The 72,089-nt window shown below is 35.3% G+C and overlaps 2 protein-coding genes across 9 annotated transcripts; both read left to right on the top strand.

Moving 5' to 3' along the window:
• The first annotated feature begins 42,103 nt into the window (after positions 1 to 42,103).
• Positions 42,104 to 44,082, top strand: LOC141665276 (protein PHLOEM PROTEIN 2-LIKE A10-like). Of its 2 annotated transcripts, XM_074471263.1 has the most exons (3): positions 42,104 to 43,157; positions 43,864 to 43,950; positions 44,036 to 44,082. In XM_074471263.1, exons 1-2 carry the CDS (start codon positions 42,228 to 42,230, stop codon positions 43,921 to 43,923), a joined length of 990 nt encoding a protein of 329 aa, XP_074327364.1. In that variant the 5' UTR covers positions 42,104 to 42,227; the 3' UTR covers positions 43,924 to 43,950; positions 44,036 to 44,082. The 2 variants fall into 2 exon arrangements, with proteins under 2 accessions (XP_074327364.1, XP_074327362.1); XM_074471261.1 differs by lacking the exons at positions 43,864 to 43,950; positions 44,036 to 44,082 and having other exon boundaries at positions 42,104 to 43,482.
• Positions 44,083 to 44,108: 26 nt separating this feature from the next.
• LOC141665250 (pleiotropic drug resistance protein 3-like) lies at positions 44,109 to 59,896 on the top strand. Of its 7 annotated transcripts, XM_074471230.1 has the most exons (26): positions 44,109 to 44,143; positions 46,090 to 46,185; positions 48,461 to 48,916; positions 49,326 to 49,449; positions 50,182 to 50,267; positions 51,228 to 51,312; positions 52,156 to 52,315; positions 52,410 to 52,486; positions 53,233 to 53,286; positions 53,374 to 53,464; positions 53,602 to 53,903; positions 53,989 to 54,270; positions 54,419 to 54,732; positions 54,907 to 55,067; positions 55,179 to 55,282; positions 55,931 to 56,084; positions 56,165 to 56,269; positions 56,376 to 56,449; positions 56,554 to 56,886; positions 56,979 to 57,269; positions 57,613 to 57,696; positions 57,818 to 57,951; positions 58,466 to 58,693; positions 58,819 to 58,990; positions 59,102 to 59,356; positions 59,449 to 59,896. In XM_074471230.1, the coding sequence occupies exons 3-26, from the start codon at positions 48,537 to 48,539 to the stop codon at positions 59,713 to 59,715; spliced, it is 4,317 nt and encodes a 1,438-aa protein (XP_074327331.1). In that variant the 5' UTR covers positions 44,109 to 44,143; positions 46,090 to 46,185; positions 48,461 to 48,536; the 3' UTR covers positions 59,716 to 59,896. The 7 variants fall into 7 exon arrangements, with proteins under 7 accessions (XP_074327331.1, XP_074327333.1, XP_074327335.1 ...); XM_074471232.1 differs by lacking the exons at positions 44,109 to 44,143; positions 46,090 to 46,185 and adding an exon at positions 47,491 to 48,138; XM_074471234.1 differs by lacking the exons at positions 44,109 to 44,143; positions 46,090 to 46,185 and having other exon boundaries at positions 48,514 to 48,916; positions 59,195 to 59,356.
• The last annotated feature ends 12,193 nt before the right edge of the window (positions 59,897 to 72,089 follow it).

Here is a 72,089-nt window from a genome sequence, read left to right as displayed (position 1 = left end):
ACAAAAACTGCTACGAATTACGAACTTTGAAAATAAAAAGAATCGACTTAAGATACTTTGAAAAAGGAAGCGACCATAATGAGAATAAGGAATTAAAGAAACAATAAGGGTAATATAAGTTTAAAGGGTGCATAATAAGTAGCGCATGAGTGCGAGTCGCCGTAAATTAGAACAGGACCTAACGAAACGAATTATGTTATGATTATATATTTCCGAGCGGAACCTAGAGCATCCTCCACCTCGAGATACCCAGGCAAGTTTACGAACCCAACTCCATTTAATATTGTGTTGCGAAAGAATTATTTTATTATCATTGCATAAATACCATGCTTGCCATGATACATAGTAATTGAATTTTCGCATAATGTAGTGATGTTGTACGATAAGTATATATATCGTGAAATGTTTAATTCCGCTATAAGCGTGACGTATTATTATAAGACCGAGAGTCGGTCGGGATTTCAAAATAAAAACCCAGAAATCATTCTGGTGATATTACGGGACGATTAAAAGTCCATAGTAGTTACGTATTAAGGGACCTAACGTCCACTTACGAAACATTAAAATACCTCGAACTTTTATTAAAACAGTTTCCAAAGATCGTATTCCCTCAACTATATTTTATCGTTCGAGTAACAAATATCATATACCTACTCATTTATTATGGGAGAAGCATATCCCAACGATTATTTATTTCAAAACCGATTAAACATTAAAGGTTATTAAATTACGTAAACATAAATTAGTTGAGGAATATTATTTTAAATATTCTTTTAAAAGTAAACTCCTTCGAGATTTAATTATTTATCGATTATCATTTCATTAATTATTATTTATTAAAGGGTTTATTTATGATTTAAAATACTTTCTGATTTTCGTAAAATCATTCGAATAATTTCGGATGCTCGAAAAATATTATCTCGACTTATTTTAAATATTTTGAATATAGTTTCAATGAGAAACTCCCCCCTTATTTAATTATCTGTTGACAACGGTCAACTCACATCCTTAGTACTTCCTCCGAAAATTTCGGAAGTACGTATACATATATATATACCCTAATAAGATAAGCTGTTTCTATCAACAAGCAAAACGCTTGGGGGAACTTCGATGTGGTTCGAGTTTTCAAGATATGATAGAATTCTTTTAAAGGACAAGGGAGGGGTAGACTCTGGTACTATGTGTGCTAGATGGACTACCAAAGGTACCACAAGCGAAGGTACTCTATGTACTCAGGAACTTGTGAAGTATGTGTATACCCAAAATGGGACACGTAGCCCGAATGGGGCCGGGTGATAACCGGGATACGAAGGTGTCGTCCTTCTACTAGTAGAAAAGGTTACTATTATCGTATTATGATTGATCATCGTATGCGGTGGCTCCAACGAGTGTACTATTCTTCCAATTGGAATTGTGATGCAATACCATAACCCAAGCCTAGGTGTTGGGTTTACTATTAAGGTATTTACAGGATAATAATATCCACTAAAGGATTATTTTCATAAGAAGGTGTGTATCACCAAGGAAAACTATTTTCAAATAAAGCGTAATTATCATATATGATGTTTTACGTGAGTTTATCATACAGTCATTTTCATACTGAACATTATTATGTTGGGCATTATAGCTCATATTTGTTTTCTTAAATTGACATAACACAACAGTGAATCAAGATGCCTACCATGAGACTCACAACCAGGAAACGGGTAGGAAATGGCCAGTTGTTCCGTAGGTTGTTTGGTGTTGTACCACAGGTAGTCCGAATAAGCTGGATTGGTTTTCAGTTGTTTTTAGTTCGGCTTATTTATAAGTATGACTTATGTAAGGTAATAAATAAGAAACGTATATTTGGATGACGGACTAGCCTTACTTAAAGGTTATTCCTCGGTAAGACTTAATTACTTTTGGTGTTGTAATAATTATCACTTTGTGGTTTGATTTACTTTAGTAATGAATGGTTCGTTTCCAAGATAATAACCTGTAAGTGTGTGTGTGTGTGTGTGATAAGTGTGGGGTCGTAGAGTGTGAGTATTTATATATTATTATGTGAGGTATGTGGTTTATAGTGATTTAGATGGCGTGGTCTCCGAGATTCTTGACCCCGGATTTTGGGGCGCCACAATTCAAGTCTAAGCTTTTACACTTCTCTCTGAGGCATGATCAGGATTGATCTTCTTCCAGAGTTTGATCCTTAGCTTGATGACTGTTCATAGAAAAATCTTCTAGTCTAATCTACTAGCATTTTTACAGACTCAAGAAATACAAACACAAAATACCATGAGATTATTATACAACTTATCCTTAGGGTTATCAAGTTGACTTAGTCTATATACCCAATTTATGTATAAAAATTAGGGTTCATATATATATATTTATTATAAGAATTCAAAGTATCAAAATTATCATGATGTTGAACATACACATTAACCATACTCGACATGCTTGACATACACCAAAAATGTCTAAATGTACTTGGTATAAATGGAGACTAATGTGAAATTTTATATTTACGTCGCATCAATGTTAAACATGATTGTTATTATTTAAATAAGGTTAACTTAGCAGACGTTAAATATATTTATGTCATATCAGATTATTCTAAACACATCATCGGCTGCTTTTAAAAAATTGTTAGATATATTTGATAATGTCATGACTAATATGATTTATGTTTAGTTTTCAGATCTTACTTAACAGGACAAATCAGTACTTAACTGGGAATCAGTACTTATACTGGAAGTCAGGACTTAAGGATATCAGTACTTATATTATCAGGAGATAATCATCAGAAGATGGATATCAGAACTTAAGTGCTGAAGGACGTTCAGATAAGGACAGTAGCTGATTAAAGGAAAGAAGATCGAGATAAACATAAGAAGAGATATGCATGAAGAAGGAATTCTATGAAGAATAGAATACTTGGAAGAAAAGATATCTGATTGATATATTTTAGGAAGCAGAATTATATTCCATATCAATTAGCGATTATCTTGTAACTGTGTAGTATATAAACACAGACATAGGGTTTACACTATAAGTGTTATCATATTCGAGAAGATTATTCATTGTAACCCTTGCAGCTCTCGTGATATTTGTTCATCACTGAGAGGTAACAGTTCCATACTGTAACAGAGTTTATTGTTTCAATAAAGTTTGTTTTCTGTTACTTGAAATATTAAAAGTTCGATTTGATTGTATTTTACACTGTATTCACCCCCTCTACAGTGTGTGTGACCTAACAAGTGGTATCAGAGCCTATCTGTTAACACACATACAGTTAAAGATCCAAACACAATCATGTCTGACACAGAAACTCCAACTAAGCCTACCAAAACTGAAGAACCTCCAAAGACACAAATTCAAAGTCGGTATGAAACCATCAGAGTTCCCATACTGAGACCATCTAAATATGCCATATGGAAGGTGAGGATGACCATGTTTCTGGAAGCTACAGATCCAGAATATCTTGATAGAATCAAGGAAAGGCCTCACAAACCAACTAAGCTCGCTGTTGCAGTTGCAGGTGAAGCAGCAAAGACCGTACCAAAGGAAAAGAGTGATTATACTGCTGAAGATATCGCATCAATTGCTAAGGATGCTAAGGTACGACACTTACTGCATAGTGCCATTGATAATCTAATGTCAAATAGGGTAATTAACTGCAAGACTGCTAAGGAGATATGGGATGCTCTGGAAACAAGGTGTCAGGGAACTGATACAATTAAGAAGAATAGGAAGACAATACTCACTCAAGAGTATGAACACTTTGACTCAAAGGCTAATGAATCATTGACTGATTTATATGATAGATTTGTCAAACTCTTGAATGATCTGTCACTGGTTAATAAGTAGTATGATCTTGAAGATTCAAACCTTAAATTCCTGTTAGCTCTTCCTGAATGTTGGGATTTGAAGGCAACAACAATAAGAGACAATTACAATCTTGATGAAACAACTCTTGATGAAATTTATGGAATGCTCAAGACTCATGAACTTGAGATGGAACAAAGAAGCAAGAGGAAAGGAGGAAAGTCAAGGACAGTTGCTCTTAAGGCTGAAGAAGAATCCCCCAAGGCAGCTACCTCAAGGAAAGACAAGGGTAAAGCTCTTTTCATAAAGTCTGATACTGAGTCATCAAGTTCTGAAAGTGATGATGACTCAGATTCTGAAAGCTTGCCTGAGACTGATGCTGATGAGGAGATGATGAAGCTGTGTGCTCTTATGGTGAAAGGGATCACAAAGATTGCATACAGGAAGTTCAGGAAGGGAAAGAAGTTTTCCAGGAAAGGCATAAGTTCTGATAAGAAGAATTTCACAAGATCTGAAGGCAGAGGAGGAAAGTCTGATAGAGGAGATTATACCAATGTCAAATGCTATAACTGTGGTGAGAAAGGCCACATATCTCCTGATTGCAAGAAGGTAAAGGGTGACAAAGGCAAGGCTCTTGTCACAAAGCAGAAAAGCTGGACAGACACCTCAGACTCTGAAAGTGAGAAGAACTATGCATTGATGGTAAATGCTGATAAAGAAAGTGCTGAGAGCAGTTCTGAAGCTGCTGAAACAAAGGTACCTCAGACTACTTATGATTTTCATACTGATGATATTACTGAGTTGAGAAGATATTTTAAAACCATGTTTGTTAGTTATAGAGATCAAACTTTAACATGTGAAAGATTAACTTCTGAAAATCTTGCTTTTAAGAAAAGAAATGATTTCTTAGAAAAAAAGTTAGTTATGTTTCATCAAACTCAGAAGGATAGAGATGATGCTTTTTATGTTAGGGATGAAGTGCTAAAAATGAATGAATCTCTAAAAACTGAGTTAGAAAAGGAAAGAGAGATAATCAGGACTTGGACTAACTCTGGCAGAACAACTCAAAATTTGCTAAGTAGTGAAAATTGGAAAGAGGGCTTAAGTTATGGAGAGGATAAGAATGCTAAAGGAACTGTAGAAATTAAGCCTGTTGTTAAGCAAAAGCCAAAGATTAAACCTGTTAAGTTTGTAACTGTAAAGTCTGATAATGATAAATCAGAAGTTAGAGAGAGATTAACTTCTGACAAACTAAAACAGGAAAAGACAGCTGAAGTAAACATAGGCTTAATGACTAAGAAGCAGCTTAAGCATAAGCTGAAAGATGTTAAGAATGTAAACAAGGTAAAATCACCTAGGAAAAATAGGAATAGAAAGGAAGGTGTGAATAAAAGCAATGATTATAAACCTGTTCCTGATGCTCCTAGGAAAACATGTCATAACTGTGGAAGTTCTAACCATCTGGCTTCTTTTTGCAGGAAGAATAAGAACATTAACTCCTTACCTTCAAAATCAGGAGTTAAGAGTCAGTCTGTTAGATATAAACCATAAAATCCTTGTTTTTATTGTGGTAGTTTATGGCATTCCATTTATACTTGTAAGGAATATCATAGTTTGTACTATGATTATTTTCAATTAAAACCTTCTTTGAAGAAAGTTTCCATTGTTTCTTCTAGTGTAAATTCTGATTCAAAGTTTGATAGTGTAAGTTCTGATAAGAAAAATGTTAACATAAACTCTGATGCTAAATCCGCTGCAAATGTTAACAAACTTGATAAGGCCAAAGGATCCAAGCAAGTCTGGGTCCTTAAAATTAATCATTAGTGGTCTTTGTGATTGCAGGGCAACAGGAAAAATATTCTAGTTCTGGACAGTGGATGTTCAAGACATATGACTGGAAATGAAGCCCTGCTATCAGACTTTGTGGAAAAAGCTGGCCCAAGTGTTTCTTATGGAGATGGCAACATTGGAAAAACATTGGGATATGGAAATATCAATCTAGGGAATGTCATCATTAAAGATGTAGCTCTGGTCTCAGGACTTAAACATAATCTGCTGAGTATAAGTCAAATCTGTGACAGAGGTTATCATGTTGATTTCTTTGAAGAACACTGTGAAGTTGTGAGTAAATCCAAAGGCAAAGTTGTTCTGAAAGGATACAGGCGTGGTAACATTTATGAAGCTAAGCTTTCAACAAGTACTGATGGTTCTGCAATCTGTCTGATGAGTAGAGCATCAATTGAAGAAAGCTGGAATTGGCACAAGAAACTCTCTCATTTAAATTTCAACAATATAAATGATCTAGTCAAGAAAGATCTTGTGAGAGGACTACCAAAGTCAGTATTTGCTCCTGATGGCCTTTGCGATTCTTGTCAGAAGGCCAAACAAAGAAAATCTTCATTCAAGAGCAAGACTGAATCATCAATTCTTGAGCCTTATCATCTACTACATGTTGATCTATGTGGTCCAGTGAATGTCATGTCTATTGCAAAGAAGAAATATGTGTTGGTCATAGTGGATGAGTTCACCAGATACACATGGGTGTATTTCTTGCACACAAAAAATGAAACAGCATCTATCTTGATTGATCATGTCAAACATCTGGATAAATTGGTCAAAGATTCTGTGAAAACCATAAGGAGTGATAATGGCACTGAGTTCAAGAATTTGATAATGGAAGAGTTATGCAAAAACCATGGAATTAAGCAGGAATTTTCTGCTCCTGGAACTCCACAGCAAAATGGAGTTATTGAAAGGAAGAATAGAACTCTCATTGAAGCTGCACGTACAATGCTTGAAGAAGCAAAGCTTCCAACCTATTTCTAGGCTGAAGCTGTGCAGACTGCTTATTTTACTCAAAATGCAACACTCATTAACAAGCAAGGAAAAACACCATATGAGATGGTGAAGAAAAAGAAGCCAAATCTGAAGTACTTTCATGTATTTGGATGCAAGTGTTTTGTTCTCAAGACTCATCCTGAACAGCTATCTAAATTTGATCTAAAAGCTAATGAAGGAATCTTTGTTGGATATCCACTTTCCACAAAAGCCTTCAGAGTCTATAATTTGAGAACAAGAGTGGTCATGGAATCTATCAATGTCTCTTTTGATGATAAGAAAATTACTGGTCTTGAAGATTTTATTGACCATGATCAGCTGAGATTTGAAAATGAAGACTCAAATTCTGATACTGAAAATCCTAACAGTCTAAATCCTGATACTGTAAGCTCTGATGGATTAAACTCTGATGTTATTGAAACTGTGGCAACTATGCCAAAGGAAGATGCACCTATGCAGGGGGGGCATACTCAAGATCTTACCACATCTCAAGAAGCATCAGAACATACATCTGGCTCTTCAAGTTCTGATTCGTCAAGTTCTGATAAGCCAAGTTCTGATAGTGCTGAAAATCTAAATTCTGAAGAATCCAACTCAGAGAGCATAATTTCAGGGGGAGCATCAGAAAATAAAATTGAAGACAGCATGGATCATGGGGGAGCATCCAGTTCTAGAGAAAACCTTCCATCTGCAAGAAAGTGGACTAAATCACATACACCTGATTTGATAATTGGAAATCCTGATGCAGGTGTCAGAACTAGAACAGGTACTTCAAATGAATGTCTTTACAATTCTTTTCTCTCTCAGACTGAGCCAAAGAAAGTGGAAGAAGCTCTTCAAGATGCTGATTGGGTGCAAGCAATGCAGGAAGAGTTAAATGAATTTGAAAGAAACAAAGTCTGGACCCTAGTGCCAAGACCAAAGAATAGATCTATTGTTGGTACAAAGTGGGTATTCAGAAACAAAACTAACAGTGATGGCATAATTACAAGGAATAGGGCAAGGCTGGTTGCAAAAGGATATTCTCAACAGGAGGGAATTGATTATGATGAAACATTTGCACCAGTTGCTAGGTTAGAAGCCATAAGGATATTTTTGGCTTATGTTGCTAACAAAAAGTTTACTGTCTTTCAAATGGATGTGAAAAGTGCTTTTCTCAATGGAGAATTGGAGGAGGAAGTATATGTTGAACAACCTCCAGGCTTTGTAGATTCCAAACATCCAGATTATATCTACAGGCTTGATAAAGCACTTTATGGACTTAAGCAAGCTCCTAGAGCATGGTATGAGACTTTAGCTCAGTTTCTTCTAGAAAGTGGATTCAACAGAGGAACAATAGACAAAACACTGTTCTACCTCAACCATGGAAAGGACTTACTTCTGGTCCAGATTTATGTTGATGATATCATTTTTGGGTCTACAAATGACAGACTTTGCAAGAAGTTTGCCAAACTGATGCAGTTAAGGTATCAGATGAGTATGATGGGGGAACTTAGCTATTTTCTGGGCCTTCAAGTCAAGCAAAATGAAGAAGGCACTTTTATTTGTCAAACTAAGTACACCAGAAACTTGCTGAATAAATTTGGAATGCAAGATTGTTCGAGTGCATCCACTCCCGTGGCCACTGCAACAAAACTGGATAAGGATACTGGTAAATCAGTAGATATTACTGATTACAGAGGTATGATTGGCTCTCTACTCTATCTAACTGCTAGTAGGCCTGATATCATGTATGCTACCTGTCTTTGTGCAAGATTTCAAGCAGATCCAAGAGAACCTCACTTAACAGCTGTAAAAAGAATTTTCAAGTATCTTAAGGGCACAGCTGATATGGGATTGTGGTATCCCAGAGAATCCGACTTTAAATTAATAGGTTACTCAGATGCAGATTTTGCAGGTTGCAAAATTGACAGGAAAAGCACAAGTGGAAGCTGCCAATTTCTTGGAGGCAGATTGGTTTCTTGGTTTAGTAAGAAACAAAAGTCAATTTCCACATCAACTGCAGAAGCAGAATATATTGTTGCAGGAAGTTGTTGTGCACAGATTCTTTGGATGAAGAATCAGTTACTGGATTATGGGTTAACATATTTCAAAATTCCTATTTACTATGATAATCAAAGTGCTATTGCTATGACAGGTAATCCATTTCAACACTCTATGACAAAGCACATCAGCATCAGGTACCACTTCATCAGGGAACATGTAGATGAAGGTACAGTGGAGTTGCACTTTGTTCCAACAGATCAACAACTAGCAGATATCTTCACAAAACCATTGTGTGAAGCTACCTTTACAAGATTGGTAAATGAACTTGGAATGGTTTCAGGTTTTTTCTCTAAATCTGCTTAGTTTTGTTCTGTTGCATCCGACTTTATGATCAGTATTTACAGAATTTAATCTCTTTGTGTATTCTGTACTTAATTGAAAAATGTGTTAAAGTACTGACTATTGTCTGATATATGTTTCTAAACTCTGATAAGTGATATGTCTGTTTAAGTAACTATTCAATCCTATGAGGATAACTGTGCTAGATGATGAACTAGTAGTCTTCAATAAACAAGGGATCCCACGTAAGAAGTAATTATTTCTGTGGAAATCTATTGACACAAGCAAATTCTGATAATTGAGCTTAGTTGAGTTTACTTTGTCTATCTTATTACTAAGTCACAAACTAGAATAATGCTACTCATCTGTTAAGTTCTGATGCTAGTAAATCTGTTAAATGTACTAAGTGCTGATAAACCTCACTTATCAAAAGAAAAAGCAAAAGAATCAAGGATTAAAAATCAGGTACTCCTTTGAGATCTAGAGTAAAAATGTGGAAGGGAAGACCCAAGTGTATTGCTGGTATTAAGTAATATGCATCAGAAAAGCAAATAAAATACTTTCTTGGTGACTTTTCACACTCTATGATTACTGGAGAAATACTCTGATAATAGCATAAATTCTGATAAGCAGTCGTGACTCACTTACACTGAGAAGCCACTGTAAAATGGAATTCAAAAAGATGCATAAAATTAGCACACAATAGTTGAGGTGGACTCATGCATGAACTCATTCAACAGTAGGTTTCAGAATAATGACAGCACTTTAGCAAAGTGTTAGTTATGCCTTATTTCTAAGATGTACTGAAGTGAATCAGACTTTACTCTTTGTCTGATATTTAGCTTAATGCACACACTAATCACTCCATATGAATGATGAAAATCACTGTGGTGATCTATGTTGTTTTAGATGAACAGTCATTGTGTCACATTGCACAAATTTTGAGGACAAGTTCTGATTACATATTCTGATGATTAAGTTCTGAAGAATATAAATCAGAATTTGTGAGAGGACTTACTAAGATAGGCATTTCTTTTTCGAGTTAAGAAATTATGTTCTAATGACTTTTAAGTTCTGATATAAGTCTAAGTTCTGATATTAACGTATGATTCCTTACTTGACTTATTTGTGGATAAAATTTGGAAACAGTCTCAGTTTAAACCTGAATATGTTGAAGTGGAAGATTAATAGTCACTTTGGTTAGGGTTAGTGGTACTCATACTTTAACAGTCAACTTTTACTTGCTTCTTGTGCGCATTAAATCATGTTTTCCCTTTCCAATGAATGTTTTTCTTTTTCCAAGTCTGGGGAGATGAGGTAAAAATTAATTCTACCTGTCAGCATTAAATTTCTTTGCGTCTCCTGGCATTCTCCTGCCTATATAAGCAACCACTTTACTTCAGCATTCCCATCAAATCTTTTCTCACAAACTCATCTTCATACTTTTTCTATCAAAAACACCATGGTCAGATACAATATGTTTTTGAACTACGAAACCTTCAACATGGAGCTGAGTTGTGCTGATTGGCAGCAGGAATGGCACGTCACTGCCATTCCTGATGAGATATGGGACTCTGTCCCACAGGAGGTTCTCACCCACCTCCTGTTCTTCTATATGGATTACCATCGCCATCTGGAGCGATTGGAGGAGGAAAGGGCGGAAGCTCTCCGCCAGCAAGAGCGAATCATTCGACTCGCCATTCTGTTTGTCGAGAGTAGGAAGAAGAAATGATTTATTTTCTTCTTCCTGTTTTTCTTCATCATCAGCCTTGCCCTGCTTCTTGAGCTAGGACAAAGGCTGTTGACGTTAGGTTTAGCAGCTTAGGGAAATCTTGTATAAGTTCTGATGTAATTTCAATTTCATGAATGTATTATCTTGATATATTAATGAAATTTGTTTTTGTTTTAAGATTTTGTCTCTGAGATAATTTGTAATGCATTGGTAAATCCTGATAAATAATCATATTCTGATGACCACGTAAATTCTGTTTTAATTTAAGTTCTGATTTTCCTTTATCAGTACTTACACGTCTGATTTATTTTGGTCATTTTCACTCAAATTTATTTTTAGAATATTGATGTTGCAGTGAGAAATAATTAAATAAGTGGGAACGGTTTCAATTTTGAATTAAAACTGTTTCACCGTCATTAATGGAATAACTGGGTAAGTGGAACGGTTTTTCCTTGAAAAACTGCAAGTGGGTAAGTAATGATTACTGTTTTCTCGAGCCCAGTAACTATCCGTTATTACTGCATGTCTGACAAGTGTCCAACGGTAACATTTTTTTTGAGTATAAGTAAGAGAGAGAGAGAGAGAGGACTTTTTAATCCTTTATTTCCCTTCATACTTTTTCTCTCTACTTGATTTTACTCTCCTTCTTCATCTAACGTTGGTTTTTCATACAGACATTTTATCAAACACCTAACAGGCACTCTTAAATCTCAATTTTTCACATGGCACCTAAGGATTTAATCATTGATGGAGCTAAATTTGTTCCAAACAACTATGTTTCAATTCTTGATCATGCTGAAGCTCCATCTGAATTACATTTTGTGCAAGATCTTTTTGCACACAGTGAGATTGGGTATGCATTGACCCAGCCTTCAGTCTTTTCAAGTCAACAAGTTCTGACATTTTGGCGGACTGGGCACTTTGATAATGGTGGTACACATGGCACTCCCAGTATTGTTTTCGAAGTGGGTGATTCTTCATATGCAGTCACTCCTGTACGCAAGGCTCTACATCTCCCAGAAGGATGTACCTTTTCAATTCCAGAGGAATCAGCTCTTCAGGAGTTAATGGCCAATTTGGGGTATGAACAGAGTTTGGCAAAGCTTGGGCAATTGAAACGGGCTCATATCAGAAGAGAATGGAGCTTCTTCTTCGACTACATCACTAAAGCTTTTGGGAACAAGTGTTCGAATTTTGATGCTATCCCTATTATGAGTCAGCAGATCGGGTATGCTATTATTAACCAAACTCATTTTGATTTTGCAACTGCTATAATTGGTTTTATTGGAGATAGGATGACAGAGGATAGGAATGTTGTTTACTTTGCTAGATTCTGTCAACTTATATATACTTTTTGTACTGATGAATCTCAATTAGTCAGTTCCTCAACTCCACCTTTTAAGGTTGCAAAACGCTACTTTAATGACCTAATAAATGCTGACACTAAGAAATCAGTGGTTAGACCTTTACAGATTCCTCAGTCTGTAAAACAGATCTTAGTAAATGCTGATCCTGATACTTATAGATCTGTTTATTCTGATGTCCAACCAGCAACAACCTCCCAAACACCACAACAACCATCATCACCTACCACTCATTCTACTCAATCTACCCTCAGGAAATATATCAAATCCTATCTCTCCACTTCACAGACAGTTCAACCCTCATCCACAGCACCTACCGTGACGCCTTCCTCTTCCAACCTAAGAGGAGAAAGACTGTTCCTCAAACACCTCAAAAGAGAAGGAGGATTGCTTTAAGAGATGAATCTGATACTGAGGAACAGGTTACTTCTTCAGAACCTGTTGTTAAAGAAGCTGAGAAAGTGACTTCTCAGAAGGATTCTGGAATTGGGGGATCTAGGCTTCTCAAGAGGCTTCGAAGAATGACAGTTCCTGAAACTCCCAAGGAATCCAAATCTTCAAAGAGATACAAGAAACAGAGGGCAAAAAGACCTGTTTCAGATGATGATGAAGCAGTAACTCAGGAAGGGGATCAGGAATCTCTGATCTCACAAGAAAAGGAATTTGCTAAAGTCACTTCTTCTCCATCAACTCCATCTCAGGAAGCTGTTTCCGAAAAGGTCAACACACCATCTGTATCTTCTGTTGATCCAGGCACAAGTGCTGATGTTCAAAACTTGGTTGTGCCTGAAGTAATTCTCTTAGAAGCTCCAACAGCATATAATCCATCAATAACACCTGTTACTGATGATGTTCAAACTCCAGAGTTATCTACTACACCTTCTCTACATCTCGATGCTGATGATCAGAATATAGGTGACCATCAGGATATGGCTGTTGATCAGAACTTAGAACCAGATCAGCAATTAGAGGATGCTGAAGCCTCCATTGCTACTCACGCTGTTGTTTTATCAGAAGATACTGATTATGTAAGTTCTGATACTGCAAATGCTGGAGATACTGGTGATGCTGCTCCAATTACAGATGCTGATGAAGCAGGTCCTTCAGGACATGCTCCTCAACAAACTATTCTTAAGTGTGAACTTGTTAAGAAGTTTGTTACCAGAGAAGCACCAGTGCCTTGGAGTGAAACTCCTGCAGGACAGGAGTGGACTAAGGAATGGAACTCAGTTTCCTGTGTTCCAAATGAAAAGCATCTTGCTGAGCACTTGACTAAAGCTGATGAAATGTTAAATTCTGATGATTTCAAAACCCAGCTTAGAGTCACTGCATTGAGTACTAAACATCTACAAGGTCTTCATTCAACTACTCATGCAGAGCTACACAAGATTCTGGAAGAATTCATCAAACAGGAACAAGTTCAAAAGATTGATAAGAAAAAGTTCTTCCAACCTACCTTTGACAGGATTGCTTATATTGAGAAGACTCAAGAGAAACAACAAGCTCAGATTAATGATATTCTGAAAAATCAAGCTTCTCAGCAATCTCAACTTACTGAAATCCAAGCCTCAGTGGAATTGCTTGTCTCTCTTCTACTTCCTGCTGATGCCAAAAAGGGGGAGAAAGTAATTAAGTCCAAATACAAAACTGACAAGACACTGAAAGGAAAAGATGATGAAAAGGATGATCAAGAAAACCCTGGAATGGGTAGAGGTCATAGTCAAGGTAGAGGTTTCACATCAAGAAAAGCTGAAATCACAAGTCACAGGACAAGGTCTGATACTGGGAAAAGAATTAGTTATGCTGCTGGTAAAAGAATAAGTTCTGATGAACTTTTAGATCTTGATGAAGAAATGTCAAGACAGTTATTTCTTCAGGAAAATCCGGGAATGGACTTGGAGAGTTTAATGGAAGAAGAAGCCAGACTTAAATCAGAAAAAGCCATATCTAAATCTGAAGCTTCTGGTAAAAAGACACTTCCAAAACTCAAAGGCATTATGATAAAAGAAAGGACAAATGCTGAAGCAACATTGGCTAAATCACAACCGCAGATAGATCCAAGATCCAAGGGTAAAGAAAAGGTTGGTGAACCTATCAAGGTTTATGTGCCTCCTGAGAATGAAGGAATCACTGATGAAAAGGATGATCTTGCTCTGACTTCAAGAAAAGTTCTTAAAACAACCTCTGACATGGTTCAAGTTGTTCAGAGTCAAGATAAAGTAAGTTCTGATATTTCAAAGAAGCAAGTAACCTCTGACATAGCTCAAGTTAACTTGATATCAGAAGATAGACCAAAGACACTTCTACCAGGATTCACTAAAGCAAAATAGACTCAACCTTTGAAGACTGTTGCAAGTGGTTTTGAAGCAAGAGTAGTTACTGGAAAGGAAGCAAAAGATAAAACTGGATTGGGAAGTGCTGATGAAAGAAGAATACAGAAACACTACCAATGATCCAACTTCCTTCAGTGAACCAGGTATTGGAGAAACTCCTGAGAGATTGAATCAACTAGAATCTATACAAATGGTTTACCATACCTACTTGAAAGAATACATCTTGTTGTACTTATGAAAGATGGTAGGGTTTATCATATAAGGCAAAATGCCATTCCACTGAAGTATTTTGAAGAATTGGAGCATGTACTATTCTTACTTCAAGTGGATGACAGATTGATAGAAAGTGCTGCAAACTATTTGAAGGATCAGATTCAGAGACAGAAAAGGCTTTATTCTGTTAAGTCTGACAGCACATATGTTCCAAAGTACAGAGATCACAAGATGATATAGTTGAAATGAAGCCCAACACTGCTAAAATTATAACTACCTTTCTAGGTTACAGGGCTGTGGAATTCAATCTTGAGTCTGATAAAGCTTATTTGATCAGACTAGATCAGGATATAAGAAAAGCAAAGATTAATGATCTCAGGGCTGCAATTTTTCAAATTGGTAAAGATACTGCAGAGCTTAAAGATGCTAAAAGGAGGATGATTGATGAACTTAGATATGCCGAGAGATGTTTGTTGAAGAACTATCTCAGAACAACTCCTGACATCAGAGAGATCAGAAGATGAAGCCAGGTCAAGATCTACAACTGATTAAATTCTGATATTTGTACAGACTGAAGCTGTTATCAGAAGTTAAATGTTGGTAAAGCTTTAAGGACTGTAAGTTGTAGTTATCTAGTCTAATTCTCATGCATTTGTACTTAATGTTTTTGACATCATCAAATATCTGTTAAACTTGTATATTATGCTAATTTACAAGTTGGGGGAGATTGTTAGATATATTTGATAATGTCATGACTAATATGATTTATGTTTAGTTTTCAAATCTTACTTAACAGGACAAATCAGTACTTAACTGGGAATCAGTACTTATACTGGAAGTCAGGACTTAAGGATATCAGTACTTATATTATCAGGAGATAATCATTAGAAGATGGATATCAGAACTTAAGTGTTGAAGGACGTTCAGATAAGGACAGGAGCTGATTAAAGGAAAGAAGATCGAGATAAACATAAGAAAAGATATGCATGAAGAAGGAATTCTATGAAGAATAGAATACTTGGAAGAAAAGATATCTGATTGATATATTTTAGGAAGTAGAATTATATTCCATATCAATTAGCGATTATCTTGTAACTGTGTAGTATATAAACACAGACATAGGGTTTACACTATAAGTGTTATCATATTCGAGAAGATTATTCATTGTAACCCTAGCAGCTCTCGTGATATTTGTTCATCACTGAGAGGTAACAGTTCCATACTGTAACAGAGTTTATTGTTTCAATAAAGTTTGTTTTCTGTTACTTGAAATATTAAAAGTTCGATTTGATTGTATTTTACACTGTATTCACCCCCTCTACAGTGTGTGACCTAACAAAAATGTTTAGAATAATTAACTAAGTGTACCTGTAACTGGTTTAAGTGATCCGTTTGAGACTGTTTTGAGTTCGGTGACCAACTTGATACATTGGGCACACTCTAGTTGTAATAACTCAAATTTTTTAGACCCTGTAAAACGTTTAATGAATAGTAACCCTGACAGACGGGAAAACTTTTGAGCCCACACTATATAGTGCATAAGAAAATGAGTTTCGGAATAGATATTACGACTATACGTACCAAATAAGTGTATGTAAACGCTATTAGTTTTCGAAGAAAACGAACTTTGAAAAACAACCGTAATTACGACTTATCAAGGACTACGGGAATAACAATATAATTACGAGATTAAAATCCTACGGATTTATATTCAATTAGGATAAATAAAAATATAAGGAATAAATACGAAAAAAAATTACATTGCGAACCATTTACGAATAAGTATTGCGGAGAACGTTTAAGTAACCGAGCGAACGCGTAAACGATTAATTAAACGTAACGCACTAACTAAACCATGGTAAGGAAGTAACCATGGTTACTTGTAATAACCCCAAAATTTTGGACTTTTTGTAACCCTTATGAATAGTGATTTTGCTGATTATACTGAATAAGAAAACTTTTCATGCCTCACCTTGTGGAGGTTCTTTTATTGTTATTCTGAGATCTTATTAGTACTCTATATGGTATATAAGTGTATGTAAAGATCGTCAGAATCCAAATTCGAACACTTTAATTTTTCCCGAAAATCCACCAGATACCGAAAGAATTGAGTATAAGGTAACAGGATAAAAAGGATTTAAATTCAAGGATTATAAGAGAGGATCATAAAAGGAATATAATATATTGAGAAAGGTTAAGGGAACCCAAGTAATAAGATCCCGGGTATGATCCCTCAAACGATAAACGAAAACGAAAGTTAAGCGAACCGTATAACAGATCAGCGATCATTAGCCAAGTAATTAGGAGTTAATCAAAGGGGTTAGTGGAGGATGATGTCATCACACCAACAAGAGGAGGACAATTGTAACAAGATGACATAAGTAGATGACATAAGCATGACCAAATGGGAAGGGTTGGTTGGTTGATTGTGAGCCACACAATTTTTACCATGGTAAAAGGTTAATTAACAAACAAAAAGGAAGCAACCAAGAAAACACATTCATTTCTCTTCCCCCCCATCTCCTTGCTCACGGTTTTTTGAAGAAAAACAAGAAGAAAAATTTCCAAACCCAAGCTCCACTCAATCATAATTCAAGAGGTTTGTTTCTTTGGATCCTATATTTCATAACTAAGAAGAGCAAGCAGTTTGAGTGCTTGAATCAAAGGTTTTCTATCTCAAACAAATCATTTTAGTTTAGGGTGAATAGTAACTTTCAAGAACAAATTTTTGATTCTTGATTTTATTTGTAAGGTCAAGGTAGCTTAAGCATAGATTAAGGCTTCCATGGGCATTCCAAGGATCTTTCATTGATTAAAAGCTTCGAGAAAGGTATAAAACTTCAAACCCTAGTTTTACTTTGAATATTTAGGAGTGGTTTTGATTAATATAGTTCATGAGAAGCATGATGCTTGTGTGTTTAAAGTTTGGTTGGGTTTGTAGTGATTTGGATGATTGAAACTTGTTTATAGTTAATGAAACTTAAGTATAGTTAGTAGTTCATGTTTGTGGTTGAATAAATTGGAAAATCTTGAGGATATGGACTGATGTATTAAGGTTTGGATGAATTTTGGTTGTATTGGTGGTTATGGGTTTATTGTGGTTGATTTGTGGATGATTGGAGTAGTTAAACTTTGGTAATCGCGTAAATATAGCCGTCGTAATGCCCGATTTACCTTAGACTGCTTTTGTTCTTAACATCAAGACCCGTGAACTCACTGTCAGATTCTGACCATTTCCATGTTTAGATAGTTCATGTTACGAGCTTCGTTTTGATATGTGGTTCGCTTGAATCCGAAGTACGGTTTAGGAGAAATGACCGTTTTAATTAACGGCGTTTCCCGAACGAACCATTACCCCTCGTCTTACTTTGAAACCTTGGTTAAGGCCCTTAAATGACTAATTGGGGTATGAAACAATTATGTCAAGTGGATTAGGCAGTTGGTAGGGCACTCGCGAAATAATCGCCTTAAAATTCTTAATGGTTAATTTATTAAAAATGATGGAGCCGATGGTACTCGAGCGACTTAAGTGAATAGTTAAGCGCAAAAGCGAACGTTAGGGTCTAATATGTTAAAGTCTAGATTTTTAAGCGACTTTGGTTTAATTCCAACTTATATGTTGTTTATAGGTTACCAGACTCATCCCAGGACTTTTACCACCCCCAGTCGCTTAGGCAAGTTTTCTACCCGTTATACTGTTGTTGTGATGTAAATATATGTATATGCATTATCTTGTGATAAGTGCATGATTGTTATTAGCAAATTTTGCGATATATTGGAGCATGATGATATGGTATATATGCATGTCTGTTTCGTAATCTTGATATCTAATTGTTGATTCATATGCTTATAAGCTGCATAATACCTATGCTAGAGATAAGCAGTAGTTGTGTATACCCTTAGTTTAGGGGACCCAAAGGTGAACATTTTCTAAAACCGGGAGTCGATGTTCCCGGGTATATTATATATATATTTATATATAGATATAGATATAGTTTTCAAAACTATTAATCGAATAAGGTTTATTCGATAACTTTATTTTAATTAATGAATATTATTTTAAATATTCATTCGAGGACTTAAGACTCCGTTTATTTTATTTAATGAATATTATTTTGAATATTCATTCGAGGAATTATGACTCCACTTAATTATTAAATAATATGTTTCGATATTCAAACTTATTTTCGATTATTCAAATAAAGATCGTACTTTCGTATAAGTATGTCTTCGGTTATTTATTATTCATTTCAAATATGAGTTTTAAAACTTCTACTTCAAATTATTTTTGTAAAGATTATCCTTATGGGAATATTATTTAAGTAATAATATTCAGATATTCTCCAACATATCGGGACTGATTTATTTCATTAAATGAGCATTACTCCAAACATTCTTAAAAATGTTTCGAGTCTTCAAAATGATTTTTAAAAGTTAGAGCGGATCCCAAAACTCATTTTTTTTTATATTTAAGATCTTCCTTTCGAAGGGGATTTAAATACTCGCTCAAAACCTGAGGGATCCGGCTCAGTGGTGTATTTTACATTCACAACGAGGTTGCTTTTTTGAGAAAACATCTTGATTACTTGCCTATCGTTCGGGAAGTAAGTTCATCTATTTGAGTCGGCATAAGCAACATGGGCTCAGTGGGCGTCCATGAAAGTGTAAGTGGCTCAGTGGGAGTCCATCAATGCGTAAGTGGCTGAGTGGCAGTCCAGCATAGGTCCTAATGTGGCCAGGGTGATGACCAGTGGGGAATTCGTCCATCTACTAGTAAAAAAGGTTACGTATTGGTATCTTTCCCTGATCAGCAAGATATCAGGTTTATGCCAAGGTTTTCTCCTTTCCAAATTCATTGGATATTGCAACTCTGTTTATAATTTTCATAACAGAGGTTTTCAAGGAGTGTATGAAATGTATATATATAGGTGTATATATATCGGGACTTAATGAAGTATCTCGTAACTTCATTTCTTTCAAATGATATTTCAAAGATTGAATCTATTCAAGTCTTATCTTGTAGTCTCATCCGTGTGATGAACTTTTGAAACTAATTATAACTTGAACGGTGGTAGTTCAAGCAGTATTCGGAAAAGATATAAGTATATTGGAGTATCTTGTAACTTCATCTTTTCAACTTATATCTAGTTAATGATTATCTTATGAATAACAAAGGTTTTCAGAAAAACGTTGAGACAAGGTTAGATATATGAGATCACCTTGCAACGATATTTTTATACAATTATAAACTGGAACTCTGTGTATATTATACATGTCAGAGGATTTCAAGGATTGTGAAAAGTATATAGGTATATATATACTGAATATTTTGTGACTTGGTCGCATTAAGATATCAAATTTGGTTCAATTCTTCTTGACCAAGACTTTTATGAGTACTATGAGAATGCTCATATATTGTAAATTATTATACATATTATTTCGGTGGGCTTGTTGCTCACCCTTACTTTCTTCTTTCATCACACAACAACAGATAGATAAGATGAACAGGACCAAGCTCCCAATTCGTGAGCGGATAGGAAACGTTCCGCAGTTTCTTGTAGGTGTGATGCCGTTGTGGCTGAGGTAGGAACTACCACTAGGCTAGGCTTTCAACTTTTGATGTACCAGACTTATGTATATTATGAATTGTAATAATGGTAAGGAATATATAAATTATTTAGAAACCCTCTTTAAGGTGTAATGGTTTATAATTGTCGAATAAAATGACTTGTGTTATTTTTGGTATTCATCTCTGAGACTATAACTTGTGGTGTGTGTGTTTATTGTGGGGTCACAGTACGGAGTAGTTGATTGTTTATTAAGATTGGGTGTTATTAAGGGAAATGGAACTCGTGACAACCCGGATCCCCGACCCCGGATTTGGGGGTGTTACAGAAATGGTATCAGAGCTAAACGTTATAAACCTCAGAGATGATGTGATGTTAAGATAATAAGTTCACTAAAATATTAAGAACTCTTGCCAAGTTCATAGTCGGACTACCTAACGTAGTACTGACAATTAAAACCCTTATGGAAACCCTTATAAATATCGTGATAGAAGTGTAGTTCGTTATCATATATGGTAGTGGGACTCTGAACCCTGAGGTTGAGGAGCAACAACGCGATGATGTTTTATTAATTATTGGAGATCAGATTGTGGATTCGATAGAGCGTCCTAACACGGGACCGGATGATGTTCATATTGAGGATGTAGCGATTAAGGATGTTATCCTAGAAGGGATTATTGCTGAGAAGGATCCTGTGGAGGATCCTGACAAGAATGAATAAAGGACCACTGAGGAATTGATAACCATGGTTAGGGCGACTACCAGAGGTAGGATTGGCCGGTCACTACCGGAGGTTCATTCAAGTTTGTAAAGATAGTAGCCCCTTTAACGTGGCTTACTCGGAAGACTGAGAAGTTCGAATGGACAGACAAATACGAGATCAGCTTTTAAGAACTAAAGCAAAGGTTGGTGACGACCCCTATTTTGGCGTTGCCGGATGGAAAAGGAGATTTTGTGATGTGTAGTGACGCTTCGCATAAGGAATTAGGGTGCTTCTTATACAGCACATCAAGGTAATCGCGTACGCGTCAAGACAATTAAGGGAATATAAAATTCTATATCCCCACCCATGAGCTTGGGCTCGTGGCAATAGTTTTGCCCTAAAGATTGGAGGCACTACTTGTATGGAGAGAAGTGCGAGATTTACACAAGCCATAAGTGCTCTAGTGCATTTTCACGCAGAAAGAGCTCAACATGCGCCAGAGGAGGTGGTTAGAGCTAATCAAGGATTACGATTAAGAGATTCTTTATCATCCAGGGAAAGCCAAAATGGTGGCTAATGCCCTTAGTATAAAAGAGAGACTTAAGATGAAAATGTCTTTGGGAGAGTTGATAAGAGATTTTGAAAAAAAAAATGGAAATAGAAGTGAAGGTAACTGGAGCCGGTACTGAAAAGCTGTTTGAGATTGTAATGCAGCCCGAATTATTGGAAAAGATCATATGGTGCCAAAAAAAATGATGAATGAAGGCAGAAAGCCAATGACTGGAGAAGAGATTAATACTGAGAAAGATGATAAGGGAATAATGAGGTATTCCTACAAAATTTGGGTTCCAAACGTTCAAGAGCTTAAGAACGAGATATTAGGTGAAAGCCATAGTTCGAGGAATAAGATTTAGGGCAAACCCTGAATGTGATAGTTAGGGAGGTAGCCATGAAGAAAGAAAGAACCCATAACATAATGAAATGGAAAACAAGGATTTTAACGTATAAGATAACCCTGATTATGGGGAGGAGGAGGAAACATTTCATACTGAGAAAACAGAAGTCGAGCAAGATAGGGAGAACCAGGACGGTACTCCTATGGGGCAATTCATGGACCTGCCTAAACAAAACTTATACTTTTACCCCAACCACCACCCTGAAAAAAAATAATGTGGTGTGAAATTCTTTCAGGACCTTTAAGTCGCTAAGCTATCAGAGTTCCAAGGAACAAGCTGACCCAGTCGAGGTGAGAGCCCTGTTAAAAGAAATAGAGGAATCATTTGATATTCTAAATGATGGACGAATCATAAAAGACTGTTTTTGTCACTTACCCTCCTAAGAGAGAGGCCACCTGCTGGTGAAAGACCAAGAAAGGCACGGAGCCAGAGGTTAGAATAAACTGATTAAAGTTCAGTCAATTGTTTTCGAGAAAGTAATTCCCAATGTTATGGAGATAGTGTAAAAGCTTTAGAGCCAGAACAAAGGCGGACGAGTATGATGAATTATGAAGCTAAGTTATAAAAATTGTCAAGATTCGTTCTGATGACAAGAATCCCAGAATGACGTAATGTTTGAATTCAATGAGTAGTGGGTTCGTGAAATGATTGTAATAGAAAAGAAAATAAAAAGAAACTGAAGTGGAAAGGAAAATAAAGACAATAGAGTTTGAGGAATGATAAGGGAGTTGGGTATGAGGAAACCCTAAAGACTCGTAGCAATAGAAATAGAAAAGTATGTAATCGTCAGGATGAGGGTGATTCACCATGAGTTAAAGTTGATGGTTGAAGGCATAAGAGATACATATAGTTTACCCCCTGTAAGTTGGGAGGATTTGAGGAAACCTTGAGATAGTTTGAAGGATAAATAATGAGACGCGGATAGACTGAGGAGACAAGAAAGTAAGAAATTAGGAAAAATTGGATGAAGGAAGTGACCTTCAAGAATGTGAAGTGTAAGACCGGGGGCATGATACCCAGAAAGGGAGACGCCAGGTATGAAAGATATCCCAACATTGAGATGACTGTTGAGATAAACAACAAAAGTAAATGAGGAATTATTAAGAAGAAGTTCACGTTGAACACGACCAATATCTTCCAGAACATCCCTGTTGTCATTACCAAATTAGGAATGAAAAGTGGGTAACCATTGTTATCTTTTTAAGGCCATATGGGTTGACCTCAATTTGAATAAGGATACTATTATGAAATTGGTATAGACTATCGAGGTGGGAATGATTGAATAAGATAATCTATCAAGGATCTATGACTTGATTTATCCATGGAAGGATGCAGGTACCTTTTTAAAGGTGGAATTAAGGATAGAACCTCAATAACTTGAGATGAATCCTAAGGGAATGCATAAAGGTTGGCATTTCGCCCTTAATAAGGATAGCATGAGTTTTGACCGTATGAATTGGAAAGGATTAAGGTAACAACAACCTTTAAGGATCAGTGGAGAAATTTTTCAGAAGTATATGGATAATGGTTCTAGTATTAGTAAATGGTATTTTGATATGCCCTGTATCTAGGGAATACAGGAGGAACGATTCAAGGATAACCTTAGAGGTCTTACAAGGAGAAAGGTAATATTCAAAGTTCTCAAGAATAGAAATATTGATAAAGAAAATATGACATAATTATAATAATTCCAGGTGGACACGTGTTGAACCATAAAGTAAAGATCGACCCAATGAAGGTCGAGATTGGTGAAAACGAGAACGACCCAAGATAAGAGACGTCCTAAGTATGATCGAGAGTCAGTCGTGACAATGTTAACCTCTAAAAGACCGAGGCAATAACTTATGGAAAAATGGTGATATTTTTTTTCTTTTCACCAAAGCGTAAGGAAGAGTGTTGGGTCCCAATGTGTTTGTAGAAGGGGGGGTTGAATACAAACGTTACCAAATAATCGAATAAAATGCGGAATAAAAAATGTGAAACAAAATTCAAGTTAAATAAAAATATTATTAAACTTGAAAGGTGTTACAACAACTGTATCGATTACAAGGTATTAATCTCAAATCAATTATCACAAATCTAGAATAAATTCGACATGAACTTTTTCTATTTTTGTAATAATTAGAATCAAATGCTAAACGCGATTTGAGATTAAGTTCTAGGGATTTTGATCCGCTAGATTGTTACACAAGAACAAGATAAATAATTCTAGTGGTTTGGATTTAACATTAACAAACTAGAAATTGATCTTGAATTTCTGCAGAGAAGATGATTTTATATTTCAAGGCGGCTGCTCTTTTGTTCTTGACTTGTGTTTGAATGATAGATTCTTGAAAGAAGGTCTTCTGCTTCTTTTTAATCAACAAACCAATAGAATTGAATTGGCATGACAATCCTATAGCTGGCAAGACTTTCGGTAGGACAATTGAATGAACTAGCAAGACAATCTGAATGAACTAGCATGACAATCAGAATGAACTAGCAAGACAATTATCCTCCTAGAGTAACTTTCAGTATGACAATGGAAATGACTTGGCATGACAATCGGTATGACAATCCAGATTGTCATGCTAGTTCATTTCCATTTGTCTTGCTGATTTAAGACTTGAATTTAATCCAATTAAACTTCTGAAAATTCCTAAAATTAATTCAGAATTAATTAATCAATTAATTCAATTAATAAATAAATTATTCTTTGCAGATATAATTTATTTTCTTAATTAAATTAGATGAATTAATTAATTAATAGAGAATTAATTCTAGTCTTGAGCAGCAACCATTCTTCTGCAAATCTTCTGAAAATCACTGAAAATTATGAATCAATTCCATCACTTCAACGTTGACACTCGATGTACTGTCTGGTTCATGAGTGACTAACTTCCGTGACGTTTCTTCATGTCTTGACTCTGACACTTTGATTTTCTTCAGATTAAATCCTTGTAATTAATTGATACTCTGACGAGATCTCTGTCACTTGATTAAATCCACGATCTTGACTTATATCACTGAGGCATGATCAATTTCTTGAACTTCTTCCAGTGAATTAATTCCTCAAGTCTGTAGATGAACCTTGTCTCTGAATCCTTTGACAGATATTACTTTGCGAGATCTCTCTGATGGTAGTTCCACTATTTACTTATTACATTCTTATTTGAGTTGAGTTGAATCCTCGAATATACAAATAGGCTATGACATATGACTTACAATCTCCCCCTATTTGTTTGTTAGACAATAACACACAAATACCTAGAGGATAACTCAACTAACAAATAAGAAAAAGATATAAACAGAAATGCAAAGTAAATAGTAGAAAAGTTCTGGACTAGATTTAACATTTTCCAGATTCCAAGTAGATGTTCCTCTAGACTGAACATATCTTCAAGTAGTTCCATCTTCATTTGTACAACCACATTTCCTGTTGAGAAGCCCATATCTCTTGCTTCTCCCCCTATGAGAATCAACTGATTAAAGAAGATCACCTTCGTTTTACCACCTCTCCCGTACAATAGGATCCGCAGATAAAAACCAATGGTACTCCCCTAACAGCTTCTTCCCTTATCAGAAAATCACCTTGTGTTTACCACCTCTCCCGTACAATAGGATCCGTAGTTACAAACAACAATGGTGTGGTGTAGTGTACATGTAGGATCTTTTTCTTCCTCCCTGCTATTTCTCCCCCTTAGTTGAGGAATCCTCCAAACTATTACTTAAGCTTTTATCTCCCCCTTAAAGAAGGAATGTATGCCGTCGTCTGAAGGAGTTCTCATATTTCACTTGGTTGGAAAAGAAATAACAAGTAGTTTCTTTTTCTTCCTCACTGTGAGTGTGTGATTGTGTTTTAGTGTACCTCACATGTGTTTCACTCTTCTCTCCACTCGTGTTTACACTCATTCTCACAAGTGTATCACTCTTCTCTCATAGCTCCATAATCCAGCTGTACCTGCAAGGAAAATCACCTTAGCCATCCTTTAAGGAGGTCACAGGTGGTGCAATGGGAGTTCACAAATCCCCATCCTTGTTAAACTCGTCAGATAAATCTGAGTCATAATCTACAAGTTGCTAGTTTCCCTTTTAGGGTTGCAGATTTGAATTCTGGGAAGGTAAACAATGATCCAAAGAATTTAGCATAAAGATCAAAGTTCCCTTCTAATGTCTGTGAAGACATTTCCTTGTGACTTATCAGGTAATATCTGAATCATTGTCAACAAGTTGCCGATCTGCGCCTATGTCAGATCCACTATCCGCAGATGCATCCAGGGGATTTAAGCCTGGGGAGGTAGACACTGACCACTGACATATGGATTTTGGATCAGTATCCTCTCCTAACACCTGTAAAGGCAATTGGTCCACTAACGAACCTTGAACAATCGAATCTGACCTTAAAATGGTCGAAACTCTTGTTACCGTCAACTCATCCTTTGTGTGTGTAACCTCTCCTTGTGCATCAAGAATTGATTATGTTTGAAGTGGTGACACTACATCGGATACCTTGGCCGACAGGCAAAATTCAATAGACTCACCCTGTTGAGAGAATGAATCTAGTAACTGTTTTTATGCCTTTTCAGCCATTACATCTTTTTGAGAAAATGTATGGGGGCTAGCAGTTGTCTCGGTTTAAATACTACTCATCTATGTATGAGACAGAGCTACTGGGTTGACTACAGAACCTTCCTTATGTGGTGCACTAGGCACTATCTCCCTCACGCTCATTAATACTACATTTAGTGGTAAGAGAGTGTTGGTTGGTTCTGTTTTTGTGTTTGTCTTTACAGTCTGGGATAGACGTTGTGGGTTTTCAACCTCATGACTGTCAATGAAAGAAAGTCATTGGAGACTGAACCTGTAACACAGAACATATGGTAATAGAGAGAAAATGATTTACAATAGTGATTTCAAAAGATTTTACATGAAATAAGAAATCACTAATGTAGAAAGAAGTTTAATTTTTGTTTTTCAAAATGAATGAGTTTTTGATAAAACATTGATCACTTAGGGTAAAGTCTAAGTAATTCTCATTCATGTCAAAAGCTTACAAATATCTGCAACATAATGTTAACAAAATATCATTGACCGATACTTGTCAGGTACTTTATATACCAACTGTTATGTTGCATAATCAATATACCACTGCACATATAAAACAATATGATTGTGCTTAGTGATAAGATAGTTATTAATATGACGACTCTACTTATTCATATAAAATTATAACTTCTGTTAGAGTGTCATACCATGTCCTTGACGATTGCTTGAGCAGTATACTAGTTCATACCAACCTGAAGTGAGATTGTGAAGAAGAGATTGCATAGTCCAATAGATCTGCAGCTGCAAAGTCCATGAACTGTGGTGCACTGACTTCCTCTTTTAACTCACCAATCAGGAGTACACTTGTACACATCTTACTAGAGTACAATTCCAAGTGTAATGTGCAGCAGGTGCCTGATATGTCGTAATATTCTCAAGTCTCGTCACTGGTGCTATATGTTAGATACTGCTTCCTGATAATAACCTAGCACAATATACAAAATTACAATGATAACATTCCCAGCTTGCAAACAGCCATATCCCTCAGATAAACCTTTGCTGTTATCTCCAAAGGTAATCAGGGGGCCAGCTTTCTCAACCACATTTGATAGCAGGGCTCTATTTCCGGTCATATGTCTTGATGATCCACTTGTCAAGAATCCACACTACCGGTTACACCTGTATACTGCCCTGCACTTCAAATGGATTAGACCTTCTTCGGAACCCAAACTTGGTTGGGCCCGACATACTTGTAGAACTGTCCTTTGTCAGACAAAACAACATTTTTAATTTTAATGGTCTCAACATTCTCAATGACTGAACATTTGACCTTGTAAACAGCCTTAACAAATTTCTGTTTAAGCTTAGGCACAAATGTCTCCTTTCTAGCCTTAGAAGGACTAGTAGTCTTAGACCTATCATGCTTCTTGTTATTCACATGCTGACGAGGAGTAGTCTTATCATTAGACACATGCTTACCATTAAAATAAGCATACATCATATTAAAAGCACAAGACATACAATTAGCAACACCACATGCTTTATGAGAGTGATTAATAGCAGGTAATTTATGCATGGTAGACATGGCATTATTGTTATCCAACTCATGTGTGTCTGAGTTAGTCTCAGTTGCTTTCACAACTTTGACTGGAACTTTCGACTCACTTGACTTGGAAACAATCTTCTCATTAGCATGATCCTCAGCACGTATTTCTTCTTGAATAACAGAAGAGGTCGCATCAAATGGTTCAGCAATTGATGCTTTATAGAGGGGTTCATCAACACCCTTAAGCACATGTGGTACTTCCCTCCCTTTAGCACATACATGAGGAGGGGAGTTTATGCCTAATTCTCCAATAGCAGCATTGTAATCATAACCTATTCCAGATGTTTGATTAACAGCTTGCTTACTGTAGAACTCTTTAGCCTTCGAACAAGAATTGAAGTAGGCTCTAACCTTAGTCTCAAGACCGGTGATCTTGTCTTTGAGAATAGTTTCGAGTTTTCTATAACAGTCAACTCTATTCTCTAGAAAAGATACCTGTTCTTTTAATTTGTCTTGATTAATGTGCACAAGTCTTAATTCATTGACCTCTTTCTCAAGGTCTGTGATCTGTAAACTTAACAGTTCATTATCACGACATGCACAATCTAAGTTACCTCTTAGATGATAAACCATTTCAGCATCAGAAAGTTTTACCTCTATTCTTGACGATGAAGCTTTTCCATCAATAGCCATAAGAGCAAGATTTCCTTCATCTTCACTGTCAGTATCATCCCAGCTTCTTCCCTTTGCCAGATAAGCCCTTTCAGAGTTCTTTCTTACTTGCTTTGGCTTTCTACATTCTGTGGCAAAGTGTCCCAACTCATTGCAGTTATAGCATCTAATGGTGCTCCGATCAACCATCCCTGTTTTGTATCCACCACTGCTGGTGTTAGAGGATGAAGATCCACCTTTCTGGAATTTGTTGTAGTTGGACTTGTACTTAAGCTTGGGATTCCTCTTGAATCTGACATGGGAGAATCTCTTGACAATTTGGGCCATTGACTCGTCTTCCAATTGCTCCAGCTCTTCCAAGGAATAAAAATCATCACTTGATTGATTTGTAGTAGGAGGATCATATTCTGCTACTAACTCATTTTCCTCACCCTTGGAAAACTGTACCATTCTTTCTAACTGTTGAGATTGTTGTTGTTGTTGACCTTCAGCTACAAGTGCAGTAGATGTGCTGACCATTCTATCCTTCCCGTAGACTTCCTTCTGTTGAATCTGCTCCAACTCATAGGTTTTTAACACTCCATAGAGCCTGTCCAAAGAAATCTCACTCAGATCTCTAGCTTCTCTAATGGCAGTGATTCTATGTTCAAGATGAGCTGGCAGTGTTAACAGGAACTTTTTGTTGACCTCCCTGATTGAATAATACTTTCCATTGATGTTCAGGTTGTTGATCAACGTATTGTACCTCTCAAACACTTCAGTAATTCCTTCTCCTGGATTTGATTTGAAATGTTCATATTCAGAGGTTAGGATTTCCAACTTGTTCTCCCTAACTTCCTCTGTGCCTTCATTAATCACCTCAATAGTTTCCCACATGTGTTTGGAATTTTTACAGTTCATCACATGTCTGTTCATCAAGGGATCAAGGGAATCAATTAATATTAATTGAAGGCTGGCATCCAAGGAGGCTTCTTCCTTCTCAGCAGGAGTAAAATCTTCAGGCTCTTTTGGATAGGTTCTAGCTTCAGTAGTCACCACACCATCTATTATTACCTCCGGTTCAATAATCATCGGAGTTTTTATACCCTTCTTTAACAAGTTTGAATATTTGGGATTTGCAACTTGTAAAAATAATAGCATCTTCTTCTTCCACATGATATAATTCTCTTTATCAAATTGTGGAATTTTAACGGTTCCAACTTTATGTGAAGTCATTATGAATTTTTGAATGAATAAAAATTCAAAGAGTTGAAAAATCACAAAAGTCTAGGATCTTGATTTGTTCGTTAATCAGAAGGCTCTGATACCAATTGTTGGGTCCCAATGTGTTTGTAGAAGGGGGGGTTGAATACAAACGTTACCAAATAATCGAATAAAATGCGGAATAAAAAATGTGAAACAAAATTCAAGTTAAATAAAAATATTATTAAACTTGAAAGGTGTTACAACAACTGTATCGATTACAAGGTATTAATCTCAAATCAATTATCACAAATCTAGAATAAATTCGACATGAACTTTTTCTATTTTTGCAATAATTAGAATCAAATGCTAAACGCGATTTGAGATTAAGTTCTAGGGATTTTGATCCGCTAGATTGTTACACAAGAACAAGATAAATAATTCTAGTGGTTTGGATTTAACATTAACAAACTAGAAATTGATCTTGAATTTCTGCAGAGAAGATGATTTTATATTTCAAGGCGGCTGCTCTTTTGTTCTTGACTTGTGTTTGAATGATAGATTCTTGAAAGAAGGTCTTCTGCTTCTTTTTAATCAACAAACCAATAGAATTGAATTGGCATGACAATCCTATAGCTGGCAAGACTTTCGGTAGGACAATTGAATGAACTAGCAAGACAATCTGAATGAACTAGCATGACAATCAGAATGAACTAGCAAGACAATTATCCTCCTAGAGTAACTTTCGGTATGACAATGGAAATGACTTGGCATGACAATCGGTATGACAATCCAGATTGTCATGCTAGTTCATTTCCATTTGTCTTGCTGATTTAAGACTTGAATTTAATCCAATTAAACTTCTGAAAATTCCTAAAATTAATTCAGAATTAATTAATCAATTAATTCAATTAATAAATAAATTATTCTTTGCAGATATAATTTATTTTCTTAATTAAATTAGATGAATTAATTAATTAATAGAGAATTAATTCTAGTCTTGAGCAGCAACCATTCTTCTGCAAATCTTCTGAAAATCACTGAAAATTATGAATCAATTCCACCACTTCAACGTTGACACTCGATGTACTGTCTGGTTCATGAGTGACTAACTTCCGTGACGTTTCTTCATGTCTTGACTCTGAAACTTTGATTTTCTTCAGATTAAATCCTTGTAATTAATTGATACTCTGACGAGATCTCTGTCACTTGATTAAATCCACGATCTTGACTTATATCACTGAGGCATGATCAATTTCTTGAACTTCTTCCAGTGAATTAATTCCTCAAGTCTGTAGATGAACCTTGTCTCTGAATCCTTTGACAGATATTACTTTGCGAGATCTCTCTGATGGTAGTTCCACTATTTACTTATTACATTCTTATTTGAGTTGAGTTGAATCCTCGAATATACAAATAGGCTATGACATATGACTTACAAAGAGCATTTTCACACAAGCAGTGATTGGAAATGAGGTAGAAAATTTAGTTGAAGATCATTTAAAAGACATTGATTGTAAGGAAATTTTACTATCAGGAAAGGCCAAGGAGGTGGCCGACACTTTAAGTGTAAGAGGACAATTATAGGCGCTCGTGCCAGAGGAATACAGTGATAATGGTTAAAGCCTTGAAGATTGTATTATGGTTTGAAAGATTGACATTCCTTCTGATGATTGTGCGATACTCAATTGTGATAGTAGTTTGGTAAAGATTTAATTTATGTAATCGCCGTGAGCGGGCTATCTATCTTATAAGGTCATATCTTGAGATAAGCCAGGACCATGTTACGAAAGGACTAAATGAACCTTTGAGCTTCATGAAGACATATGGTTAATAATGGTATTAACCTGCTATCGTTGCTTTTATTGAAACTCTTCTGCAATTTTACCTTCTTCATGTCATATGTACGCCAAGTTCAGGAGTGTTCTTCATGAATCATGGAATGGTGATTATGTTGCCTCCTTAGAAGAATTTGATACGACATGTATGGACTCCGTATAGTTAGCCATTAAGATTTCATAGAAAATGAATGACTACAGTAGGTCAGTGGTGGACCATAATAATACAACAATGATTCTGCAAGTAATGAGCTGATTACTTGCAACCGTGAGAGTTGTATTGGAATGGATGTTGAGATTGAGTACCACTAATTGGGTCATGGTGGTGTATAAGTTATCATTGATAGACTAATTAAGTAGATTATCTACCTATTGAATATTTATTCCTTCTTATCAATAGAGAGTCGTATTACTATACGAGGAAGGTTACGGTGCAAGCATAGGATTCTAGTAATGATGATTTAGAATGAGACCCCAGATTCGATTTTCGATGATGAGGGAGTTTCAAAGGTGATTGAGTATAAGCTCGAGGAAGAGCATGGGTCCATAGAATGATGGACGGAATAGCAAAAATATTTAAGCATGTGAAATACGATGCGATAATACTTGATGTTGATATATATATACACATATGTTTTGTTCTCCTATGATAACCCTCTATAGTTCAGAGGTAGATTCCAAGCCAGATATTTGTGGAAGTATTTTTTTCATATACAATTCTCTTCAATTCGTTCTTTTCTCTCCTTTTCATTTTGTATAAGCTGAGAAGAACAACCCTTCCAGAAGGGGAGGTATTGCTGAATGACTATCTATATGTGTGATAGAAGCCTAGTAGGATACCATATGTTGTTTAATTGCTTGTCATGTACTAAAGGCTGGCCACATTCTGTACTAACTATGCAATAGAACAAGTGTTCATAATCATAGTGATCTCTCAATAAATTCTTTTACTTCTACACGAAGGACCAAGCTTTCGAAGATGGAGGCAGCTAGAGATGAAGTGGTACCAAGTACGGTGGTATTCCGATCTAACGCGTTCGTGATACTAAGGTTGACGTGGTTATTATAAGGTTATAGAATACTAACGAGCAAAAGTGTAACCAGTATAGTATTATGTACGGAAGATAGTAATGACTACGAACAAGAAAAGAAGGAGTATTGAGAAGCAAAAGCTATAGTGCTAGAAGCTATGATGAGAGTCTGTGCAATAGACTTGAAAGAATTTGAAATGATCACTTAATGCGGATTGAGTTTTCTTACGTTAATAGATCGTATGTCAGTATCGAGATATCACCTTATGAGATCCTTGAGGGAAGGCAATGTCGATCTCCCTTATGTTAGGATGAAGTTGTAGAGTGCAAGATGCTCGGACCCGCAGTATTCCAAAGGACCAAGGATATAATAAATCTAATCAGAGACGGCTGGTAGTAGCCCTAGATGGACATAAGAAGTATGTTGATTTGACACAAAAGGATAAAGAGTAGGAAATAGGGGACCTAGTGATGATTATAGGTATCCCCTTGGAAAGGATGGATGAGGTCCAGAAAGAAAGGAAAGTTAAGCCCACGAATTGTTGGACCCTTGGAGATATTAAGACGTATTGGGAAGTTAGCATATGAGCTAGCCCTACCCCCCGAAACTGTAGCAAGTTCATAACGTGTTCCACGTATCAATGTTAAGAAAGTGTAATCCGGATGCCAGACAAATAGGGGCATATGAGCGAATAGGCATGCAACCAAACGTAACATATATGGAGCAACCAGGAAGGGTTATAGATCGAAAAGGAACAAGTGCTTAGGAGGAAGGTTATCATGCTAGTCAGGGTTTTGTGATAGAACCACAATGTGGGAAAATTGACTTGAGAGTTAGAAGGCACAATGCTAGAAAAGTACCCCCATTTGTTTTCTATCTGATTCCGGGACGGAATCCTTTTAAGGAGGGGAGACTGTAATAACCCCAAAATTTTGGACTTTTTGTAACCCTTATGAATAGTGATTTTGTTGATTATACTGAATAAGAAAACTTTTCATGCCTCACCTTGTAGAGGTTCTTTTATTGTTATTCTGAGATCTTATTAGTACTTTATATGGTATATAAGTGTATGTAAAGATCGTCAGAATCCAAATTCGAACACTTTAATTTTTCCCGAAAATCCACCAGATACCGAAAGAATTGAGTATAAGGTAACAGGATAAAAAGGATTTAAATTCAAGGATTATAAGAGAGGATCATAAAAGGAATATAATGTATTGAGAAAGGTTAAGGGAACCCAAGTAATAAGATCCCGGGTATGATCCCTCAAACGATAAACGAAAATGAAAGTTAAGCGAACCGTATAATAGATCAGCGATCATTAACCAAGTAATTAGGAGTTAATCAAAGGGGTTAGTGGAGGATGATGTCATCACACCAACAAGAGGAGGACAAGTGTAACAAGATGACATAAGTAGATGACATAAGCATGACCAAATGGGAAGGGTTGGTTGGTTGATTGTGAGCCACACAATTTTTACCATGGTAAAAGGTTAATTAACAAACAAAAAGGAAGCAACCAAGCAAACACATTCATTTCTCTTCCCCCCCATCTCCTTGCTCACGGTTTTTTGAAGAAAAACAAGAAGAAAAATTTCCAAACCCAAGCTCCACTCAATCATAATTCAAGAGGTTTGTTTCTTTGGATCCTATATTTCATAACTAAGAAGAGCAAGTAGTTTGAGTGCTTGAATCAAAGGTTTTCTATCTCAAACAAATCATTTTAGTTTAGGGTGAATAGTAACTTTCAAGAACAAATTTTTGATTCTTGATTTTATTTGTAAGGTCAAGGTAGCTTAAGCATAGATTAAGGCTTCCATGGGCATTCCAAGGACTTTTCATTGATTAAAAGCTTCGAGGAAGGTATAAAACTTCAAACCCTAGTTTTAATTTGAATATTTAGGAGTGGTTTTGATTAATATAGTTCATGAGAAGCATGATGCTTGTGTGTTTAAAGTTTGGTTGGGTTTGCAGTGATTTGGATGATTGAAACTTGTTTATAGTTAATGAAACTTAAGTATAGTTAGTAGTTCATGTTTGTGGTTGAATAAATTGGAAAATCTTGAGGATATGGACTGATGTATTAAGGTTTGGATGAATTTTGGTTGTATTGGTAGTTATGGGTTTATTGTGGTTGATTTGTGGATGATTGGAGTAGTTAAACTTTGGTAATCGCGTAAATATAGCCGTCGTAATGCCCGATTTACCTTAGACTGCTTTTGTTCTTAACATCAAGACCCGTGAACTCACTGTCAGATTCTGACCATTTCCATGTTTAGATAGTTCATGTTACAAGCTTCGTTTTGATATGTCTTTCGCTTGAATCCGATGTACGGTTTAGGAGAAACGACCGTTTTAATTAACGGCGTTTCGCGAACGAACCATTACCCCTCGCCTTACTTTGAAACCTTGGTTAAGGCCCTTAAATGACTAATTGGGGTATGAAACAATTATGTCAAGTGGATTAGGCAGTTGGTAGGGCACTCGCGAAAGAATCGCCTTAAAATTCTTAATGGTTAATTTATTAAAAATGGTGGAGCCGAGGGTACTCGAGCGACTTAAGTGAATAGTTAAGCGCAAAAGCGAACGTTAGGGTCTAATTTGTTAAAGTCTAGATTCTTAAGCGACTTTGGTTTAATTCCAACTTATATGTTGTTTATAGGTTACCAGACTCATCCCAGGACTTTTACCACCCCCAGTCGCTCAGACATGTTTTCTACCCGTTATACTGTTGTTGTGATGTAAATATATGTATATGCATGATCTTGTGATAAGTACATGATTGTTATTAGCAAATTTTGTGATATATTGGAGCATGATGATATGGTATATATGCATGTCTGTTTCGTAATCTTGATATCTAATTGTTGATTCATATGCTTATAAGCTGCATAATACCTATGCTAGAGTGTATACCCTTAGTTTAGGGGACCCAAAGGTGAACATTTTCTAAAACCGGGAGTCGATGTTCCCGGGTATATTATATATATATATATATATATTTATATATAGATATAGATATAGTTTTCAAAACTATTAATCGAATAAGGTTTATTCGATAACTTTATTTTAATTAATGAATATTATTTTAAATATTCATTCGAGGACTTAAAACTCCGTTTATTTTATTTAATGAATATTATTTTGAATATTCATTCGAGGAATTATGACTCCGCTTAATTATTAAATAATATGTTTCGATATTCAAACTTATTTTCGATTATTCAAATAAAGATCGTACTTTCGTATAAGTATATCTTCGGTTATTTATTATTCATTTCAAGTATGAGTTTTAAAACTTCTACTTCAAATTATTTTTATAAAGATTATCCTTATGGGAATATTATTTAAGTAATAATATTCAGATATTCTCCAACATATCGGGACTGATTTATTTCATTAAATCAGCATTACTCCAAACATTCTTAAAAATGTTTCAAGTCTTCAAAATGATTTTCAAAAGTTAGAGCGGATCCCAAAACTCATTTTTTTTATATTTAAGATCTTCCTTTCGAAGGGGATTTAAATACTCGTTCAAAACCTGAGGGATCCGGCTCAGTGGTGTATTTTACATTCACAACGAGGTTGCTGTTTTGAGAAAACATCTTGATTACTTGCCCATCGTTCGGGAAGTAAGTTCATCTATTTGAGTCGGCATAAGCAACATGGGCTCAGTGGGCGTCCATGAAAGTGTAAGTGGCTCAGTGGGAGTCCATCAATGCGTAAGTGGCTGAGTGGCAGTCCAACATAGGTCCTAATGTGGCCAGGGTGATGACCAGTGGGGAATTCGTCCATCTACTAGTAGAAAAGGTTATGTATTGGTATCTTTCCCTGATCAGCAAGATATCAGGTTTATGCCAAGGTTTTCTCCTTTCCAAATTCATTGGATATTGCAACTCTGTTTATAATTTTCATAACAGAGGTTTTCAAGGAGTGTATGAAATGTATATATATATAGGTGTATATATATATCGGGACTTAATGAAGTATCTCGTAACTTCATTTCTTTCAAATGTTATTTCAAAGATTGAATCTATTCAAGTCTTATCTTGTAGTCTCATCAGTGTGATGAACTTTTGAAACTAATTATAACTTGAACGGTGGTAGTTCAAGCAGTATTCGAAAAAGATATAAGTATATTGGAGTATCATGTAACTTCATCTTTTCAACTTATATCTAGTTAATGATTATCTTATGAATAACAAAGGTTTTCAGAAAAACGTTGAGACAAGGTTAGATATATGAGATCACCTTGCAACGATATTTTTATACAATTATAAACCGGAACTCTGTGTATATTATACATGTCAGAGGATTTCAAGGATTGTGAAAAGTATATAGGTATATATATACTGAATATTTTGCGAATTGGTCGCATTAAGATATCAAACTTGGTTCAATTCTTCTTGACCAAGACTTTTATGAGTACTATGAGAATGCTCATATATTGTAAATTATTATATATATTATTTCGGTGGGCTTGTTGCTCACCCTTGCTTTCTTCTTTCATCACACAACAACAGATAGACAAGATGAACAGGACCAAGCTCCCAATTCGTGAGCGGATAGGAAACGTTCCGCAGTTTCTTGTAGGTGTGATGCCGTTGTGGCTGAGGTAGGAATACCACTAGGCTAGGCTTTCAACTTTTGATGTACCAGACTTATGTATATTATGAATTGTAGTAATGGCAAGGAATATATAAAATATTTAGAATCCCTCTTTAAGGTGTAATGGTTTATAATTGTGGAATAAAATGACTTGTGTTATTTTTGGTATTCATCTCTGAGACTATAACTTGTGGTGTGTGTGTTTATTGTGGGGTCACAGTACGGAGTAGTTGATTGTTTATTAAGATTGGGTGTTATTAAGGGAAATGGAACTCGTGACAACCCGGATCCCCGACCCCGAATTTGGGGGTGTTACATTACTTCATCAAATAGTAAGCTAACCCTAGGATGACCAAGCTAGCTAGCAAATAGTGTGCTAAGGAGCTAACCTTGTAGTTTAGCTTGTAAGCTAGCAAGCTACAAAGATTTATCCATGGATTTGGAGACAAGGAATAAACCTAAGCTATCCTAGGAAGAATAAAGATCAACTTGCAAAGATATCAAGTCACCTTCCAAGAAGCAACCTAGAATTCATCCAAGAGAAGCAACCAAGGGCTATAAATACCCCCCAACCCCCATTTGCTCCCATTCGGCTATTTGAAGAAAAAAAAGAAGGAATTGCAATTCAAAACTCCAAGCTCTAGTTTTTGTAAAATCCCACAATTATTTCCAAAGCCTCCTAGCAACTAAACTAAGGTAAGAAAAATCTTTCATCTCTTTTTATCAAGGTTTGATGGGTGGAATAAATTCAAGAAACTCACTAGTGAATAGTGTGAATAGTAACCTCTCTTTGGTTTCTTGATTTTAATGGTGGTTTTAGGTTCCAAAAATCATACCAAGCACTTCCAAGCCTCCACCATCCTCAAGAACACATCTCAAGCTTTCAAGAAAGGTAAAAATCTTTGACCTAACTTTATTTAAGGTTCATGTTTAAGATCCATTTAGTGGGTGTTAGTAAACTTAGCTTACTAAGTGTTGTTTATGAAATCTTGATGATTAAGTTAAGTAGATTTAAGGTTGGTTGTTGTTGCCTCAAGAACATGATGTTCTTGAGAGGAGTTTGTGTGTTGATAATGATATGATGATTGTTGGTGGTTGTGTTAATAGTTAAGGCATAAACGAAACCCCGATCGTAAACGTAATTTCGTTAAAAATAACAAACCGTAACTTTAAGTTTCTGCAGAAATTATCGAAGTTTTAAACTGTAGATTCTTGAGAAATAACCTTTGTTTAAGATAGAAAATTTTATAAGTATCGTTTAGGCGCTTGAATCGCTTAATTCCGATTTACGGATCAAAAGTTATGATCGTTTTAGTAAAAGTATTTTACGCGACAAAAACTGCTACAAATCACGAACTTTGAAAATATAAAGGATAGACTTAAACGTATTCATAAATCATGAAATTTTTACAGAGAGTAACATGTGGAGTTTCCTAACTGTCATAAAAATTTCCAGTGAAAATAATGATTTCTCAATTTTATAAAAATGTCGGAGCCGAGATCGCGCGAGTAGAAACCGTAAGAATCCTTAAGCGGAGCCGACAACGATAATGAGAATGAACTCAAGATACTTAGGAAAATGAAGTGACCATAAAGTGTTTATGACTTAAAAGAAATGATAAGGGTAGTATGAGTTGAGAGGGTGTATAATGAGTAGCGCATGAGTGCGAATTACCGTAAATTAGGACGGAACCTAACGAAATGAAATGTGTTTATGGTTATAGATTTCCGAGCGGAACCTAGAGCATCCTCCACCTCGAGATACCCAGGAAAGTTTACAAACCCAACTCCATTTTACTGTTGTGTTGTGAAAAGATTGTTTTACTATCATCGCATAAATACTATGTTTGCCATGATACGTAGTTTTGAATTTTCGCAGGATATAGCGATGTTGTACGATAAGTATATATCGTGAAATGTTATTTCGCTTTAAGCGTAATGTATGATAGAAGACCGAGGGTCGGTCGGGATTTAAGATAAAACCCGGGAATCGTTCCGGAGATATTATAGGACGGATATAAGTCCATAATAGTACGTTTTAAAGGGACTCATCGTCCACTTACGAAACATTAAAACACCTCGAACTTTTAAAACGATTTCCCAATGAGCATATTCCCTCAACTATATTTTATTGATTCGGATATTAAATATTATATACGTATTCCTTTATTATAGGAGTAGTATACTTCAACGTTTATTTATTTCAAACCCGATTAATCATTATAGATTATTAATTATGTAAACACAAACTAGTTGAGGAACACTATTTAAATAAATCTTTTAAAAGAATAACTCATTCGAGGTATGATGAATATCAATTATCATTTAATTATTTATAGACTACTATTTAATTAATGATTATTTATTTAAGGATTGTTATTGATTTAAAGATCATAGATCCTGATATACCTTCTGATTTAGAAGTATCATTCGAATAATTTCAGATCGTCGGTGAATATTATCCCGACTTATTATTATATTGAATATAGTTTCAAGAAGAAACTTTTCCCCTTATTAATTATCTGTTGACAACGGTCAACTCACATCCCTAGTACTTTCTCCGAAATTCTCGGAAGTACGTATATACATATATATACACTTATATTCTAAAAAGATAAATAATCTCTATCAACAAGCAAAACGCTTGGGGAACTTCGATGTGGTTCAAGTTCCCGGGATGGATAGAATTCTGTTGAAGGACAATAAGGGGTAGACTCTGGTACTACGTGTGTTGGATGGGCTACCAAAGGTACCGCAGGCGAAGGTACTTTGTGTACTCAGGAACTTGTGAAGTATGTGTATACCCGAAAATGGGACACGTAGCCCGAATGCGGCCAGGGTGATACCCGAGAGATGACGGTATTAGTCCTTTTACTAGTAAAGAAGGTTACTTTCCGTAGGACGACTGATCATCATATGCGGTGGCTCCTGTGAGATGTCCAAAATCTTCCAATTAGAATTGATATGCAATACCGTAACCCAAGCCTAGGTGTTGGGATTACTATTAAGGTATTCGCAGGTTATAAAAAGCCCTTAAAAGAATTATTCTCATAAGAAGGTGTGGGACACCGAGAAATCTACTTTTAAATAAAACATATATATAATATATAATGTTATTATACAGTCATTTTCATACTGTACATTATTATGCTGAGCATCTTAGCTCACACTTATTTTCTTAAATTGACACAACACAACAGTGAATCAAGATGCCTGCCATGAGAACCACAGCCAGGAAACGGGTAGGAAATGGCCAGCTGTTCCGTAGATTGTTTGGTGCAGTACCTCAGGTAGTCGGAATAAGCTGGATTAATTTTCAGTTGTTTATAGTTCGACTTATTTATAATTATGGTTCATGTAAAATAAGAAATAAGAAGCGTATATTCGGCCGACGGATTAACCTTACTTAAAGGTCACCCCCGGTAAGACTAATTACATTTGGGTTGTAATAAAATTTCTTTAGTAAATGATGGTTCGTTTCCAAGACAATAACCTGTAGTGTGTGTGTGTTAAGTGTGGGGTCGTGAAGCGTGAGTATTTACATATTGTAGTGTGAGTTGTGTGAGTTTAGATAGCGTGGCTTCCGAGACTTCTGACCCCGGGTTTTGGGGCGCCATACTAGTGACTCACTTGATTATAAACTCCTTATAAAATAATTATATCAGAAAATGCTTATGCATTGATAAGTAGAGAATTCGTAATTGAAATGATCCATAAAACTAATATATTTGAGATATTATAATAAATACGATCAACAAAAACAAGCAATTATCCGATTAAAGTAAACCCGTGCCTTGCACGGGTAATAATGATAGTTTGAAAATAATATGCAAAAGTATCATAGATAAACATCTTATCATTTTAAGATAACGATACTACGGGAAATATAGTATATTCTCCCCATCCCTCTCTCGGAACAGAAATGGTTATCTTCTCCCTTATACAGTTCCATTATGAAGCTAAAATCATGCTATTATCACATGTCTAGTTTCTATCCAACAACTTTTACTTTATTCCTTGATGGTTACAATTTTGATAAAAGGAAAATATATCTTGTTCATCTAGAGGAACCAATTCTCTAGAGCGGTCACTTTCTGTCTCTGGAAATCACACACAACGAACATATACTACTTATCCATCATTACCCGTTTTAAAGTGGATTTTCAAACTCCTTACCTGATTGGTTGAGTTTCAATTCTCGAAATTCAAATCTGAAATCTATAACTTGAGGGCGATCCAAGAAATAAGTAACAAAAAAAGGTGAGTGACAGAAATAACCCATTTTTGGTGAGAGAATGACAAAAATAACCGAATTCAAAAAACTGGCCAATTTTAGCCGGCGAGATACACATATGATAGGGGAATAATGTTTAATACGCATTTTACTTAACAACATACGCAACCTATATATGGGTATTGAACCTAACATGCATTTAAAAATGCATAATGCAATTATGTTATTGTTCCCACCTTGTAACCTGACCCACCTTGCATCCCGCTCCTATGCACATGAGTTGTTAAGTAAAACATAATACGTATTCCCTACTCATGTAATAGAACGACCATTGTTGGCCAAAATATTAAAAATGGTTATTTTTGTTAAAAAGCTTTAAAAAAGGTTATTTCTGTAAATGTTTCAACAAATAATTAGATAAATCGCATGTGAATAATGACATAAGTTAAGATTTATTTCGAACCTTTTAAAATTTTATTTGTTTAAGTTGATATTGATTCTTGCTTATATGTTGTTTGGTTTGGTTTTACGTTATTGTTTTTTATTTACATTTTTTTGGGCTAATTGAAAGCGAGTAATTTAATTGTTATCGTCTCCCATTTTTTTCATATAACTCATGACGTGTCCGCATTAATTGTTACCCGAACCAGACAAAACCCTACCAAATGCAAACAAACATGTCTATCAAATCAAACCCTTCGCGTTCACCAACGACAATTTTAAACTCAATTTAGGCTCCAAGATTTTCACATGGATCTTGGATTCATCAAAAAGGGTCATCAAATCACCAACAAACAGAAGAAACTATTAATTATTCTCGCAGCTCTTGGTGTTTCAAGCTATGGTTTATATAAAGTTTACAACTTTCCTTGTATGATCAAGAAACGAAAGAAACTTTCGAAACTAATGGGCACCCTTGTTTCAGTAATTGAAATGGTTTCTGATTCTGCGGAGGCAATTGGGGTTGTTTCGAAAGATATGAAACAGTTTTTACAATCTGATTGTGATCAAATTCCTCATAGTTTGACCCAGTTGTCGAAAATTGTCAGGTCTGAGGAGTTTTCGATGTCATTGTCGAGAGTTTCCGAGGCGGTGACATTGGGGGTTTTGAGGGGGTGTAGGGTGGGGATTGAGGATGAGAATGGTGGGGTTTTTGGGTTTGCTGACAAGGTGTTTGATAAAATGACTAGTAGAGCTGGGACGGGGTTTGTTTCCGTTGTTGCTGGGAGTTTTGCGAGGAATTTGGTTTTGGGGTTTAGGACGAAGAAGGGGATTGTTTCGGTTGGATCAAAGGTACCGGAGTGGTTGGTTGATGTAATGTGTGATGAGAGGTGTAAGGTTGTTGTAGCGGAGTATATTAAGGCGTTTGTGAGTACTGCGGTGGATGTTTATTTGGAAAGGACAATGAGTGTTAATGTTTATGATGATATGTTTTCGGGATTGACCAATCCGAAGCATCAAGGGAAAGTTAGAGATGTGTTGGTTTCGGTTTGTAATGGTGCGGTTGAAACTTTTGTGAGGACGACACATGAGGTTCTGACGAGACCTAACTCGGATTCTTCGAGCAGTGTTGTTGAAACTATTGGTTCTCCAAGGGCTACCGTTGATGCACTTTTTGATCAGAATGCGAGAAACCTGCAAGAGAAGATATCATCTTTTGATATAAGGAATAGTGATTGGGTTAGTAGTTTTTCTTCTACATTGTCAGTTCCAAGCAATAGGAGATTTGTTCTTGGTATGACCAGGAGGGTGACTTATGAAACAACTAGATCCTTCATGGTGTTTTTCTTCAAAAAGCTCATATTTGGTTTGAGAAGAGGTTTTAATTTAGTTCATGATGAGGTTATGGATAGAGGATTAGAGATTATTCGATTTGTTGGTGCTAAATCTTTTGTTATTACTGCCGTATGTCTTGCCTTGTCTGTATACTGTATCTTGTGTAAACAATCACCTTTTTTCTATATGTGAATAAACTAAATTTACTGCATCTTGCAATCGCACTTCATTATCTGACTTGACTAGTTTGAGGAAAGAGTTTCTTTGTCTATAAAATATGTACTCCCTAGGTAATAGTAAGCTAGGGAATAGTAAGCTAGGGAATAGTAGTATATATCATGTTTTTAGCAGAAAAATAGTAAGCTAGGGAATTTTTATCGAAAAGTTTATCACTGTTGTACTTTTCCGAACACTAGCAGGTATCATAGTTGTTTCCCTTTGATATTCTATGATAATTTCATGGGCTTTGGTCTAATTTGAATTCCCATATACGAAAATAATAAGAAAGTAACTGTATGTAAAGTTTAGCAAAAAGAAAAAGGAAATCTTATGTAAAACATTAATGCATTACTGAGCTGCTATTATCTTGGACTTCTTCGTGATGTTACAGGTCCTACTGCAAGATGTTGACATGAAGGATTTTAGACCTGAGCTTTTTCACATGCTCTAGTATCAGGGACAGGAACCAAAAGAATATGTAATATCTCATCTTTGTCATTTTATGTGACTATTTATTTCTGAAAGTTTGTTGCAATAACTATTGCATATTGGCAAATTTTTAGAATCAATATTACAGCATGGCTGCAAAACTACATTGTGGGTGCATGCCCTGAGGTCAGGGACACTATTGTGCTGATTTGGGGCATGATGGCATCGCTGCTATGTCTAAGGTTTGATATATATGAAGTTGCAATGTTATGTGCCCAGGCTTAATCAGTAGTTTAGTTTTGTTTCTACTATGTCAGTGCAATCAAGGGTTTCATATTAAACTGAAATGTTATACATGAATATGCTAAATGATTTGTGGACCTGACTTTTAGTTAAGTTAGTTCAGATTCATTATGAGTTTATTAAATCAGAAAATGCAGTTCCATAGATAATTCACATGAAGATGTCTGGCTCGGGAACATGAAACATAAAAATAATGTACTCATTGTTAGTTGCTAATAAACAAAGAAACCAACTTAAATAAGCACCATAGACATTGACTTAGAGCCTTCAGTGCATTACAATTTAGCACTCCCTCTAGTCCTCTATATAGGTCATTTAACTTTTTTGCTTGTAACTTTAGGTGCCTTGACCACATAATTTAAATTTTATTTTTTAAATTTTCTGTTTCTAAATAAAAATATAACAATAATATTTTTATTCAGGAGAAAAAAATTAAAAATAAATTAATTCTAACTACGTAGTCAAATCATTTAAAATTACGTGCAAAAAGTCAAACACGCTGTATATAGGAGCGGAAGGAGTATTATAATATAAGAAACTTGAAGTTTATTGAAACTGTCTTGGCATCCGAGTGTAAATATAACATTAAATGATGCTCAATTATTGGATAATGTTGCCAATTTTTTATTACTTTTTAACGGCAGTCTTGTACTCTTGCCTTGTACTGGAGATGTGCATGTTCATTGTTCGGGTTGCAAAACAAATATCTCAAGTAATCTTACAGAGGATGTAGATTATTTTTCATATCTTATGCTGTTATGTGTTGTGTATTTAAACCCCATATCCTGAATTTTTATATTTGCGTGCATGGTTGATTAGTCAATCTGCTTTTTAGAACATTAGCTAGAAAAAGGCCATTAGACATAATCAGACATTTAAAAGCAATGTAACTTTGTAATATTTAATAAAAGACCAACTTCAATGTTAGGGTATAAGCAGTGTATATGCGAGAAAACTGCAAGAGAAGATATCATTTTTTTATATACGGAATAGTGATTGGCTTAGTAGTTTTTCATCTACTTTGTCTGTTCCAAGCAATAGGAGATTTGTTCTTAGAAATTGGAATGACCAGGAGGGTGACTTGTGAAACAACCAGATTCTTCATGGCGTTTTTCTTGAGAAAGCTCGTATTTGGTTTGAGACAAGGTTTTTAATTTAGTTCATGATGAGGTTATCAATAGAGGATTAGAGGTTATTCGATTCGTTGGTGATAAATCGTTTGTTATTATCGCTCTATGTCTTGCCTTGTCTATATTTTGTATCTTGTATAAACTATCACCTCTTCTTTACTTGTAAATAAATTAATTTCACTGTATTTTGCAATCCTATGAGTTTTATGTTCTCAGGAGTGAATGTAGGTCATTCTTCATTATCTGTCATGCTGTCTTGACCAACTTTACTAATTAAAGTTTTAAAAAAAAGCTTTATTGTCTATAAAAATATGTAATAATATAACATTGTTTGGCAGGAATATGGTAAGTTGGGAAATTATCGTCCAATAATTTATGACTTTTCTAGTTTTCCAGTTACTAGCAGGTATCATAGTTGCTGTCTTTTTGTTTTCTATTATCATTTTAAGGGTTATCTTGGTCTAAATAAATATATATACAAATAATAAAAATATTATGAAAGAAGCTCTATGTAAAACATGAATGCATAGCTGTTACTATCTTGGACCTCTTGATGCTATTTCACAGGACCTAAAGCCTGATGTTTCCAAGACATGAAGAATGCTGGGTCTGATATTTTTTACATGCTCTAGTATCAAGAACCAAAAGAATTTGTCATCTTTCATCTTTTTCATTTGCTGTGACAATCTTATTTTTGAAATTTTGTCGCAATACAATTGGATGTTGACTGATTTTTAAAATCAATTTTACGGCAGGTTTGCAAAATTAAATTGTGGGTGCATGCCATGAGGTCAGGAAGCCTTGTGCTGATGTAACATGTGATGGCATCGCTGCTATGCAAAAGGTTTGATGTATGTTTTGCATTGTGTCATGTGCAAGGACTTAAGTAGTAGATTAGTTTTGTTTCTACACGTTCATTTTAATCAACTGATTATTGAATAGAAATGAAATGAATATGCTAAATGGTTTATGGACCTGAATTTTAATAAATTTTATCCAGATTGATAGTGAGATTATTAAATCAGGGAATGCAGTTCCATAGGTAGTTGACTAGAGGTATGGCAAATGCAATAGAAAGTAGCTTACTCAACTAGGTGCTAATAAACAAAGAGAATGAGTTAAATACACACCAGGCTTTGACTTTGAGCCTTTAGTGCATTTCTCATGCATTTAAATTTAGTAATAGAATATTTGAAATCTGAAGGTTACTAACTGTCTTGGCATCCAACTATAATTCAAGCATTATATGATGCTCAATTATTGGGTAATTTTGCCTATTTGATAATTACTTTTTAACTGCAGTCGTGTACTCTTGTCTTGAAGATACACACGTATTTTACATCTGCTTTCAAAGTTGCCAGTCTTGTAAAACCTTTCATCCAATGTCAACATGTTACATTTGCTTTTAAATGTCTGATTATGTGCTCTGCTTTTCTGTCTATTTTACCCCATATCATTGAATTTTTATATTGTGTTCTTCACTCGCGTGCGTAGGTGATTAGGCAATCTGTTATCTTGAATATTAGCTAGCCAAGTGCCATTAGACATAATCAGAAATTTAAAAGCAAGTGTAACTTTGTTACATTGCATAGAAGACCAACCTCGATGTTAGGATACTTATAGCGTAATGGCAGCCACCCTAGTCGTAGTGTTCTGTTCATTATCTGATGACCATGTATCCCCTAATTTAAGTTTGAATGTAAAGGTTCTTTGTTTATAAAGTAGGTAGGATATTTCTTGTTTTTAGCAGAAACATGGTGAGCTGGGGGAATATTAATTATAAGTTCATTGCTATCCTACTCGAAGGTAACATACTTCCTAGCTATAATTTTTATTTAATTATTTTAGAGGCAATCTTAGTTTTAAATCAGACTACATGAAATATAATAAGAAGTTGCAATTAATCATCAATGCATTGCTGAGCTTCTATTGGTGCTAAATTAAGGGGTTATTGCAAGATCTTCAGAGTCTAAGAAATGAATATATCTGGTTTGTCCCCGGACTTGCATATGCCATATATCAGGAACATAAGGAACCTGTAATTTCTCATTTTTTTGTTATGAGTGATACACTACCCTGTTTTTGAAAGGTTGTTGCAATACTTTTACTGCTTATCGACAAAATTTTAGGTACTTGGGGGGGGGGGTTAAACTAATTATGGGATTAAGAGATATGCTAAATGGTTGTTAAGCAATTTATTTTTGTCAGGATGCACATTAATTGTGAGATCTTAATAAAGCAGAGAATGCAGTTCCATGAGTACAAGCAAAGATGTCTTCCACATGCAACACGTTTGATGTACTCACTGGTCATGCTATTAAACAAAGGCAAAATGATTTAAATTAACACCACAGACTTTGACTTCGAACCTCCATGGTGTACCAAGTACTAGTATTCTTACATTAGAAATTTCAGATGAATATTGAACTGAAGATTGTTAAACTGTCTTGGCATTTAAGTGTTATCTAACACATGATAATGCTCTATAAATACACTTGGCACATCTATTATTGGGTAATGTTACCAATTTGGTAATTATTTTTTTACTGCATTTGTGTCTTCTATGTATGCATCTTCAGGTAATGCACGACACAGATATTCCAAGTAGCTTAGTCAAGTTGTATATATGTATTTGCATACTAGAAAAAAATGTTTTAACCTGAGTTGATCTGTGCATTTGTGCCTAAGTGATTGGACAATCGGCTTATTTAAACATAGTTAGCGGACAATAAACCATCTGGTCAGATAGAAGAGAAATTCAAAAGCAGGCTGAACTGATATTCTGTGAAACATTAGCTTAAAAGGTAAGTATGCTTAGTGTAAAAGCTGGTCCTGTCTATGATTAGATTATCAAGTAGTCTGAAGGTAGACATTAGCTGTGATATAGAACTGAAAAATTCATTTTAAATTATATACACAATGTGGATGAGGGGAAGCTCACATGAAAGTCAACCCATCTTACTGTATTTGCTTGAGCTATCCATCCTCTGGTTAAGCTTAATTTAAGTATGACGTCTTAAATGAATTATATATATATATTTATCAATAAAAAAATGTAAGATGATGCATTCCCTTACCTCATTGATATTGTAGCCTTATATAATTGAAACACTATTGTGCATACAGGCACAAACACAAGGAGAGAGGGAGAGGCTCATCTCTTTTGTAATTGCCATTTCGCTGCTCTTCAAAGTTGTCTACGATGGCTCAGTTAGTTGGTGCAGATGATATCGAGTCTCTGAAAACTGAGCTATCTGAGATAGGAAGAAGTTTGAGAGCATCATTTCGGTATCATGCCTCCAGTTTTCGTACAAATTCAACTTCTCTGGAAGACAATATTGACGATGAGTATGTGAACCAATGGGCTGAAATCAATAGATTGCCTACTTATAAACGGTTGAGGTCATCACTAGTTGATGATTATAATAATGAAGGAGACAGATTTAATGCTAAAGGGAAGAGAATAATTGATGTTTCTACTATTGGTCCGTTAGAAAGACATCTGTTCATTGAGAAGCTCATCAAGCATATTGAGAATGACAATCTACGTTTGCTGCACAAGCTTAGAAAAAGAATTAACAAGTAATGCTCTCTACCTTCTTATATAAAAATGTAGTTGACTACTTGTAAACGAGTACAACAAACCAAAATTAAGAAAAGCAAGATAAAAAGCTACCAGTGTGGTATGCTGAACATGTGGTAAACAGAGACTGGACACAGTTATGCATGATTATAAATAAAACAGAATATTTGGGCAAGTGATACTGCAAAGTGCAGATGCAGAGTTCTTTATTACTGTATGTATCTGTCATTATAGTTCAATTAATTACATGTGCATGAATTAATACCATGGTCTAAGTTTCTCTGTTTGATTTTTAAGGCTGGATATGCTCAGTGATAAATTGAAGTAATTGTAGCTCCCTAACAGTTTATAACTTCACAAGCATGATAAATGGTAAGTTGAGCTAAAAATTTCAAGTGTCTTCTGTAGAGTTGGTTTGAAGTTGCCCACTGTTGAAGTGAGATACGATAATCTGTATGTTGAAGCAGAATGTGAAGTAGTTAATGGAAAGCCTCTACCGACTATATGGAATTCTCTGCAAAGCATGTTTTTTGTAAGTGGAATCCCTTAAAATAAAGTTCGAAGGTTATCACCATTTATGCATTTCATTGCATAAATCCTAAGATTTTAGGTATCAATATGTTGATAGTGGCTGACAGAAGCAATTTTTATCTTCCACTACAATCAATGCAGATGAAAAGCAATTGCTTTTGTAATTGCCTTCATGATGTGTTTGATGTATCAGTAGATTAGGGACCACTGGTTGGTGACTGATTAAATGGTAAAATTGATATTAGTCAGAGGGAACGATCTTTACTGTTAATTCTCAGTCCGAGTAAATCTGGAACATATTCAGTCCAGGTTTGAAGTTTAAATTGCTCAACTCAGGATGGTATGCTTTCCTGCATTGAATTAAGTCAAATCTGTTACTAGGAAGAGTGGATCATTAGGCGATACCATTTTTGGGAATTAAGCAAACCTCAGTGTCCGAATTATCTGAGAATATGGGGGTTTAAGGGTTCGAACTCCAGACAGCTATGATACCAGGTCTAGTTACATATTTTATCTTAACAGAATTAAATATATTGATAGATAACCTTCCATGCTTACAAGTGTATTTTATATCTAGCAGAAACATATATTTTGATTCATCATTTATCGAAAGAAGGGTTGTGTCATTTAAAATGACTGAACCTCACTTTCTCCAGGAAACTGTACTACTATCTTGCTTCAGTTTCTGTTAATTTAAAGAATTAAATGGTAATTAATTATATTTTTGTAATAGGATACCGCCAAGCTTGCTGGTTTAAAGTCGACAAAGGCCAAAATAAACATCATCGATGAAGTCAGTGGCATCATCAAGCCTGGAAGGTAGCAGCAGAAATTCATCAACACGTTTCTTAAATATGTGCAAATCATAATTATTGACATACTGGAAAGCACAGTTAATTACTGTAGTTACTTAAAATTCAGTAATTAATGTAGAATGCGAGTCCTGTTTGAAAAGCTTTACTTTATATGTAGCAATTTTGAAACCTTGTCTTATGTCAACTCTCATGTACGTACCTGAAAGGCCTTGCTATCCAATGATGAATGTTATCTGTCTTCTAAGGAAACCATATGCGTGTGAGATTGTATTATGCTGGCCCTCCTTATTTGTTCATGAGCACAGATATTTTTGTCTACTACCTCCTTAAGTGTCTTTGACCAGTGCTTATTGAGATGAAGTAGATGCATCTCGTAGAAGTACATAATGAATTAGAAAGTAGATCTATAATTTTCTTAATAGTTACTATATATCAAACTCGTAAATAAGTGATTTTCTTTCTTCTACCTTAAACAAGAAGTTATATATTTTGGTATTAATATTTCATCTTTCATTACTCAAAAGTTAAAACTCTAACATAATTACCTCACTGAAAACTAAAATGCTATGATATCCATGATCACAGATTATCAGGATAACCCTTATGGCCATTATCTTCTTATCTATCAATCATATTATTAGCTCTGGATTATGGGCCTCTGGAATAAACTGAATTCTTTTTTCATCTCTATAGAAAGTCTGTCATACTTATAGTTATATCCAATAGTTGCTTTACTCAACGAATAGTTGTCGTACTTGGTTACCAAGTGAAATATGTAAAGCTGGTTGATATTACTCTTAATTTACAGTTGCAGATCATCTTTTTAGTTACCTAAAGGAGAATTGGGGTTATGCAATGCTTTTAACAATGTTAATCATGCTTAGATTTTGTAAAGAGTTGGAAGGTTTTGTTCCTTTTTGGCTATTTAAATTTGGACTCTTTAAGTGCTTAAATTTATTTGCAGAATGACTTTGCTGCTTGGCCCTCCAGGATGTGGGAAAACCTCTTTACTGAAAGCACTTTCTGGAAACCTAGACAAATCTCTGAAGGTTCCTCATTTTGTAGATTTTATTTTTACATTATAACTTGAAAATTCTAGTTAAAACTAAATTAAATCAGGGAGCTAAATAAATGGACATGTATATTTGATTCACATTAAAGAATAACCCAGATGAGGCTCATTGCAGTAAGTGTATGACATTATGATATAGTTTTGGTATTCTACCTGTTTCCACATTGTGATAATTTGGTAATTAATATTTGTCATTTGGTCCTTGTAACTACCTATTGGATATGGTATTAATATGATTTAATTAGCTTGAATATAGAGGTCACTTCTCATAATCTGGAATTTGTCCCTAAGAAAATGTTTCTTTACTAATTTGCAAGGATTAGCCTAGTGGGAACTCCTCACTAAGAGCTCTGGGGTTCGACCCCTAGTTGGGACCAATGTCTGAGCAGAGTATATAATTTATTTTGTAATTGACCTAACCAAAAACAAAATTGTTTCTCTAGGATCAGGTTTTTAACATTTATGTCCCTAACAATTTGAAAGTGATTATAAACTTGCTGTGAGCTCTATTGTTAAGTGAAGCTTAATGCGGATCACCTCTACCTCCAATTAGTTGTTACCGTAATATTTTGAAAGGGATCTGGTGGTAATGCGGATCACTGTTACCTATAAATGCTTATCAGCAATTTCATTGGTACTGTTGGAAAAAATTTCCGTGTCACTGGGGGATACATATTAAATACTGAAAAATCTGAAAATTGTACATTTATGGGGCACTGGGGCAATGGTACCATGGGTTCTGAACTTCTGATTGTAATGCTCATCTATTGTGTTTAAAGCCAACTCCTTCAACTATGGTTATCTACCTTTCTGTTGACAGTGTAGTGGAGAGATATCTTACAATGGCTATAAACTTGAAGAGTTTGTGCCTCAGAAAACTTCTGCTTATATCAACCAATATGATCTCCATATTCCTGAGATGACTGTAAGGGAAACACTTGATTTTTCAGCCCGCTGTCAGGGTATTGGAAGTCGAGCAGGTTTGCTTATTATTTTTGCACTATAACTCATTGTAGTTTAGACCGATTTCCATTATTTCGCATATTACACATTTTCTTCCACCCCCCTGCACAGAGTTAATGACTGAGGTCAGCAGGAGGGAGAAAGAGGCTGGAGTAATTCCGGATCCAGATATAGATACCTATATGAAGGCATTTCTATCCCTGAATACTTATCTACTATTTTGGTGTTTCTACTTTTCTTTTTAATTAAGAAGTGTACTATCCTTTAATCTAGGCTAATTCCTGGCATGATTAGTGTTCTACATGAGACCCCGAGAAGTGCAGCACTCCATGATCCTTTTGTAGGTGATGGGATTGGTTTTTTTTCTTTTTTCCTTAATAATTTTATAACTGAATTTGTAATTTTGAGAAATAACTGATAAGACATCAATATAAAATTAAAGTGAGACTTCTACTTCGATTTTATTCATTGATATTAACAGATGAATATGATAGGGGGTACATGTTGTCTGAATAAATGGTACAGGCTTTTTAAATCAGATAGTATGATTTTTGCTCAAGCAATTTTTATTCACTGCCTGTAATCCAGGCTTCTAGGATCTGGTACATGTCCCCATTTTTCTACCTATTTTGCTGTCAAGTAATATTTAATGTGGTTTTTATTACATTCGCCATGTACAATTTCTTGTATGAGCAGCTTCCGGTCAGTTAACCTGTCCAAACTGTATCTTAGCACGTTAGGAGGATCAAGGAGTTTCCGTTTAGTATCAAATATCAATCGACCAATATGAGTCTCAGACACAAGGGATATATGTAATTGCAATTAAAATTATATACATATTATTTCTGAAGGGCATTCGTTTAGAATATTTTGACTGTTTTCTTCAGTTTGTAACCTTGTTTCTATAGATGCTTCAACTCAGCTAACTTTACAGGCAATATCCGTTGAAGGACAAAGCGCAACCCTTCAAACCGACTACATTCTAAAAGTACTCCTCTGTTTTTTTTTCTTAGCACATTTGAGTCTCATTTACCCGTGGCATTGTTGATGTACCTGTTTGAGTATGGCTTTGTAGATTCTTGGCCTTGACTTATGTGCGGACATACTAGTTGGAGATGCCATGAGAAGAGGCATATCTGGTGGTCAGAAGAAAAGATTGACTACAGGTAGTTTGACTACATTTTCAAGCATCACAAGATGAAACTACCTTACAATATTCAGTTTCTATCAATTTCATGAATCAAGCAAGTACATTCTAGCTCAGGATACCCAGTGAGAAATAAGATAAATGATTACTTTTTAGGGGAGATGATCGTTGGCCCCACGAAGGCTCTATTTATGGATGAAATATCAAATGGCTTAGACAGCTCCACCACATATCAAATTATTTCATGTCTCCGGCAACTGGCTCACATTACAGAAGCAACTATAATTGTGTCACTTCTTCAGCCAGCACCGGAAGCATTTGACATGTTTGATGACATCATATTGATGGCAGAAGGAAAGACTGTGTATCATGGACCACGTAGTCATATTTTAGATTTTTTTGAGGAATGTGGGTTTAGATGCCCTGAAAGGAAAGGAGTAGCTGACTTTCTACAGGAGGTAACATTTTAGCTGATTATTTATGTTAGTTCGTCTGTCAATTAAGTCCACGGTGGAAGTAACAAAACTTTTATCTGCCTGCAAGGTTATCTCCATGAAAGATCAAGCACAGTACTATTACAGAACTGAACAAAGTTACCATTATTTTTCTGTCGATTCCCTTGCTAGAATGTTTAAAGAGTCTAATTATGGTAAGAAGCTGAATGAGGAGATGTCTGAGGAGTTTATGAAGTCAGAGAATCATAAGAGATCTATTTCACATAATGTTTACTCTCTGTCGAAATGGACGCTTTTTAAAGCCTGCATGTCAAGAGAAATTATTCTAATGAGGAGGAATTCGTTCATTTACAAATTCAAAACAATTCAGGTTATTTTCCACAATTTCTTTTTAAGAGCGAGTTTTATCTTATAACTTACCACAATTTTTTTCTTTTGACGAAACCACAAATTATTTAAACAGTAAGAAAAAGATGTTTGACAAATTGACTGAAATGTTCATATTAATATTTGTGCAGCTTTTTATAATTGCCTCCATCACAATGACTGTATTTTTGCGAACTCAGTTGGAAGTGGATGCTACACATGCAAACCAATATTTGAGTTCCCTCTTCTATTCTCTTGTTATTCTTTTAGTCGATGGATTTCCAGAATTAACATTGACTGTAGCAAGGCTTTCAGTTTTCTACAAACAGAGAGAATTGTTTTTTTACCCGGCATGGGCATATGCCATTCCAGCTGCCATTCTAAAGATTCCTCTTTCTATGTTGGAATCTTTAGTTTGGGTGTCTCTGACCTACTACGTCATTGGTTACAGCCCGGAACCGGGGAGGTGAGTATTACATGACAAGGCTCCTAGTCATATTGTTCCCAGACAGTGCTTTTTCGGATTTTCAGTTTTTTCTTATGAATAAGCGCTGTTATATTCATCAAAATGCAATTATTGACTATTCAAACTAGATCATTGAACTTATATTAAAACTAACTTCTCTCATATTTTCAATAGGTTTTTCCAACAGTTACTTCTGCTATTTGCTGTGCACTGGACATCAATCTCTATGTTCCGGTTCTTGGCTTCTGTCTGTAGGACTTCAAGTGCTACGACAACTGCTGGCAGCGTCTCAATACTATGTGTATTAGTATTTGGTGGATTTATCATCCCAAGACGTAAGGGTTTGGCAATTCTTATATTTTAATATTTTCTTAAGTGAGATTTTGACAGCTTCTTTTATAGAAAAAGGAGTAACTAAATATACTTGAACTTGGTTTGTGTTGCAGCTTCAATGCCGCCTTGGTTGAAGTGGGGATTTTGGGTTTCCCCAATTACATATGGTCAGATAGGCCTGGCTTTGAATGAGTTTCATGCTCCAAGATGGCAAAAGGTGAGTGTTTTAATTATGAATTAAATTTCATTATGTTTGTTCAGCTTGTGCTCTTAAAATTTGGTTACCTATAGTTACTGTCATTTACTTGGTGAAATATAGTCTGAAAACCCCCCTCAGTACCTAAACAAACCTCAGAACTTGAATGCTATCAATATTTATTTGTTTATTACAAAATAGGTCGGTCTCTCAAGTGCTACATCTCTTGTATTAACAGTGGATATCTATTTCTCCACTCAAGTTAATTACTTTGTAACACCAGGAGTGTTCTGTTTGTAGTTCAGTGTATGTCAAGCTGTGCACATTAAAACATTAGACCACCGTACTTGGAGCTTACTACCTATACGTTTATATGTTAAATCGTTCTTTATTGTACATACATAGTCAATATGTCCTCTCATGCATGACAAAATTGTGATTCAAATCCTAACACGTGTACAAGGTCATCTCCTTTGGTACCTAGCAGATCATTCAAATCAAACAAATAGTAATGAAAGGATTTGCAATAGTTATTGAGCATTTAACGCTATGTATATCTGTCTTTTTGATAAGTCTGTATATATTTGTTGTATATTTGTTGTTAGACATTAAACTTCAACAGTGAGCTACTCGGCGATTCCCTAATATAATTTAACTTTTATTATGTAGATGCTGTCCACAAACACAACAATAGGGGATCAAACTCTCGTGGATCGTGGATTGGACTTTAGTGGGTACTTTCTTTGGGTATCTATTGGAGCCTTATTTGGGCTTATATTGTTTTTCAACATTGGATTTATCTTGGCCTTAAGTTTCTTAAAGGGTAAGTTTGTCTTTCTCAATATTATTTCAAGTTAAGAATTCAGTGATTTGTGTTTTCTTGAAAGTCTTAAATCTATTCAGCTCCTAGCTCTCGTGCTATTATATCAAGTGAAAAGCTGTCACAAATAAAGGGAAGTGAAAAAAACACAAAATCTGAATTTGTTGAAGAGAAAACCAAAATTAGAGGTAGTTTTGAATCTTCTCCTCAAAGCTCTATTATATATATATATATATATGTATATATATATATATATATCTCAACAATAATAAGTTCCTGCTTATGATTTTACAGGAAGAATGGTTCTACCTTTCATACCTGTTAGTGTTGTGTTTCAAAATGTTCAGTACTATGTCGACACCCCTTTGGTAATAATTAAAATAAGCGTCGACTGTATCTCTACATGACGATGTGATATTCTGGAGTTTTTAGGTGAATTAATGGGGTCAATTCTGTTCTGTTACTGTTACAGGAAATGATTGAACGTGGATTCAGTCAGAAAAGCCTCCAACTTCTTAATGACATTACTGGTGCATTCAGACCTGGTGTTCTTACTGCCTTGATGGGTGTCAGTGGAGCTGGTAAAACAACACTTCTTGATGTTCTTGCTGGTAGAAAAACCAGTGGCGCCATTAAAGGAGAAATTAAGATTGGGGGATACCCTAAGGTTCAAGAAACGTTTGCTAGAATCTCTGGATACTGTGAGCAATCTGACATACACTCTCCACAAGTAACTGTAGAAGAATCAGTGATCTTTTCTGCTTGGCTGCGTCTTCATCCACAGATTGATTCGAAGACGAAAACTGTATGTTTTATGTATTAAAGTCAAGTTTAGGTTAAATGTTCAATGTTTTGTTGAAATATAATTCATTTTAAATTTTATTCATGTATTTGTAGGATTTTGTGAGGGATGTCCTGGAGACTGTTGAACTAGATGATATAAAAGATTCCTTAGTTGGTTTGCCAGGTGTAAGTGGTCTATCAACTGAGCAACGCAAGCGTCTAACTATAGCTGTAGAGCTCGTTTCTAACCCCTCGATCATTTTTATGGATGAACCAACTACTGGACTGGATGCAAGAGCAGCAGCTATTGTTATGCGGGCTGTAAAGAATGTTGTTGATACTGGAAGGACCATTGTTTGCACCATTCATCAGCCGAGTATTGACATATTTGAAGCATTTGACGAGGTAGGGAAAAATGCCCAAATATCAAAATTTCTCCAATTTCTAGGGTCTGATTAGTAATGCCTGAGAAGAACAAAAACACATGTGACTTGAGCATAAGTCAACCAAAGTGGTTTCTTTATTGTCAATTCCAGTTACCATCAATGTCTTTGCATGTTGTGCCTAGTTGGTGACAGCGACCATAATATGTTTGCTTTTGGGGGGGGGCGCTTTTTATTTATTTTTATTCTGTTGAAACTTTGTCCTTTGCATTGATCCCGTGTAATACATATATTAAAAACTTATTAATTAACTTCTTAGACATCTGAACATAAGAAACTTGGAATAATGTTGCCTCCTTGTGCAGTTAATTTTGTTGAAATCTGGTGGGCGTGTTATCTACTCTGGACCATTAGGTCTACATTCAAGTAGAATCACTGATTACTTTGAGGTCAGTTTTCCTCGGAGTAGTAAATTTATCGTGCCAGCTAGGGTTGTTTGGCCCCAGCATCCTCGTGTACATGATACAGGCTTAACATTCCAGTTTATTTTTCTTTGTTTTGCTCTACCAGGGCATCTCAGGAGTACCAAAGATCAGAGAAAATTATAATCCAGCAACATGGATGCTGGAGGTCACATCTATATCTTCCGAAGCTGAACTTGGTGTAGATTTTGCTCAGGTTTATGAGAGTTCTATCTTGCATGAGTGAGTTTCACTTCTACCATATTTTAGATTAATTTATCATGTCTTATAAAATTTTGCTACAAGCTTGCTTGGTATGATTCTGTCCGAAGAGTGTGAAGTTCAAATTATTTCAGAGGTACATTATGTTAATGACATAAAGGTCTTGCCCCCTTTCCTCTCATAATACCTTAATGGTTTGAGTAAGTTGGTCAGCCAAGTAACCAACAAAGCATATCCTTATAACTGTGTATTAAGCTAAACTATTTTTAAATTGTGGGATTTCCATAAAGACTTATAAAAAACGGACACACATTAATAAGTTGGAAAAGAGAAATTTCAGTTCTGCTATTTTTTATACAGTTGGCCTTGTTCAAGTAATTGCATCTTAAAATAGATGATTTCTTTCTCACTGTTATATCATAATAACAGTGAAACCAGATAATCTAGGAAATGGTTTGTACTACCGTTGGAGCATATCTGCAGCTCACTAGGCTTCCTTCTACACTATGTTTAACCCGTTTCAATGTGATCTTAGGAGAAATAAAGAGCTAGTCATGAGCTTGAGTACTCCACCTCCGGGTTCTGAGGAGTTGCATTTTTCCACGCGTTTTTCACAAAATGGTATTGGACAGTTCAAATCCTGCCTATGGAAACACCATTTGTCATATTGGAGAAGTCCTTCATACAATTTCAATCGTTTTATGCATATGATCTTCTCGTCTGTTACTTTCGGGGTTCTATTTTGGGATCAAGGGCAGAAATTGTAAGTACTTAAATTTAAGAGCTGTCATATTAATACTTTCTCTCTTGCTTAATATATATTGTAATGTTGTCATTTCCTAGGACTTGATTACGATAACTGACACTGATAATGTATTTGTTTTACAGAGAAAACCAGCAGAATTTGTTCAGCATATTTGGTTCGATGTTTTCAGCTACAATATTTTCTGGCATAAATAATGCCTCCTCAGTTCTACCGTACATTACAACAGAACGCAATGTTTTGTATCGGGAAAGATTTGCTGGGATGTATGCTCCATGGGCTTATGCACTTGCACAGGTATAACAAAGAATTCAGAAGGGTTAGATTAGAGTATGTGGTTTGAGTTTTGACAAACCTTTTAAAGGATGAATCCACAATTTTTACTTACTGGTTTTGCTTCTCATCTAGGTAATAATTGAGGTACCTTATCTATTTGCACAATCAGTTGCTTATGTGTTAATTACTTATCCAATGATTGGATATTCTTGGACTGCTTACAAGGTGCTTTGGTACTTCTACTCCATGTTCTGCACTTTGTTGTATTTCACATATATGGGAATGATGATCGTTTCATTCACGCCTACGTATCCAATAGCTGCAATTCTACAGTCTTCCTTCTACACTATGTTTAACCTGTTCTCTGGGTTTATTATTCCTCAACCAGTGAGCTTAATTTCTACTCTCTTTTTTTCATTAAAACTATAGTCATCAATTATGTCAGGTGAGAATGTGATCAACAATTTTTCTACCTGCAGAAAATTCCCAAATGGTGGTTATGGTTTTATTATCTCATACCAACTTCTTGGACTTTGAATGGCATGCTCACCTCTCAATACGGAGATGTAGAGAAGGAAATAATGGTCTTTGGAGAAAAGAAAAGAGTTGCAGCCTTCGTAAAGGATTACTTTGGATTTCACCAGGATCGCTTGCCAATGGTTGGTGTAATATTGATGTTATACCCAGTTATCTTTGCTTCAATTTTTGCATATTGTATCGGGAAGTTAAATTTTCAAAGGAGGTGACTGTATTCTAAACAAAAAGTAACAAAAAAGTTATTCTTAGATGGTTCTTATTCTGAGATCCGTGTAAATCTATATGTATATTCAGTATGTTTTTGCTGTGTCAATAATATGTTTGATTACTGAAGGTGACTTTAGTGTTTGGAACTTTGTAATAGAAAATTTGAATCCGTAGCTTTCTTTCTACCGTTGCTTCTGATATTAATACACCATTTTCTGATCTTGCTGCTGAACTCTGAAAGTTCTTATATCCTGTTTATTCTGTAGAGTTGTAGATTTACATGAATGCTTTGTTGGTTGTGTTTCGGGTTGAAATCATTCTACTCTTTAGTCTGATGATCATTAAAACAACACACCCGCGAATCTAAATGCAAATGAGATTTCACTTGTTCATTCTACAGCTAAGGTCCCGAATGGATATCTATGCACACTTTGATTGTCCGAATCCTCGTGCAGGCAAGGCAACACAGACAGGACCATCTTTCTAATGAACTGTATCTGAAAAATGACATAGTGACTCTTTAGTTTTGCAGGTCTCAGTCGGAGAAAATTCGAATCTAATGCTCATCATCAGTTTCGTTTGCCTTGACTTGTGCTAGTAAGGATGGCTAAGAAAATTTTAGATATCGCTGTACATATATAGCCTGGTTTTGGTCTCTGCTTGATACGACCTACTTTAATACTTCTACTTAACAGTATTAGTAAATAAAGAAACTTAACTATACTTTAATACTTATAAATTAGCAGGGTGTAGAAGGAGAGCATCCATCTCCTCTTTGATGACATAAACTAAAGTCCAATCGCACTAGCTTGGTGCTGGTCACCTAGGGTTCGCTTCCTCTCCCAATTTGCTAGTTAAATTCCAGAGTCTTTGGGTGTTTGATGTACTGATGTCTTTGAAAGCTGATATGTAGCCAAAGAAAAGGTTTCAATCATGTTCATGATTAATTTACGAAAACGGACTGGAAATTGAATGATTCATTCGAAATGTATTTGGCCTGCCTGAGCAAGATTGAAATTTAGTTGATCTGAAATATAACAATGTTTTTTTTTAATATAACTATTTTATGAAAATATGTAGGATTCCGTTTTCCTATTTCATATATTTGAATAAAGAAGCTTCTTTGTTAATATTTTGTTAATATTTGAGTTATTTGCAAAAATGTATCCCTGATTTGGCCAAAATGCATTTTTTACCTATACTTTATATAACTGCACTTTGCATCCCCTAACTATTTTTGGCGCGACAAATTGCACCCTTTTCGTTAAATTTGTTAAAATTCTCAGGGGTATTTTAGGAAATTAAGATATTTAATTTTAATTATATTTTTATTTAAGTTTTTTGACCCTCTAAATGATATTTTTCAAAAAAATTTAAAGAACGGAAGTTGTAGAGAACGAAAAAATCTTTTCAAAATAATAACATTCAAAAATTATCAAAAATTTTACGAAGCCAAAATTAAATTAAATCTATACTTGATGAATTTATTAAAAAGAATTATAAAAAAAAATATTCCAGTTTTGAACCTTTTTATTTCAGGAAGATCTTTTGATTCCCTACAACTTTCATTCTTTAATTTTTTTAGAATGTATCGTTAGAGGGTTAAAAACCTTAAATAAAGATTTAAAAATAATTAAATATTTTAATTACCTAAAATACCCCTAAAAATTTTAACAAAATTAACGAAAATGATGCAATTTGTCGCGCCAAAAATAGTTAGGGGATGTAAAGTGCAGTAATATAAAATATAGGTAAAAAACGCGTTTAGGCCAAACCAGGAATGCATTTTGCAAATAACTCTTAATATAATTGCTACCAACACACAGCTTGTTTTTTTAGCAGCTAAGAACAAGCCCAGTGATCTGGGGAGATATCTCCTAAAAGTTCATCACTGTTATATTGTTTCAGACTGTAGAAGGTACCATATTTTATATTGTGATTTTAAATAATCATTTTTATGGTCTGTCTTAGTCTAAATAACATATACCGAAAGAAGCCTTAGGTAAAGCATTTACGCATTGCTGAGCTGCTATGATCTTTGACATTTCAGGACCTACTGCAAGCAGCTCTTCTTTCCAGAACCTAAAGGAATCCAGACTAGTTCAAACTTCCTCGCACATGCTCGAGTTGCAAGAAAAAATTAACATGTAGTTTCTCATCGTTGTCATTTAACGTGACACTATTTTGTTTCTGAAAGTTTGCGGGGTCTATTCTGCCGGAGGGCTGCAAACTCTGTTTGCAGATGGATGCCACCAGGTCTTAATTCATACATATAAAGTTGCAATGTTTTAATGTGTAAGGAATTAATTCAAAGATTAGTTTCGATTCTACAGTGTGACACCGCAAGCTGCTTAATGGATAATGAATAGTAATGAAGGAAAGAGATACGCTCTAAGATTTGTCATAAAATTGGTAAATCAAGCCTTGCAGTCCATAGGTTCCTGACAAGATGTCTGCCAGATGCAACAAAGTAGTTGTTGTACTCATTGTTAGGAGGTGATAAACAAAGACCAAATTATATAAAGAAATAACAGACTTTAACTTTGAGCGTTCAGTGTTTTCCTCATGCTCTTTAACTTACTATAATAATATAATGAAAACTAAAATTATTTACTAAAACTATTTAGGAATCAAAGTAAGATTCAAACATCAAGTTGTTGCTCGATTAATTTATAGGGTAATGTTGCCAATACTGTAATTACTCTATTACTGCATTTTTGTCCTGTATATATGCATGCTCAGGTAAGTGATTAAAGAACCTGCTTAGTATAATGTTAGGTAGCTGTCAATAAACCATCAACTGTGAGCTCACTAACTAATATTCATGCATTTATAATAAAATTTGTAAGATGATGCATTTCCTTGGCTCGGTATATTGTAGTCTTATTTTGATGGAAGTCTAATTAGCACGCTGAGAGAGAGAGAGGGAGGGAGAGAGAGAGCGAGAGAGAGGGAGGGAGAGAGAGGCAGGGAGGGAGGGAGGGAGGGGGAGAGAGAGAGAGAGAGAGAGGGAGCGGGAGGGAGTGGGAGTGGGAGCGGGTGGGGGGGGGGGGTGGTGGGGGAGAGAGTTTCACGCCCCATACCTTTCCAGTTTTATGCCCAGCAAAGTTGTCCATGATGGCTCAATCAGTCTGATGTAAGCAGAAGTTCCAGATCAACTTTTCAGCATCATGCCTCTAGTTTTCATACAAATTCATCTAAGGAGGACAATGCTGATGATGATTATGTGAGACAATGGGCTGAGATCAATAGATTGCGTACTTTTGAACGCTTGAGTTTGTCAGTGATTCATGATTATAACGATGAAGTAGACAAATTTTATACTTAAAGGAAGAGGATCATTGATGTTTCTACTATTGGTGCATTAGAAAGGCATTTGTTCATTGAGAAGCTTATCAAGCATGTTGAGGATGACAATCTACATTTATTGCACACGCTTAGAAAAAGAATAAACAAGTAAAATCTCTTTCTCCAGATATATGATATGAAGTTCTCCACTTGTAAACGGGTACAACTAAAAAATATTATGACATACAAATTGAAAGCTATCAGTGTGGTATGCTGAAGATATGGATCTCGGACTTGGATCAACTCAGTTATGCAGAATCATAGATAGTAAAGAATATTTGGCTAGGTGATCCTTGCAGATATTAGGTTCAGTATGTTTGCATGTGTCAAAAATACAATCTTTATCATAATTCTTCAATATCTGTTCTTTCAAATTTTATTAATTCATTGACCTTGAATAAAAGGTTAGTTGGCTAAAAGTTTCAAGTAATTCTTGTAGAGTTGGTCTGATGTTTCCCACTGTCGAAGTGAGATACGATAATCTGCATGTGGAAGCGGAGTGCCAAGTAGTTCATGGCAAGCCCCTACCGACTCTCTGGAACCCTTTACAATGCATGGTTTTTGTAAGTGGCTAATTTGCATTTGAAATTGCCTTCGTTATCCGTTGGATGTATCATCAGTAGACTAGATTTACATTTACTAATTGGTGCCTTTATAAATGGTATACTTTCCTGCATTTATTCTGAAATCAGATTAAAAGTACTCTTAGATAACCGTTTCACACCTAACATGCAGCTGCATTTCATGTCTAGCAGGAACGTGTTTTAATTTTTTAGTTGTAATTTATCTGTTACAATAACTGAACCATACTGCCACCATGTCTTGCTTAATTTTTCTGTTATGATAAAAACTCATAGCTAATTATTCCTTTGTAAAAGGATATTGCCAAGATTGCTGGATTGAGTCGAGAAAGACCAATGTAAGCATCATTAACAAAGCCAGTGGTATCATCAAGCCTGGAAGGTAGCAACACAACTCAATTATGTGCAAAAAATCTTTTCCCATAGTAGATATTATTGACTTTCTGGTTAACAAAGTTACTTCGGCTATTTGAAATTTCATTCCCAGATCCAGTAGTGTCTGCTTTATTGTTAATTGCAAAAATCTTTGTAAGAAATGCTTACTAATTTGTAGGTGTATAAAGATGTTTCTGTATACCACCTCCCTAAGTGCCCTTCACCAGTGCCGAGTGACATCCAGCAGATATATATAACATCGTAAGAGTTCATGAATCATAAGTATTTTGTATTAGGCCGTTGCTTCACTCGATTAAATAGATATAGATTTGTAGTACTTGGTTTTATCATAGGTGTCATCTGTAGCATTGTTTACATAGAGAAATATGGAAAGCTGGTTAGTAAAACTTTCTTATTATAACATTGCAGATCATGTTTTCAGTTACCTACAGGAAATTAGGGGTTGTGCAATTGTTTTAACACTTTAATGTTTATCATTGATTGAATTACAGAAGCAGATTTGCAAAAAGTGAAAGTTTTGTTCTTTTGTGGCTAATAAAATTTCGATGTTTCAAATGCTAAACTTAATTTGCAGAATGACTTTACTACTTGGCCCCCCGGGATGTGGAAAGACCTCTTTATTGAAAGCACTTTCTGGAAACCTAGATAAATCTCTGAAGGTTCCTCAATTTGTTCTTATTTCATTATGGAAAATGTAAAGTGAATTAAGTAGTTCTTTTCAAGTGACATGTTGTAAATACTGTGTTCTGCTGATTAAATTGTTATATTATAGTATGAATTTCTTTCAGTGAAAAATCTCTTTCAAGTATCAGGTTATTTACATTTTTTCACATGCTGATGTAATTACATACTACTGCACTTACTGTTAACTCCAGTTTTTCATTTGTTTCCACTGTTGGTTCCTATTACAGTATTACCTGTACATGCTTGTGATGCAAAGCAGTGTATTCACAGGGGAATAAAATTTCTATATTCACAAAATTTGACGAAGTACATACATGAGCAACCGTTTCATGCGTTCTCATTGTAATGCACATTTTTCTGATGTCAAAACCAACTTCAAATATGCTAATTTGCTTTCCCGTTGACAATGCACCGGGAAAATATCTTATAATGGCTACAAACTTGAAGACATTGTGCCACAAAAAACATCTGCTTACATAAACCAATATGACCTGCATATCCCTGACATGACTGTAAGGAAACACTTGATTTTTCAGCTCGCTGTCAGGGTATTGGAAATCGAGCAGGTATGCTTGCTATGCTGCAAAGTAACTCTATGTAGTTTTAGACTGCTGTCCAGTGTATCAAATGTTCAGTTTATTTTCTTCCATGTGGCACAGAGTTAATGATTGAGGTCCTCGGGAGGGAGAAAGAGGCAGAAGTTACTCCAGATCCAGATATCGATACCTTTATGAAGGTGTTATAATATCTGATTCCCATTTATCATGCCGGGGTTTCTAGCTTGCTTTTTCTTTAAGGAGTATGTCATTCTCTAAGCGTAATTTTCGTAATCTAGTCTAGGTCTTGGCATAGGAGTTCTAATGTTCTATTTAAAAGAACTTACAACTTCAGGTTACTGTTGGAAACGTAATAGGCTTCTATATACTTTAAATTGACAAAGTTGATGTGTGCTATATAACCAACTTTTGTTTAATTAAATAAATAAACAAATAACTTAATATTTTTTTTCACTCACAGATATAGAGCTTCAGCTCTCTCTATTCTCTCTACCATACTTTTTTTTTCACCTTTTTTCCTACAGCAAACAAACCTCTTATTTATAGGCTACAAAATACAAGTACACATCATGGCTTACATCAGAGAATAGTTATTATTATAGACTTTTACCAGCCTACAACTAGCTTAACATGCAGCCTACCATATTTTACTCATCTATATAATTACTGCGAGCCTTCAAACTTATCTTGACATCCCATCCTTTTAATCTTGAATAGCTGTTATTGACATGCTCCATGTTTCAAGGGAGATTTTCACATCTCTTGTATGAATTCTTGACCATACAGGTTGCCCATGCAGGTTGCCCACCATATTTCCTGGAATATACATAGTTGTGTGTTCATGTATTAACTATACATTTGAGACCAGCCTTATTACTAGGAGCTACAATACAAGATTTCTTTTGTTTACATTTATTTGCCACATTTTCTTATCACTTTATATAATCCAGTAACTTTGAAGTAATCACAGCTTTCTTTGACCGCATATATATATCAGCTACTTCTATTTTCTTCCTTATTGTTACCTGTTCAAATTATTCATAGCAATTGTTATTAATCTAAAAGGGTTTGAATTCTAATACTCCCCCTCAAACCCAACTTTCCATTCCGAGCTTTCTTTTCATTTTCTGAAACGTATCCGGCTTTAACGCCTTTGTAAATATATCCGCTAAATTTTCTTCAGTCTTGCAGTGCACCAGTTTCACGAATTTATCATTCACTTGTTCTCGAATAAAATGATAATTAATATTGATTTGCTTGCTTCAACTGTGTGACACTGGATTTTTCACGAGTGAGATAGCGGATTTGTTATCCACTTAAATTTTGACTGGACCTTCCTTCACAAGATTTAACTCGCTCAATATGTAGCATAGCCACATAGCCTGACAAGCGCATGTTGCTGCTGCCATGTATTCCGCCTCACATGTTGAGAGGGCAACTGTCTGTTGCTTCTTTGATGACCACGAAAATATTACTGAACAGATATGAAAAACATATTCCGATGTGCTTTTTCCGTCATCCAAATCACCGCCATAATCACTGTTTGAGTAGCCAACTAATTTCGAATCTTGAGAATGCGTGTAAAATAAGCCATGATCAAGCGTACCTTTTATGTATCTCAAAATTTTTTTAGCTGTCATGAAATGATCCTGCTTCGGTTTCTCCATGTACCTACTAACTAATCCAACAACATACATAGTATCTGGACGAGTGAAATTTAGGTACCTCAGACTTCCAACCAAACTTTTGAACAACGTCGGATTTACCAACTCCCTCGTTAAATCAATCCTGAGCTTTATACTCGGTTCTGCTGGTGTGCTTACTGGCTTGCATTCCTCAATTCTGAACTTCTTTAAAATCTACTCAGCATATTTTTTCTGAGACATAAAAATCCCGTCTTTGTTTTGCTTCACATCGACTCCAAGAAAGTATGACATTTGACCAATATCTGTCATCTCAAATTCGTTAGTCATGACTTTCTTAAAATCATCAAACATACCAGTGTTGTTTCCTGTAAAGATCATGTCATCCACGTACAAGCACACAATCATAATATCTCCCCCTGAATTTGTCTTCGTATAGAGGGCATGCTCGTATGAACTCTTCACGAAACCATTTCTCTGAAAATGTTCATCAACCCTTGTATTCCATGCCCGCGGAGCTTGCTTCAAACCATATAAGGCTTTCTTGAGCCGGTAGACTTTATCTTCGTGGCCTTTTTGAACATATCCGGGAGGCCGTTCAATGTAGACTTCTTCTTCGAAATAACCATTTAAAAAATGCTGACTTAACATCCATATGATAAATCTTCCACTGATTTTGAGCTGCGATTGCTGTTAGAAGTCTTATGGTATCAACTCTTACAACTGGAGCGAATACCTCGTCATAGTCAATGTCATATCTCTGCTTGTAACCTTTAGCCACCAACCTCGCCTTGTATTTCTCCACTTCTCCATCTTGATTCATCTTGGTTTTATAGACCCACTTGACACCAATTGCTTTGTGTCCTTCTAGAAGATCTGTGAGCTCCCATGTATCATTCTTCTTGATTGTGCCAATTTCTTCATCCATGGATTTGTTCCATTTGCTTTCTTCAGAAGCTTCCTCGAATGTCACTGGATCACATTCAGCCATCAAACAAAATAATGAATAATCAAAAGATTTTTGTATCATACTCGTTACTTCATAAATATTATCCAGACTTCGCATTTTCCTCGGTGCTCCCCCGAACTGCTGCTTCCTCCCGTTGATGGTGTTGATGCGGGAGTTTGTTAATTTGGACTTGTTGGATGAGTTTGATCATCGTCATCTTCAATGTTCTGGTTATCACCGTCATCGTCATCACCATTTAAAAATAAAACCAACAACTTTTCTTTCATCCTCGCTCCAGCTCCAGTAATCAGATTCATCAAACTCAACATTCCGAGAAATGATTAAATTCTTCGTGAGGGGATTATAGAGTCTATACGCCTTGCTTCTTTTGTCATATCCGGTGAAGATGCATTTTTCGCCTTTATCATCCAGCTTCTTCCTTTTCTGGTCGGAAATGTGGGAATAAACAATACACCCAAAAATTCTGAGATGTCCAACTAATGGTTTGCTTCTGCTCCATGCTTCATTTGAAGTTTTGTTTCTGACACTTTTTGTTGGACAATGATTCAACAAATAAACTTCACATAAAACAGCTTCCGCCCAGAAAGTTCTTGGCAAGTGCTTTGCTTTCATCATGCTTCTTGCCATGTCAAGAATTGTGCGATTCTTTCTTTCTGCAACGCCATTTTGCTGAGGAGTATATGCCGTTGTCAACTGATGATTTATGCCACGTGCCCTACAAAAACTTCTATACAAGTTAGAAGTATACTCGCCTCCTCTGTCTGATCTGAGTGTCTTCAAATACTGGCCACTTTGTTTTTCTGCCAATGCTTTGAACTCCTTGAATTTATTAAGAGCCTCCGACTTTTCTCTTATGATATACACCCAACTTTTACTGCTAAAATCATCAATAAAAGTTAGGTAATACCTATTACCTCCAAATGATGGGATATCAAATGGACTAGCTATATCTGTGTGGACAATCTCCAATGGCCTCCTGGCTCTCCAAGATTTTCCAACGGGAAAATTTTGTCGGTGTTGCTTTCCCTTAACATACGCTTTACACAAATTATATGGTTCGTTGATTTCTGGCAAACCGTCCACCATTTTTGTCTTTGATAATAATTTCAAGCCAGAAAATCCAAGATGACCATATCTCAAAGGCCATAACTGTTAGTGTTTGGGCCCTAGAGACAACACTGTGATGTTTTAGTTTAAGACATTATGATTATTAATGTTTATGTTCTATCGATTATTCCCTTTATAATTTATTAATTCTTAATTTACTGCGATATAAATGTTAGATTAATAAATGTCCTTGGAATATGATATGCAATTCTATATCTCTAAGCACGTGACTTAGAAATGAGATTATGAGAATAATATCAATATTCCTAAAGGTCCCTAGTTGAGTATTATTATTAAGGGACAATAATAATGCATCAAGACTAGTGTGTTTGTTGACTGATGATCACATCTCATTGATCATAGGTATAGTGATACTAAAGTCAAAGATACATGCAGATGTATATGTACATGGTGCTGGACATACCCGATATGAGATTCTACATGTCTGTTGTGTCATAAGTAATTCTCACAGTGATAATTATGTAATGGTCCTTAGACCTGAAGTCATTATATTTCTATACGAGAATTCATATACATTGATTCCATTAAAAGTTATCCTTGACCGGGTAATGATAAAAGTGGACATTGGGTATATTATGAATCGTATGAGAAATATGAATGATCTAGATGATATTTAAACCTCCTATTTTAGGAGTGATATTATTGGCCTCTTGTGTGAGCTAGACTATGAAATGCGTGACCACGCTCAAATGTTGATTTGATATGATAGTCTACTCATTGATCAAGGAAACCTTGATTAAACATTGATGAGGATGACACATTACATGCCTCTAGTTTAATCTATAATATGTGGTTAAATGGATTCTATTACATTGTACATTATTCACAAAAGGTTTAATCGATCACCGATTCAATTATTATTACTTGGGTAGCAATGATGTATTACTAGATGCCGCTCATTGTTTATGATTTTAAATTAGATTTAAAATTTGTTGCCAACGTAATAATAACCTATAGGGTCACATACTAAGAATGCTTGAAGGATTATTTAATTTAAATTGGATTTAAATTATATTAAAGTTATTCGAATGATTTATAATATTAATTAAGTATGACTTAATTAATTAGATAAATATTGATATTCGAATTTACTAATATTAATTATGAAATTTATTTGTTAAATAATTAAGTGAGACTTAATTATAATACAAATAGGAATTCCGAATTAATAATAACACCTAATTAGTAAAGAGTTATAATTCGTTTTTCTACTCTCTATATAATATCTCTTGTGTGGCTGATTTTGAAAAAAAAAAGACTTTTACTAAAACCCTAGCCACCAAGGGAGAAGATGGAGAGAGCAAGAAGGAACGAGTTTGTGCTAATACACATTCAATCATCGAGTTCAAGCATTCGTGTGGATACCGATAGAGCAGATCGCGAGAGCGGGATACGTGGTGATTGAACAAGTTTTGGATCTCCATTAGTCAACCAATTGGTAAAGATTCTTAAGGTAAACAATCTAATCTACGAATTAAATATATGTTTTTCGCATGGATCCAGCGGTGGGTTTCGAAACATCTGATTTTTTTACGTTTTTAATTACTATTTCCGTTGCGTTTATGTGCTCGAAACCCAACAATCGCATCAGAGCTACTTACGAAAAGTGTTTAATTCGTTTATGTGTTTACTGGTTTTATGACGATAACATGTATACAATATTTCATGACTGTTATGTATGCGATTTTCTATGTTTTACATGTTGTTATGTTTATATATGCGTATATATATATATATTTTGAATATATGATATTCATGAGAGTTGTATAATTATATGATGACTATATAATATGTATATATACTGATATATACATGTTTTGTATTTATTCTTGTTATAAGAATCGTATTTGATACGATTCTGAATCGGATGCAGCGGATTTGCTGAAATTTGTGTCTGGTGTCCGATTTTGGCGAATGAATACGCTATTTCATATGGAATCGAGCGTCTGAATGTAACTGATAGCTAAAGATATCATCGACTGATCTGTAAGGCGTTTGACGTCGTTTACCCCCTGTAATATGAGATTTAATGTTATCAGATTTAATTTCGAATTTTCTGATTTTTTCAATATTTGGGTTTTATGATTAGATCACGATAGGTATGATATGTTAAGATCATATTATGTGTTTTAACATGTTATTTTGTGTTAATTGAGCATGGTGGATGGTTATGGCTTATGACCTCATATTAATGGTTTTGGTTTTTCAAATACGGCTTGCATGTCGTTTAATCTTATAATTATTAAATCTCAAATGTAACTCGAATTCTTCTTGTAAGTTCATTAGATTAGTTTTCATATTTCATTCTTGTAATGTGCATGAAGACATGAAGTGTTAGATATATTTGTGATGTCATGTCTAATATGATTTATGTTTAGTTTTCAGATCTTACTTAACAGGATAAATTAGTACTTAACTGGAAATCAGTACTTATACTGAAGTCAGGACTTAATGTTAGATATATTTGATAATGTCATGGCTAATATGTTTTATGTTTAGCTTTCAGATCTTGTGTGAACAGGATAGATCAGTACTTAACTGTTGATCAGTACTTATACTGGAAGTCAGGACTTAATGATATCAGTACTTATATTATCAGGAGATAATCATCAGAAGATAGATATCAGAACTTAAGTGCTGAAGGATAATCAGATAAGGACAGTAGCTGATTAAAGGAAAGAAGATAGAGATAAAACATAAAAAGAGATATGAATGAAGAAGGAATTCCGTGAAGAATGGAATACTTGGAATAGAAGATATCTGATTGATATATTTTAGGAAGCAGAATTATATTCCATATCAATTAGCGATTATCTTGTAATTGTGTAGTATATAAACACAGGCATAGGGTTTACACTATAAGTGTTATCTTTATCGAAGTTATTATTCTTTATAACCCTAGCAGCTCTCGTGATATTTGTTCATCACTGAGAGGTAACAGTTCCATATTGTAACAGAGTTTATTGTTTCAATAAAGTTTGTTTTCTGTTACTCAAGTTCTTTAAGTTCGATTTGAGTGTACTATACACTGTATTCACCCCCTCTACAGTGTGTGTGTGACCTAACAAT

The sequence above is a fragment of the Apium graveolens genome, chromosome 1, assembly GCF_009905375.1.
Source record: "Apium graveolens cultivar Ventura chromosome 1, ASM990537v1, whole genome shotgun sequence".
NCBI lineage: Eukaryota > Viridiplantae > Streptophyta > Magnoliopsida > Apiales > Apiaceae > Apium > Apium graveolens.
This window is presented reverse-complemented; position numbering and strand designations above follow the sequence as displayed.

What these genes read in the sequence shown, in the direction of transcription:
- LOC141665276 (XM_074471261.1), top strand. Translation starts at nt 42,228, where the DNA reads ATGGATCTTGGATTCATCAAAAAGGGTCATCAAATCACCAACAAACAG.
- LOC141665250 (XM_074471230.1), top strand. Translation starts at nt 48,537, where the DNA reads ATGGCTCAGTTAGTTGGTGCAGATGATATCGAGTCTCTGAAAACTGAG. An exon ending in ACAAATTCAAAACAATTCAG is followed by an intron (nt 54,271 to 54,418) that starts GTTATTTTCCAC and finishes ATATTTGTGCAG; the next exon opens with CTTTTTATAATTGCCTCCAT. An exon ending in GAGAGTTCTATCTTGCATGA is followed by an intron (nt 57,952 to 58,465) that starts GTGAGTTTCACT and finishes ATGTGATCTTAG; the next exon opens with GAGAAATAAAGAGCTAGTCA.